General features: G+C 41.5%; 1 long non-coding RNA gene and 1 pseudogene across 2 annotated transcripts; both read right to left on the reverse strand.

Annotated features, from left to right (window-relative positions):
* Positions 1–19584: 19584 nt before the first annotated feature.
* On the reverse strand, positions 19585–39742 carry LOC131896593 (TOX high mobility group box family member 4-like; annotated as a pseudogene).
* Positions 39743–59461: 19719 nt separating this feature from the next.
* Positions 59462–63980, reverse strand: LOC131896594 (uncharacterized). Of its 2 annotated transcripts, none has more exons than XR_009375468.1 (2): positions 63763–63980; positions 59462–59707 (listed from the first exon to the last, which is right to left on the reverse strand). It is a non-coding gene; the product is annotated as an uncharacterized LOC131896594 (long non-coding RNA). The 2 variants fall into 2 exon arrangements; XR_009375469.1 differs by having other exon boundaries at positions 59462–59725.
* Positions 63981–72089: the final 8109 nt, after the last annotated feature.

Consider the following 72089-nt stretch of genomic DNA (forward strand, 5'->3'; position numbering starts at 1 on the left):
TAGTTCTTTGGGTAGGAATGAGGCTTGGTGCATTTATCACCATCCAGTTTGGGATGCTCATTGTTGTCAACCTTGCTCAGCTCATGTTTTGAGCGGTCATGTTGGTGACACTTTATGGGTACTCTTGACTATCTAGTTCATGGAATCTGAAGTCAACTAAGAAACAGGTCTCTGGGAAGGTCTCAGAGGCCATTTCTATGAAGGATTAACTGAGGGAAGATCCTCCCCACAGTAGATGGTGATCAGAGGAAAAGATGACTCCGGAACAACTGGATGTGTGTTGCCTCATTTAATCCTCTAGTGCGCACTGCCAGGTAAGAACATCAAGTTTCTTTTCAGTTGAGGAAGTGAAAGTTGAGGGTTAGGGTGATGGCTCATTGAATCCCCTCACTTAGAAGGTGATTCAGGGTGGCTTTCCTAGGACCAGACCTGGACAGGGGACAAGTGCAGAGTGACTGATGCCTTTGGAAGTTACTTGAGAGAAACCCTGTGAATGGGGAAGTGGGACAAAGTGGCACAGACAAGAAGAAAATGGCTAAGGAGCAGCTTCAGGCCAAATCCCAAGAAAGGAAGACTGAGGCCCAACCCACAGGGAAGTCCCAGAACTTCAAATATCATGGACAAGGGAGCAGCAGCATTCACTTGCTCTCAGCATTCTTCCTTTGATTAAAGGTTGTGCCTGGCAAAGGCCAATCCTCAATATTTGAGGCTCTCCCTGATGGCAGCTCACCGTCAGAGGCAGTAGATGGAATGAGGCACGCGGCAGGGGTGGTGGTGGTGGGGTGGGCAGGTTGGGGGTGGCTGTTAAGAGTGAGGTTCCAAAGAGAGAGCCAGCTTGCAAAAGATAACAAAGGGATTAGATCTAAGGCTGTGAGTGATGACCACAGCACCAAGATCTACTGGAGGTGGGTGAATAAACAAAGCCTCCTCGGGAGGAGGTGACATTTAAGAGGACGAATAGCCGAGGAAGCCGGCATGTGAGGGTACATAAAGCACCCACAGAGCATAGTAGATTGGGAAGGGATATCAGTTAAGTTCCTCTTTAGCCTTCTTGTTTTTATAAAGGTACTAGGGAGGAAAAGTGATCTCGAACAGGCTGAGCAGCTTGCCCAGAGTCACACAATTCTTGAGGTCATAGAGAGCTCAGGGCAGACCTCAGTTCTGACATGCATGGCCAGGTAAAGGGGACAACATGCATGAAAGACCCCTTTGTTGGGAGGGTGTTGGAGAGCTATCGAGACAGCTCAGGGAGGGCAGAGAAAGAGGACAAACACCTGGATCTCTGCCCGCTGCACACCCCACCCCCATACTTGCATGTTATTACTTTGAACAGAAGAGCCTCTCAAGTACATGGATACGACTGAAGAGACACAGTTATAAATAAAGTGACAGATACCATGGCAACAGGGGAAGCAAAATGAAATGCATCATCTTATTGTAAAGGGCAAAACCTACTCTATATATACAGCAGTGAGCGTCTCCGTTCTCTTTCCAGAGCTTTTTTGCACAAACACTTTAGACTTCACATGAAACAGGCAGGTCTGCCTCCTCAGCAGCCGTGATTCAGTCACAGAATGTATGTGTATTTTTGTCCATGTCTCTGGGTCTCTGTGTGCTCATGTGTTCAGTTATATAAAGTGTGGCTATGTCTCTGTCTAGGGAGAAGCATCCTGGGATATATACAAACATCTTATAACTGTGAAATAGTAAAAGGCATGGATGTAGGATCTGTGGGAGATTATAATTTCCAAAGGTGGCAACAATGATATTTTATATCTCCTTGCTTACCTACAGTAGACCCTGATGCTCTTGTTGCCTAGGGAGTCTGGAAGCACTCATTATTGCCACCTCCAAGGATGTGGTCAATGTGGTGTTATGTGGCTTGTGTGGATTCATTAAAGACCAGACATCTTCCGTTGGTTTCTCTTGAGACATTCAGTCCTTGGGTAGAAAAGCCAGTGGCTCTGAAGCTACCCCCCTGGGAAGTCCACTCATTGCTACTCTAATTCAGAGTACAGGCTGAGCTTAACCCTCCAGCCACCCGTGCTGGAGATGTGAGCAAAGCAATCTGGATGTTTCAGGAGCATGTTCCCCAAATGACTCAGGGGCTGCCTCAGAAAACAAAGAGTCAACCTGCCCAAATCTGGAGCCTACCAAATACACGAGTCATAATAAATGCTTGTTTCTTGAAGCCACTAAGTTTAGGGAAGTTACTTACACTGCCCTAGATGATAGAAATACCCCCACAAGTATCAAAACAGATGCCATTTTCAACTGCCCAGCACATGCCCCACTCTAGACTGAGATTGCATATCTATAGTCTCATTTTATGGTCCAATCCACACCACCAAGAAAGAACAAGTTTGTTTTTAGATAAGAAAAGGGCTGGGGTGATGGTTCATTGGTTAAAGCTTTTGCCGCTCAAGCATGAGAATCAGAGTTCAGATCCCCAGAATCCACATGAGCTCCAGCTTGGCATGATGGCCTACCTGTAATTCCAGCCTTTGAAGGTATACAGCAAGCTGGCTATTGAAACTAATCATATTAGGGAACTCTTGGCTTGACAGAGACACTCTGCCTCAATGACCCAAAGGTGAAGGGCCACAGAGATGCAGACATTGACCTTGGGCCTGTACATGCATGCTAATACATGAACACATGCACCCCACACATGTGCCCACAAAATGCATACATGCAAACCACATACACACACGATAATGGAAAAAGAAAAAAACAAAACAGAAAAAGAATTAAAAAAAAGAACAGGCAGTGGGAGTTGAAGTGGCCCAGAAACACATTCAAGGTAACAGAGCTGAGAGTTAGATCTGCATTCCCTGGGTTCAGGGTCCCTTCTTCACCACAAATAGATCCCTGCACTGCTAAGATCCAATTACTGCATCCTCTATGAACCCTCTCCCTCCTCACTCTCTTTCTTGTATTTATTTTTCAGAGAGATGGATGCTACTCTGCATACTCTCCTGTAACTCGCCAGTGTCAACTAACAGATTTCCAAGCTAATTCTCACAGATCCGTGTTACTGTTGTACATGGCACAGTGGAGCACATCGGATAGATTTACTCTAATGCATTAACCAGTCCTCCTGAGGGTGGATATTTGGGTTGTTTAAATCATTATTTTCCACTTCTACAAATGATGTTTTAGGAAACGACCTTGCACGTGTGTCTCCATGCCCCAGTATAATTATTTTCCTGGAGTCACTTGCTGCACATCAATAAATTGAGCTCTGTGAAGGTTTTGCTCAAATTCCTCTGACCGTATATAGGCTTCTGTTCAGTTGCAGTCTCCACAACACGGGAGATTCTCCACTGATTTCTATTTCTGACAGCGGCATTCTTTCCATATTTGTTGAAGTCTGATGAAGGTTGGTTTGGGGGTGAAAATGTAGAGTTTCTTTCCCTCTTCTATCAAATGACAAAAGGTATTTCAAAAAAAAATATTCCTGAGAAGACAGGTATGGATCTCTATGTTTGATTGTGCTGGGATTGAGCCTATGGTGATGTGTGCTATGACTGTGACCACAGATAGGTCCTGTGACTTGTCTAAGCCAGATTCTTTATCTCTGAAATGGACATAGAAAATGTGTCTCCTCTTAGGATTCTTATCAGATAGTGCAAACTAAACCCTGAGCATGACCCATAGCTAAATTATGACATTATATTATTTTAGGTAAGGACAGAACACCTCTCAGTGTATCTGACCACCAAGTTTCTAAAGTCCTGAGAAAAGAGAAGCAGAGTGTGGGTGTGGAAGCAGGTGGCTCAAACAACACCAGCCTCATCCCCCGAGACTCACATCCCACAAATTCTTACATTATCCCGAAGACTCACTGAGCATAATCTGTAGCATCAAGTTACTTAACAGCTGTTCTCAGACTGGGAAAGATTCTTGAAAAGTTTAATTTTATGATTGGTATGGTTTGAAGTGAGATGTCTCTCATAAGTCCACGTGTTTTGAACACTTGCTATGCAGCTGGTGACGTTGTCTAGGAAGTAGAGTGGCTAGCAGAGGTGAGTCTCTGTGGGCTTACCTTTGAGGGTTGTGGTCTATCTCTGATTCTGCTCCCATCTTCCTCTTTTCCTGGTCGATCTGCCAAGCTAGCATTAGCTCAGAGACAGGAGCCTCCCCACCGGCTTTCCCAACCATAAGGGACTGAAATTCTCTGAGACCATGAACCAAACTAAAGTCTTTCTCTGTTAAATTGCTTCTGCTGAGCATTTCTTGCAGCAACAAGAAAAGTAACCAATATAAATAAAGAAAAGAAAGGATCAGAGAATAAAGATTACCCATGAAAGCATGCCTGGGCTTCCTATATGCATTCCATTGAGAAGAACTTGGCCATCCAAAGTAGAGGAGCAGTGGTTGCTTATTAACCCCCACCCCCTTCTCAGAGCAGCATGTACCACATCTCTGACCATTTTCCTCAACTAGACAAATCTATCCACGTACATGGGGAGAAAAACTGAGAGCGGAGCACAGGAGGCAGTGAAACTTTGAGCAGAGGAAGGAAGAGAGAGACAGAAAGAGAACAGAGAGACAGAGAGACAGAGACAGACAGAGACAGGAATACAGAGACAGAGAGAGACAGAGACAGAGAGAAAAACAGATTTATTTCTTCACTCATTGGGAATTTGTTTTCTATGAACCAACTGGGATTGTACAGCACTCACTATAGAGACCCTAAAAATGCCACAGGTACCCTCAATCCTGCTCCTTTTTTCCTAGTAGGACTCTTTCCAGAAGTCAACCTTTGTCATAGCAGACTCCAATGTAGTTGGAAGTTTTTCTGTGTCCCGCCCGACCCTGAGGTCCTGCACTTATAAAATAATCATTCAGAGGCTTATATTAATTACCAACTATATGGTCTATGACAGGCTTCTTGCTAGTTAGCACTTTCATCTTAAATTAACCCATTTTTATTAATCTATGTTCTGCCACATGGCCATGGTGTTACTGGTCTGTTGGCATCTTGGTGCTCCTTGGATGGCGGTTTGGCATCTCCCATTACATGTTGTTCCTTGTATCTCAGTTTGTTGTCTCCTCTTACTCTCCTTTTTCTTTCCACTATCTCTCTTGATTTTTCCCACCTGGCTCCACCCTGCCCTGCCATATGCCAATACAACTTTATTTATTAACCAATCAGAGCAACACATATTCATAGCATATAGAAAGACATTCCACAGCACTCCAATATAATTTTCCTGAACCCTAGACACTTTCCCTTCCTTAGCCACTCCCTATTATTCACTCCAGAACCTTTAGTAAGCCCAGCTTGTTCAATAGAATCTGCAGATACTTTGCATTGGGATTAAATGTCACGAAAGGACCTTTAAAGGAAGGTGACTTGGACATGTGAGCCCCCTGACATTAGCCTTGCTGAGCTTGCTCCTAAGTGCACAGCCTTAGGCTGGTATGGGCACAGCTTCTTCAAGAACTCCTTATTGATTGAAACCTAACTGTTGTCTTATCACAGTGTTTAAAGAGCTAACAAAAGGACAGTAGCACAAGGCTGCTCTTTCCCCAGCTTTCACCCACCCCACCATCAATTTAGCTATCTTGGAAAAAGGAAAATGTTCTTAGGGTCTGATCTCTAATTCAAGTGAGATAATCACTGCCATCAAAGAATACAGAAGAATCCCAGGACATCTTAGAGAAGACAACAAATCCTGGTTACAGTTGCCAGGTGGGTTATGCCAGGTGTCCAGATCCACTGGCTGAGAGTGAAGAATACATACGTCAGGTCATTTTGGTTCCATGTGAACCATACTTCCCTGTGTACTCTGCCTCTGCTCTTTGATAGCAGCTGTTGGGATACTTCTGTCTGATTGATCAAAAGCAACTTTTAGAAAAGAGTTTATTTTGGCTTATGATTCCAGAGGGATGGCTAGAATCTATAATGGCAAGCAAGGTATGGCATGGAGACAGGAACAGGAAATTACATCCACATACAGGAAGCAGCAAGAGGAAGCACAGGAAACAGGATGAGGCTACAAACCTTTGCAGCTACCCCAGTTAAGTACTTCCTCCAACAAGGCTCTACTTCATAAAGCTTCTATAATCTCCCTCCAAACAGGTCCACCAGCTGGGACCAAGTGTTCAAATACATGATCCTATGGGGGACATTTTCCTTTCAAGCCATCACATACCTTCTGTATGTCCATACCTGCTAGCAGTTCTATGGTGCCTCTGGTTCTCAAGTCACCATTAGCCAGAATGCCTGTCATCCAGCACAACTTACCACTGCTTCGATACAGGGCTTCTGCTCTTCCATGTCTCTCACTCTGTCTTCTGCCTTTTGCTGCAAAGGGATCCTCAGCAGAGTCGATGACCTCTGAAATGCAGGACTTAAAAGTTTCATGGGCTGGGATGCCTCCTCTGAGGTCTTACTCTGGAGCTTTACTTCCCCTTAGCTCTAGTTTTCCATCTGTTGAAGCCTAAGGAAAGAATGTGACATTGGTAACAACTGTCTTCCTCCTCCCCATCTTGGGACACATACCTTAATGGTCCAATTTTTCCTAATTTCTAAACTCATGGCTAAAATTTTTGGAGGAATTTTTCATATTATTATCTTTCTTCTTAAATGTTCTTTTCCTTTTATACCCTCTTGCCATAGTGTTTAGTTTCTTTTTTCTTTTCATTCAGTTTTACTGACAAGAGAACTTGTTTTCAAGAGCTTTCTAGATTTTTAACTAGTGAGTACAATGCAGTCAAGAAGAGGTGGGGCTTCCGGAACCATCCACAGTTCAAGCTGATCTTGGACCTTTGTCCTTCTGAACTGAACACACACACAGGAATGGTTTCTAGCAGGCCAGTGTTGACCTGCCTTGACAACATCTGTAGGGTTCCTCTATAACAACCATCCTTTTCTTGAATCCCAACTCCATAACTTGGGTGTGCATTTTACTTATAGTGACATCCTTCTCTGTGTAACCGTTTGGCTCAACTGTCTGAGAGTTTAAGGAGAGGGTTGTTGAGTTGCCCTAAATAATGTCTCAACCTGTCATTTTGAGTATAAGCATCATAAGGTTTTCTGGTCCCAGACTAACCTTTAGAGCACCAACATCTGCTTGTTCAGCCCCTGACTCTTTCATTCTGTATAAGACTTATTTTGTTCTTTCTACTTTCCATGATTTCTGCTCCACTCACTCCATCATCGAGAATGTTAGGCCCAGACACACATCTGTTTCCTATGCACATCTGTTTTTCTTATCCTCTAGAAGTTAACTGCTACCTTGAATGTATCTGGATCACAACCCTTGCCAAAGGCTCCTGCCTTTTTCTAAGGCTTCATTATCCTGCTATCTTCCATTTCTATTTCCTGCTTTGATATCAAAAGATGAGCTTTTTTTTTTAATCAACCAATTGAATTCATCCACTGTTTTAGACAAAATCAGATACATTGCTACTACTTATTCTCCAAGACATTTACCCCATGGCATAGGAAACTCTATAACCTTTCAGTTGATGACATTCTGTTTATCATGTATGTATGTATGTACGGATGGATGTATGTATGTATCTACCTATCTATTTATCTTCATCTAACTACCTACTTATTCTTTATCTTTATATATCTTTCTATATTTTTCTGAGTCTCTCTCCATCCCTTCTTCATGATCACCACTGGTTAATGGATGAAATAAAATCTAGGTCTCTTAAATCTAAACCATGGATTAGGATAAGGCATCAGTGTTAAGGATGATTTATTAATCTAAGAATGTAGATGCATCTGGTCCCTTGTACTAGCATTTTGGCTTCAATACCCAACCCTTATACATTAGTGCTTCTGCTCATGTGGAATTTAGTCATTTTTCCAATTTTAAGTCCTGGCGTACAATCCTTACTGAGAAACACAGTTAAAGAAGCAAAATGATTATTCCTCCTACAACTGGCTTAAAAGCCCATAAATGGAAGCAATGCCTGTCTTAAGGCAGACCTTCCCTGGAAGGGCTTGGAAGATCTTCATGTGAGCTAATACTTGCCTAAAGTCAGAATCAGCCAGAAAGACCCAGAACAGGAATCACTAGTCCCCTAAGCTGGTATTCTTTAATGGTTATTCATGCAACCACAGTAGAAAATGTCACAAACCAAAAGGATGGAAGTCCTTTTCTGATGCACAGAAGCCTTCCACCATGGCCATGCTAGGAACAGATTCTCTATGTACAACTTTGGGCTTCAAATGACCACATCTGCTTCCTGTTTTTATATTTGTTTATTTATTATCTACCTGTCTATCTATCTATCTATCTATCTATCTATCTATCTATCTATCTATCTATCTATTTTGGCTTTTTGAGACAGGGTTTACCTGTGTAGCCTTGGCTGTCCTAGAACTCTATTTGTAGACCAGGCTAGCCTCAAACATGTGACCACATCTGAAGGTTCCAAACAAACTCTTTCATGTATGAGATTTTAAAGTGGGCATTGAATATCCCTGGGCATTCTTGGGGTTTTGAATATATCAAACAGCAGCACAGAAGAGTCAGAAAAGTGATAATGAACATCATCCCTATAATGAGCTGACTGTGGAGAAGGGAATATTAGGTTAGATGTGGTTCCTTGTTCCCTCTACTCCAACCATAATAAACTTTAGGCTTCCTTCACCAAGGTCAAAGTTTATTATTCCTCTGAGTCGGCCATTTGGAAAAGCAGAAGTCCAGAGCAAATGAAGTCCTCCAGCTCACTCATCAGAAGCTTGGCTTCCTTCCTCCAGTTCTCTGTAAGAAGAACCTGGAGTTGGGATGGGTCAGAAAAGGTACCCAAGTAGAAATTTCCAGAATATGAATGTTCTTGTGTATTGTTGTTCTTTCCTCAGTACTCCAGTTTGCACAAGGATAAAACTCCATCTGCTGAGAGCATTCTGAGTCACAATGGAATGTTCCACTAAACACAGTACATACCATGTAGAGCAAGAGGCAAAGGCACACAAAAACTAGAAAGTACCTAAAAATGTTCTGAAGATTTCTGCTTACTATAGCTACAGCACATCCTGTCTCCGTGGTTCTGTTAGGTCTGTCAGAGGAGGGTACACTCCAGCTCCAACACATAGCTATAGCTCCAGGAGAGAACGAAAAAGGTAGACTGAGGGTGTGGACAGAAACCCAGTGCTCAGGTCTAGGGAGGACTCTAGAGGCGAGGTCTCATCAGTATGAGGATGGAGTAGGACAGGAGTGGAAGGAGGTTTTCAAATGATGCCTTGAATTCCTGCTGCACAGAGCATGCGCTTTGTGGACATGACTAGGTAGAAGAATAAAGTGATTGGAGTTTGAAAGTCTTGATTCAATAGATAAGGAAGTGGGGAGCTGGGAAGCGTGTTGTGGCTGAGCTAGGATTTGAACCCACATCTTCTCACTGCTAGGCTGTTGCTCACCAGTAGCAGGAGGCTTCTTTTGGACAAACAGTTAACTCGGAGCTGCATAATTCTGCCATATGTCTTCATGTCACAGAGAGGTCTCCAGAGCAGCTTTAGACTCCAGCATTGCTTCATAATTGATATGCAGATCACCTCTTGCATTAACCCGGAGCGACAGGCACTTGTTCATAAAGAAACCAGGCATGTATACACAAATACTCCCCCGTGTTTGGAGTAGGTAAGAATCCTTCTGGCATAAGGGGGGAAAGGCATAAACAAATATATGACATATAACATCATCAGTAATGGGAAAAACAAATTCTGAGTTGGATCAAAGAACAAAAATCTTAGAACAGAAAGCAAAACCACTTGAAGAAAATGTCATAAAAACAGCATCCGCCCCCAGCTTGCGGCTTCCACTCTCCTTCCTTGTCAGCTCTGGCCAGCTGGTGTCTCTCTCAGCTCCACCTGCCACTGCTTTCCAGGCCCTGTTTGAAACTCTACTGCAAAGACACCACCCTGTCCCTCAGCTTTGAACCTTGGAGGCCACAAGTCCACACTGCTATTCTTCCCCTAATGTTGTGTGACTGGCCCACATGGTTCTTCATGGTCAATTTTATCTATTGGTTCTTATGAGTGGACTGTCTGCCCCAAAACATGCTGTGGCATAGAATTGTGCCAGTTTGAACAGGTGCATGGAAGCAAAGTGCACAGAAATATGATAATTCCTCAAAGCCATCACCCTCAATATCAAGTTATTTGACATTATCAATGGAGCTGCAGCTTGATTTTTGAGGACATCTGGGCAGTCTATGACTCATAAATGTACTGGAGTTGCTCAGAACTGAATATACATCATGTTCACGATTAGCACATTCCTTCAAACCTGGAGAGGAAAGACCTGGGGAAGCACATCTATAATTCAGTCAGAGGTTCTGAAGACATTCCTGTTTTTGACCCAAAATTGAGGACGATTGATTTTTATATTTGAGACTATAAAACTCAAAATCAGATAGAAATCATGCATCTAAACAGCTAATAAGGGTGATCTCATCTGTGTTAAGTAAACATAGACACAAAATTAAATGACATAAGTAGGGGATGGGAGATACCTGGCTTCATGTTTAATAGCAATCCATTTGCCAAGTGTTTTAAATACTTCAAAATCATAGAGGTTGAAAACCTGTGTTTCAAAAACGTTTACCAGTGAGTATTTCTACCAGTATCAGGCCTTTTGACTTAGCAATCCACATCTAGAACACTCTCCTAAGTAAGTAACAGCAAATTCTCACAAAGATATTTACATGCAAAAAGGATTAAAATAATATAGCATTAAAGTAGTAAAAATAACTTTAAATCCCAGTAACAGAAGTGTTCAGTGGACTATTATACACATCTATGTGTCAAACTTGCAAGGTGTATTCAACAGCATTGTTTCATCCTTTGCATATTTTTAGCATAAAAATATTGTCTTTGTAATTCATCTTGTTCCTTTAGTGACAATATTTGAAGCTTCATCGAAAAATTGGAAGATGGACTAAGGGGTAAATGATACCACTCATGCAACCATTTTCTTTGTTTCTACATAGGGTCATCCCTTGAACTCTCCCATTGTTCTCCAAGATGCAATTTGGAAAAGACATATGAGAATAAATGAAGATCAGACCTCAGACACCAGGGCTGGATACTACTGTCTCACCTAGATATTGGATTGATGCTGACATATCCATAGTCAGTGACCCTCGGAGAATACTACAAAGCACTTTTTCTTTTCATATTTATTCCTCAAGTGTTCACAATACACAAAATACAAAACCTGTATTTTGCAGGTTGTATGAAGAAATAGATGTTCCTTTTACTCTCCCTGCAGCTATCATCAACCCCAGAACAAACCATGCATCCTCTATTTCTTCCTGGTCTCTCCTGTGGTCATCTGCAGGCCTGGTTATGAGAAAGGAGATGAAGATCATAAACTCCACCTTCTTTCCTTCAAGTGCAAAGAATATAAGAGAATATTTCTCGAAAGAGAAAGTACCAGTAAATATCTGGAGCAGAGTCATTTAATAGATGTCGTGGATCCCAGGCTCATGCCCCTAAGCACAGGGATCAAGACATTTTAGAGAAAATGAATGGAAAGAATAATGGGGTCATCTATTCTGAGACTCATTAAGGAATATGGAAAAGCAGTAAGATCAGAGTTTTGTGGTAAAGCAAGACCTTGTTTTGATTTCAGCTGTGCCAGTTTTCTGCTCTATAATCTTAAATGAGAGCCTGATCAGCCTGTTGCTTAGATTTAAGTGTCATGTGGATGAAACAGTGTCTACCTTCTAGTAGCCTGCATAGAAGTGGAGTCATGTCTAACAGTATTCGGTGTGCTGGCCAACTCAGTCATCACTGAGCAACTAGGGATCATTTTATCATTGCAGAGAACACAGACGGCGTTAGAATAAACTAGGCCTGAGTTCAAATCCTTTTCTTTTTATTAATTTCGTGTCAGGAAGTGAAATGTGTTCCGTTTGCTAAACTCTGGTTTTCTAGTTGTGAAGCAGAGGTAAATACTTCTTTCCATAGTTGCTTTATGTGTTAACTGGTCTCAGAAAATGATCAGTATTCAATGTTTCCTTTATCTGCTTTTTGCATTATTCTGATGAGAACCCAAGTGCTGTGTTGTCTTATGGGCATATATCTTATGGGCTCTTGAATCACAATCATTCACTTACATAGGACAGCCTTGTTTTAGCCAGACATGATTTATCCAGAACTCTGTCTTTAAGAGCTTCTTCTCTGTTTATTTTTATTAGAAAAGATTCCAGGATAAAGTATAGTGGGGGTGCTAACAGCAGGAAATAGAAAGATGTTTCCAGATGGAGCAACAACACTTTATTTGTATAGAAGCTCATTCAGGACAATTCATGGGCAGTACTAGTGGGATAAAACACGAGACTCTTTTCCTTTCAGCCTACATTCTTGAACTTTATGACTTTGCCCCCTAAGAAATGTAGATATGTCAGTATAGAAGTGACATATTGCAAGATATCTTATCATATTGACACACACAGGAACTGCATACGGCTCAGAGAAGAAAGGTTTCGGCAGCAGGGTTTGGTAATATCAAGCACCAGATCAAGAAGCATTAGTGCTTTTGTTCAGTAGCCTCCACACACAGGAATTGTGTTCACTTTCTGTTTCAGGCTGAACCACATAATAAGACTCAGACTCCACCCTTAATAAGCCACAGTGCTTAAAGGCAGTCACAGAAGAGAATCAGAACGGGGAGACTGTGCCAGCACAACCAAGGTCTGTAGCAGAAAAGGAGTCAGGAAGGTCTTCCAGCACAAAGGAGAGCCCCCAGTGCACCGACAGGAAGAGATCTGAATAGAGTAATGGAGACAGAGGGCACCTAGGAGGCATCCAGAAGGCAATAACTCACTTCAGTGATTGACGGCGAGGGAGAGATGTTTTCTTTGGTGGCGTAGCCAAGAGTAAGGTACCTGTGCTTCTTACAGGATCATGGCTAAGGAAATTTTTTTTTGAAGGATGAAAGTTAGCTCATGTCAGAGTCAATTCGAGATTCTGGTCTTATTATTATTTTTTAATTTCCCTCCTGTGCCTTAGTGTTTCCATTCCCTACCAAGTTATAGTCAACCATCTTAATGTTGAATATATAAATACATACATATGAATATATATTAAAGAATATATGTGTTCTTTAATCACATTCATATACTTGTAAAAATGCATACCATTTTGAGTGTATGCATTTTAAAAATATAAATAATTCTGTCCTGAAATCCCTGTTCTCTTTTTATTTTACTATTTTTCTACTCTGTTTTTGACTAACCATGCTATTTTAAGCTTATCAAGTTCAATGCCTTTTCCCATTGCATATAATTTAGAAGTATGTAAGTACTGTATTATATGAATCCATTTCCTTAGTGATAGGCACTTAGTCTGGCTTCAGCTTCCCATTAGCACAAAATTGCTGATCGGTCATGTGGAAAAGGCATGTTGAATTTTGATAAATATTTCAACAGTTCTAAATCATGATTAAATTTTAAAAAAACAAAAATCTGTTTCTCTGTACCAGCAACAACCAAACCTCAAATCCAATATATGCATGAAATGGGGATGGCCTGTGGGTTGAGTCCAGTGGGAAATCCTGTTTAGTGGGGCAGCCTCCACTTGTTTGTAGCCACAACCTTCGTTTTCACAGCAGCTGATACCTTTTGCTGCACTTGGCTGTAGAGCTACTCTCTAGAGGAATACCCAGTTCCATCCATTCTTCTTCTATGGAGCACTGCTTTTTTGCTCTCTGTGACAGGTATTTTGTGTTTCACTGCCTTAGAACTGGTAAAACTAAGTGAGTTCTTACACCTTTATCTTATAAGGATTTATTCAATAACTACCATGTGTCAGGTGCTTCTCCGGTGCAGGAATGCCAGATGAGCAGGCATGGCTCTTTCCTGCATAATCTGACATCCACGTAAACAAAGAGCTGCAAGAGTAGACATGTTGACAGGCAGAGTGGGGCCGAATGAATCAGGGAACAGGTTTCACATATGGACAGGCATCGATTAGGATAGGAAACACAAGTGCCCCTTTCTCCCCATGAAATCCAGATGTTTTTTTTGGGGGGGGAATCTGTTTTGCTTGTCCATCATTGTGCTATGGTGCCAGATTCAGATATTGATAGACAGTAGTATATGTTATCCATAATAGATACATGAAACAAACCTTTGAAGACAATGACGTATTTACATGTCAGAAGGCCATTTCAAGCTAAACAAATACAATGTTTTTAAAAGTATAAGAAATCCCTGAAATACATGGAAATCTGTGGGGAGTTCCAGATTACCTGAGGTTTGAAACTGGAGATGGCTGCAAAGGAATTTATCTATATATTATTTTGAGGTGGCTAGATTTTATCCTGTGAACAACAGTTACCCATGGAAAAAATTTAACAAGGAAGGGAAATGATCGAATCTGCATTTCAGAAGTAAGCACAGAGGAGGAATGATGCCTCTAACAGAAGGAAACAGGACAAAATGATGTAGGAAAACAACCGAGGAAGACTTGTAGTAGGGGCATCATCAAAAGATGATGAAGGTCTGACCTAAGTTAGAAACAATGTGAATGGTTGGCTAGACGTTGGTTGTATACAGAGGCCAGGGGCCTCTTGGTTCTTTAACACAGTAATAGGCGTCTCCTTGTGGCTATGAACAGAACTATGACACAAAGATGAAATTTGTCTTCTCACGGAAGTTCTCATCTAGTCCACCCTTGTCATTAAATAGTAGATGTCCACTAAGGGCCATGACAAAGGAAACACTGGGACCTTGAGTACAATTATCAGATGCCCAGTTGAGCCTCTCTGTAAGCCAACTTCCTGTAGGAGGCAGAAGATGAGAAAATTGTCCTGAAGGAGTGAGAGAATGGAAGTAAAGCTGTGGCTCCAGGTTCAGAGAAACAACAGCACATTTCAGTTGGAAATAGAGGAGTCCACAATGCACACAGCATGCATTCAAGAGACAGCCGATGAAAGCTAAAGCTTTGTGACTTCATGGGGCTGTCCCCAAAGATCCCCGCTGAAGGCAGGCTAAGGAACTTGGGCTTTGTTCTAGGGAAAGGGAGCTGCCATGGGATGAAGAGAGAAGTGACAAGACCAGATTTGCATTCTAAGTACTGTAAGGTTTCAAGACCAGGTCAGACATGGGAGACAGGAGCAGCGCTCTGGAAGACAAGGGACAGAGTCTAGTATCATATACGTGAGAGGACACTTTTGCTTCTGTATTCATGGGAGCTGGTAATCAATTTTTGGTGGAGAAAAGGAGGTGGGGATTAAGGATGAGAATCATTTTTGAGCAGGAATAAATAGATGATGATACCAGTGGCCTCCTTTAAAGAGGCATGCAGGGGCAATGTTGAAGTCTATTGAGTGAATATACACCACATCCCTAATATCTGTGTGTGTGTGTGTGTGTGTGTGTGTGTGTGTGTGTGTGAAAGTGATATGAAACTATCTAGTTGAAGTAATTTCAAATTTGAGAACATCTGAATCAGGAATTATAAGCTCTTGGGATAAAGTCATAGCTGGACCCATGAGAATAGATAAAAACCAACTAGTGTAGACAAAATCTAATAAATCAATAACTCAAGAAAGATGAATAGATTTCACCACTAAACCAAGAGAGAATTCTGGACTTCTTGGCCTTGAACTTGCCCTTAGTCACATCTTTTTGTTAATTCTTACAGGAGATGGTAACTTTCCTTCCCTAAATATTGATGCCAGTGTAGGGAAAGGACAGAAGTGTAACCAGAGGATGCGACTTGGTGGGAAATTCACATTTTTCACAATGTTCCAGGAGATGAAATTGAGAGATTACATCATTTTCTAAGACATAACAGTAATTCCTGCCAGATCCAAGTCTGTATTCAAGCCCAGATGCTCCAGTGGGGGTGCCCTCTAGGTCCCTGCTTTCTGCCATGCTCCCTTTCTATTGATTTAAGGTTGATGGTGGGAATTCAGGGAGAAATAGTTCAAAGAATACTAGGGTACTATTGGCAAATAACACAAGACTAAGGTTCTGGGAAGAAAGTTCTAGAGAAAGTTTGCATCTTGGCTCTATTTACTTTTTTAGTATGACTCAGTTTTGGTGAGAAATGAGTGTCTTGGCTGCTCCTCAAGAACAGAGCCTGTTTTCGATATGGATTAGGGACAAAGTGCTCTCCTTCTCTCCAAAGCCCCACTGTCTTTTCTTCCAGTATCTTTATGTGCTGCTTGTGAAGGAACAGCAAACCCAGGATGCATGTGTCAGCTCTGCCCTGTGTCTGCAACAGCACAGCCATCTTCAGGGGGCAAATCTGCCATCCTGTCACCAGGAAGGGCAATCAATCCACTTTGCAAAAGGTGGCTGTGTTCACCTCTTCTCACCAATTAGAAGTTCTTGCTTCTTTAACTGAGCTTTCAATGAAGGTGGCAATAGCCAAAGCCAGAGGTATGGTTTCTTATTCTACAAATTGTGTCCCATTTGAGTATCTACTCACAACAGTGCACATAGGCAAGACTCAGGAAGAAATCTCGTATTCTAACTTACATGCTTAGATTTTGAAAATTTCTCTGTCATCACCCTCAGTGATTCTGATACAACAGGCAGAGGATGTGGCTTGGTATTATGAGTCTTCAAAACTTGTTTGAAATAGGTGCCTCTCAAACTTTAATTTGCACTAGAGTCAACTGGGCATCTTGTTTAAAGAAAGCTTCTGATTAAGCAGGCTTAGGGTTATCCTGGGATTATTCATTTCTGCAAGCTCGTGAGTGGTGCTGATGTGGCCTGTCTGAGGATGCACTGAGTAGTGAGACTCTGGATTAACAAACCCTCCCACATAAACTACTGCCAAATCTTTGCCTGCTCGGAGAATGAATTCAAGTCTCAGTTGCAACATGGATTGCTCTTTAAAGACCTTATTAACATGGTAGGACATTCCCCTGACTTCTATAGAAAGGACCACACCCTTCCTATGCCCTCATATGAACTGGTACAAACTTCTCTCATAGCTCTGGGACCCTCTCCTCTCAAGCTCTTGAAGTCTCTATGCATTTCTACTTTCTTTGGAAGCCTTTGTGGAGTGTTCAGGACAATTTTGAGATAGAAAAGAGTCTAACTTACCTGGTCCACTTCACTACTATTATGGCTATTTGATTTTAATCTCTCTTTCTTCAATAGAATGTAAACTCCAAAAGAAAAGACTTTAAATAATTGTATATGTGTGTGAAGTATATGTATATACACATAACCTAGTATATGACAGATAATATTTGTTGAATGAATGTGAGAATAAGTGCCAGATAAGGCATCACATTCAGTGTAAGGCAATGTCTAGCTATAGATGACAAGGTGCTTGTCTTTCATTGGGATGAGGAGATGAGGAGTGTGATGGGAACTGGAATTCGGAAGACAGAGTACAACAGAAATAGGAGACAAATTGGAATGAGACTTTCCTGGCAACACAGTAGAATCCAGACTCTAAACAAAGTATGGTAGAAGCTCATTACTGGTCCATTCATTTAGCTTATCCCTTCCTCTATCATTCCCTTCTCTCCTCATTGTCTCCTTCTTCTCTCTCTACTCCTTCTTCATCATCATTTCCTTGTTGTCGTCATCATCATCATCTTCATCTTCATCATCATCATCATCATCATCTGCTGTGCTGCAGATCACACCTGGGCCTCATAAGTGCTAGCCAAGTGCTCCACCACTGATGTACATCCACAGTCCCTTTTCACTGGTATTGATGGAGCACTCTAGAGACCAGCACTGCCTTATCTATAGACACCAGCTACAAGAGCACCTGAATATTTGGAACTGTCTACCTTCTCTTACTATGAAGTTTTTTGTAATGGTATTATTTAATCATACTGTGCATTATTACTGATGAAATGAATTTGTGAATGTTGATTTTCAGGCTTTATTTTTTCCAGTATTGAAGTTTCCAATGACTGTTTTGAACTGTTTCCTCTAGGAAGAACAAACTGTTTGGCTCAGCAATGCCTGGTTCAGACACTGTGATTAATCCCTTATTGGTTTGAGGATATGTGCAGACATATTTGTGAGTAACAAATTATCCAAAGAATTATATCTGGGTTTTTTCTCTAAGTCTAGTGGAAAATTATGCAAAGAAAGTCTTATAAATAATCTGCTTTAACCTGTTTTATGTTATCTGAGCATACACACACACACACACACACACACACACACACACACACACACACACACACACATATATATATATATATATATATATATATATATATATATATATATATAAACTTGATACTAGGTGGATTCAGAGGTGCCATAGTAGCTGTGAAGGGCATCAAACCAAACATCTGCATTCTTCCTGTTGACTTCTACCATAAGAAGAACAAGGAATTTCCTGGACCATGGGTGAAAATAGGGTTATTATAATCAGATGGATACTGAATTCACATGCATGACATTCACAAATGTGTGAATCTCAAGTATCCTAGCAAGACTCAAAGATGTTGTCACTGATGCTTTATTATTTAGCAGTTGTGAATGCAGAGTGTTGAAAGTAAAGAAGAGAATAGCAAAGTAGAAAGGATAGGAGCGAGGAAAGCTAACCATATGTTACCATTAATTGCCACTGCATCCCGGTGAGCTTCATGGAGGCTCAGCAGGTTGCTTGGAAGGGGGTCTTCTCCATGTGTGAGCCACTCTGGAATGATGGGGTGTTTGAGGAAGCCCCACTGTGTAGCAGCATTTTGCAGAGAGAGGATTGCAAAGACAACTTTTTTGCTAGGCTTTGTCTGTGTTTTGCTTCAAACTAAGTAAAAATTCAGTCTTGACAACTTCAGCTGCGTTCTCTGGCATCTTTAGTGGATATTCAAAATGGTAGGTCTTTCATTCTAAGGTTTAAAGATATTTCTTTTATTCTAGAAATGGTGTAAGTAACCAGAATTCAACAGATGCAGCTAATCAATTTGGCCAATGAGGGGATACAAATCATCTTCTTAGTGATTTGCTGAACCTGAAAGTCACAGTAGTCTGAAAGTCAGGTAGCTAAAGACAGTTGAAATGGTCCATGACACCAGACTCAGTGCATACTCAGTACAGTAGGGATCTTCTTGGGAAGTTGGAGTGAGATTACGGCCTGTCTAATACCCTGAACCTTATAAATGTCATAGCCGGCATATAGAAGTAAGAATTAGTGTCTGTGAGCTTCATGGCTCCAGTAACATAGTGGATAATATCTATGTATTTCATCATAATAGATACTTGTATTGCTTGGTAAAATGACTTGATAGTTAAGACCCAGTGCCTGGATCAGTGCATCTATATCAAGATTAAATTCTCATTGGCCACTTGATCTATAGTTTTGGTCATTAATCATTAATTTGAGCCAAAATTTTCTCATCAATTAAGTGGGTATAATAGTATAAAATTTCTAGTTTTTTTTAAAAGACCTCTGAAACATTGATGTAGCATCATTGATGATACATAGATATACAAAAGATCCTAAAAATAACTGTAGTTAATGATATTCTAATACCTTTTCTCTATAAATACTCATTCCATTGTCTCTGTAAGCTTTAAGCTCAGTGTCATATATCTATACTCTTACGCTCATACCACCCATCCATCCATCCATCTATCCATCCATCCATCAACATGTATATCATTGTAAATAGTCAATGATAGGCCAGAGCTTTTTTATTAAGCAGGAGAATATGCTGGTTTCTTTATTCAATTGTTACAAACAACAAATACATTGTTAAAAATTTCTTTCATTGATGAGTGCAAAATCTAAGCACCAAGATTAATCAGGAGAAAATGCATTCAATGTCAAAGGCACGAAGCAACTCTGTTTTTCTCTTCATTTTCACCTCAGTCTTGCATAGGCATGCATATCCTTCCTTATTTATAATGAGCCAGGGTCAATCAGAAATGAAATACCTTGCCCTCTGCAGAATTCATCTTGGGATTTTTCTGGACAGGATGGGAGGAGAGAAGAAGCAGAAAAAGGAGACAGGATTAACTTCTCAGGCACATCCAGTGCAACACTGTTGAGAGATGATATTGTCTAGATGGTTCTACAGAGACCTGCCAAAAATAAGATTGGAGGTAATAGGGCTGGACAGGGCTCGTCCAGACAATCACTTCGCATTGCTTGCTAGATAAAATGGTTCCCTGAGATGTGCTTTACGGTTATTTGTCCAGATTTCTATGATCTTAACAGATTGCTCCTGGGTAGAAAATAGCTTGCCTTTTCCAAGCCCTGACTTAATTCAGCCTCGTTAATTCCTTTGTAGCCTATATGAATCCCAGAGGGAAACATAATTATCTAACTATCTCATTTGGTGCCCGGTTTCCCCAGGATGGTCAGGAATGCTGTACTTGATGACTTCTAGTGGTGCAGATGCCAGCAGCAAATATTTCACTTCTTATGGGTACTTAGCTTTAGCAAAGCATCAAACCTATTCCAACTGTGTTTCTACAAATGGTCTGTTATACCAACTTTGCTTTTTCTCTGAGAGCTAACAACCTGGGGATTAGGGTTGACATAGACCCAGAAGCATCAGCAAGGGCTTGTTGGGACAATGGTTTCTAACTTCCAGTGGTTACATCCAAGGGCTAGCTGTCTTGATATTATTCTTTTCCTCCACTATTCACAGGTATTTTCAAATTATCAACTAAAAAATCCTAGTCTTCATTTGATGTATAAAACAACCCAAAGTGCACATGATTGATTATTGACTGGCAGCTGACGTTGTAAATGTGCTTTTGTTCCGTGTCAGGCAAAGATCAACTGTGGCTAAATCCTTTCACCTCTCTATGCCCATCTCAGCTCACCTCTCTAGTGGAAGGAAACAGAACACTTGCAAGCACAGACTTGGTGTTCATGTCCAGCTATGCACCATATTTGCTAGATGACCTCTAAAAGTTTATCAGTATCAGTATTGTTAGTTTCCACCACGCAGCAGCCTGCCTCTGCCGCCAAAGCAGTTACATCATCCCCTGACGCCAGGTGCCTTTCCACCATCAGCTATGAGACATGTGCACCCCTTAAAAGTGCCCAGAAGACACATCTAGCTCTCTTGCCTCTTGCTCCGCTTTTGTCTCTTCTTTCTTCTCTTACCTCTCGTGTCTCGCTTGTCTCCCTTCTTCCTTTTGTCTCTTCCCTGTTCCCTGTCTGTCTGTCTGCCTGCCTCACTCTCATGTCCCCACTTCGGCATGGCTTTTCACTCTTTCACTCTCCCCCAATAAACTAACTCTGTTGCACGCACATGGTGTGTTTGCTTAGCGGCAGACCTCGCTGAAAGTTACCACTACCACTTCGCCTTTCTTTTTTTAGTCTTTCAATTGTCAACAATTGTGAAGTAGGTATCACAGGATTACCAACTTTATAGGAGTTTTGAAAGGAACAAATGCATGCATATTTACAAAGTATTCAAAATGATGCCTGGTGCCTGGTAAGCGTGCTGTGAACATTTGCCACTTTAAAAAACCAAGAGTCCATGGCTCGGGAACACTGCTTTCTGGGTAAAGAACTTGCTATACAAGTATGAGGATCTGAGTTTGGATTCCCAGGACCAGTGTAAAGCTGAATGTGGTAGCGTGCATCTGTAATCCCATCACTCCTATTGTGAGATAGGAGGCCGAGATAGGATTCTCTCTAGAAGCTTGAAGGTCAGATAGCCTGGTTGTATAAAACAGCAAACAAGAGATCTTGTCTCAAACAAGGTGGGAGGCCAGCACTACCTACACACATATACACACACATTCACACACACACACACACACACACACACACACACACACATATACATATGCATATACACATACACACACCACACCTAAAAATGAACATAGAGACACATGTACATACAGACACACAGACATACACATACACATACGTACATACACATACATATAAATAACAAAACACCGAAGGTCCCCATTTAAGGCTTGTTTCAGGTGAAAGTGCCCCTCACTGAACACTTCCAGCTGCCTGCCCCTCATTGGACACTTCCAGCTGCCTGCCCCTCATTGGACACTTCCAGCTGCCTGCCCCTCATTGGACACTTCCAGCTGCCTGCCCCTCATGGGACACTTCCAGCTGCCTGCCCCTCATTGGACACTTCCAGCTGCCTGCCCATCACTTGCTTCATTGTTTCTTTTCCTGAACTCTCAGAATCCTTTGGGGGAAACATCTTCACTCATCTCATACACAACAAAAGTACGTGATTAGAGGCCACATTGGCTTTAAGTCAATGTCAGGAAAATGGCTCTCTAAGTGAACTTAAGAATATCTCACAAGAAAATCATTTATCTAGAGCATTATTAGAGAACTTGAAAAATATCATTGCAGCTTTAAAAAAAATCAGGTCCACATTATGGCATTTCTGATCCACCCTATTGCAAATTTTGGATCAGAAATGATTCCCTTTCATCCCTATCAGAAAACTCATTTTGTTGTGTCTCCTACTAGGAAGAAAAGTCTAAAACAAAAAATCTAGGTACACCAGTTTTCTTGGAGGATTCAGTGATCTCTTTCATTCATAAAGCAATGTGCAAAGATTTTGCCTTCATTTACTGATTTTACTCTTACAGTGAATTTGGGAAGCCCTCTTTTCAGGAAAATGAAATAAGCCTTAGAGATAAGCTGAGATTCTTGGAATATGTGGTGGTTTGAATGAGAAACTTCTCCCACAGGCATAAGCCAAAGCAAACCCTTCCATTGCCTTTGGTGATGCTGTTTTATCCCCACAATGAAACCAGATAACAGAAATCTAATGGCCTATTCTCTTGGTGGGGTCTGGTGAGACCAGAATTTCTAGACACATCCCCGGTGGTCACTCCTCTCATTTTGAGACAATTTCTTCATTAACTTCTAGGAAGCCCACATTCTCTAGATTCCCTTATCCAGGGGCCAATCTAATACAGTCACCTTCCTTTTGTTTTTCCATTTTTGTGTGAACATGTTCACATGAGTGTTTCAAAATACATACAAGTGGAATGTGCACATGAATGTGCATACGTGTGGAGGCCAGATACTGATGTCAGGTGTTCTCCTCAAATGATTTTTAAAAAAAATAAACTTTTTTTTGAGACAGGGTCTCTCATTCAACCCAAAGCTCATCAATGAGACAAGGCTGGCTGGCTAATGAATTCCTGGGGATCCCTCTGTCTCTGCACACACACATACCCCACCTCCACGCCTCATCTTTGAGATTATAAATGTGGATCATGCCCAGCTTTTAAACTGTTGCTGGGAATCTTACTCAAGTCCTCAGGCATGTGTGACAAGCACTTTACTATTTAAGCCATCTCAAAAAATCTTCCCTATTATGATCTTCAAAAATCAAAGCTTTAGGGGACATTCTTGCCCCTCCTTCACTGACTCGCTACTATTAGATAAACCCACCAAGTTTAATGGCTTTGTATAGTGTGTATATTGTCCTCTTACTGGCTGGCATAGTTATTGATGGTATTCACATTACAATTAAATTCCGAGGTGGCAGGATTTTGAATCTTGTGCAACTCCACATCATCCAAGCCTAAACAACGGTGGAACTTGATGCTTAAGAATGGGTGCAAACTACATGTTTGAAGAGGAATAAAAGGTTAATTTTAAAGAAAACTCATTTGCTTCAAAGTGCATTGCTTCTGACATCAGCAATGAAGTTCCAGTTTTCTCCATCAGTGCGGTTGGTATGTGGGATGATTCTCTGTGGGGGTTACTCTGTGCACTGAAGATGTTTAGAAGCATCCTTGGCTTCTACCTTCCAAATATCAGTGTGACAGCAACAACAACAACAACAACAAACGGCTTCACACATTTCTAAATGTATTGTACAGGGCAAAATAACCCTGATGATGACTAAGGCACTGGAAAATCAGTTTGCTAGAAATAAAAGACCAGGGTTCTATTTTCAGCTCTGTGAATTCTTATTTCATAAATTAGATGATAATATTAATTACTTTCCAAAGCCTTATCTAGACATCAAGAGTTTGAACATCCACCTTACAATGTATTAATTAAATGTATCCACATCCCCCAAAATAACCGGTATGGTATCCAGTTGATGTTCATTTCCCTCTTGTCTTTTGGACTGATCAGCCTAATGGGGACATGGTCTCATTTCTAGCTCTAAGGCTTACTTCTCTGAGTTCTGTCTTACTATACTTGGAGTTTTTGAAAGTTTTAGATGTTCCTTTTGTCTGTCCCCAGTATGTGGGTCTTCTGACCAGCCCTGTACAGCCATCCTTATAACTATGGGATATTCTTCAATTCTGAATTCTCCATCTTGGGCATCACAACTCCATCATGTCTCCTTTTTCTCAGGTCTTTCTCATACTTTAACCATTTTTTAAAGTAGATTTTAGTTTTATTTTTTGAGACATGTTGTTACTAGTTAGCCCAGGGTGACTACAAACCAGTGATCCTCCAACCTCAGCTTCTCAAGTGTTGGGGTTACAGGTGTTTGCCACCATTCTTAGATTTGGACCATTCTTCTCACATCATCTTTCCTGCCACCCAGGCTTAAACAAAGCTATGCTGTGCCTGCATCCACAGCTGTGTGGAAGCAGAACAGCATGCCTGGGAGTAATCTCATAGTTTCAACAGCACATAATAACATTACCTGCTTGGGCCCTGGATTTCTCTTCTCATAAATTAGATAAGATTAGTAGTTGTTAGTGAGTCTTTTCTTTCCATTGGCTATGAGATAAGTATCTATTTGCCTTCCTTGAATTGGATAATCCTGAAATGTCTTCCAGTTTGAACATCGTGTATCTAAGTTTCGGACACTGAGGAGAGAAGTGGTTAAAGGAACCTTTCAATCAGAACTAGGGTTCTCTCTCTGGATGCTGTTTTTGTGACAGTGTTGCATGGTGGCTAGGGTCCAGGTTTAGAGATCAGAGTAGAGGCAGAATCCCCAAGTGCTACTCATCAGTACTGTTTTACACCAAGGACTGTTTGTATGAGGAGCGTAAGCAAGAACCTTGAGCAACACACATCTGGCACAGAGCGGGGGAGGTAGCTCAGCAGATGAAGTGCTTCCCTTGCAAGCACAAGGACCCGAGTTCTAGTCCCAGAACTTATGCTTTAATAGTCAGGTCTACGGAGTGTGCATGCCTTTCATCCCAAAGCTACGCAAGTGAAGACTGGTGAAATTCTGAGGTTCACTAGCTAGTCCCTCTAGCCCTACTTGACAAGGACCAATCTAGTGAGAGATCTTGTTTAAAAAAAAGAAATGTGAACAGTGCCTGAGGTAACACACACACACACACACACACACACACACACACACACACACACACACACACACTGAGCCTTTCCTAAGTATCATTAACTCTTACATTGACCTTCCAAGCTTTCTCGTTTCCCATATAATTTGTATTTTAAAAAAATTTCTTTTACACGCCAACTCCTTCCTAGCTTTCTATCTAATCTTTATATTATGTAGTAAAAATTGACTCCTTTTGAACAATTCTGTTCTTCTAAACTTTACATTTCCTGACATCTTTGCTGGGGTTTGACTGTGGAATATCCCACATAGGCTCATTGTTTGAACACTTGGTCTCCAGTGGGTGGTGTGTTGGAAGGGTGGTGAAGCCTTTAGGAGGTAGCACCCTGTTGGAAGAAGTGAATCATGGGGTAATGGCCTTCAAGAACGATAAGCTGTGACTCTCTTCCTGCCCAGTCTCTGGAACTGTGGAGTCAATGTGATCAGCTCCTGCCACCATGCCTCCCCCCACCCCACACACAGTGAAATGTACCTTCAAACTGTAAGCCCAATAAGCCTTTGCTTCATTATGATGATTCTAGTCAGCAACAAGAAAGTGAATAATACAGTCTTCTTCAAGGAAGTTGTTTTTGTATTGTTATGACTCAATTAAGTATCCTTTGAGTTAAAATGAACCTCGATTCTGCCACATCACCCCAAAATAGAAATGAAAATTGTCTTGTCAAAAAGCACAGCTGCAAATAATGTGAAAACAAGGCTTCCTAATCCAGAACGATGAAGAGAAATTGACCTAGGAGTTCAATGTTATCAGAGGTAGGCTGTGCATGGGTGAGCAGATTTGGAGGAAGATAAAGCTGAGTTTCTGGTCAGACTGATTGTGTATCTGGTAGAGTACCAGGAACAGAATAAATCAAATAATAACTGCTTTGTGGAGCTCGTGTAATGAACCTGATCCTTCACACTGTTATTTATAATGAACCACTTTGCATCTTGGAGACACGTTCTCTTAATCTGTTAAAACAGAAGTGGTAAAGAGTAATGGATGTAAAGGAAGGAGCCAGGTCCCTGAGTGTGATTTGTGTGTCACACAGCACAGAGTGACTACTTCAGAGTTTCTGTATGAGTGTAGGAACACTGACATTTCTATGTGTGAAGGGGATTAATAAAGGATTCCCAGGTGTTGGAAAGTCCTGTCATCTCATATTGGGAAAGCTCTCAGACAAGTTAGAAGAAACAGTAGTGGTTGTGGGATTACCAGAAAGATAGACACCAGTTTAGTTATCATGCTTACTAGCTGTCCAATACTGGACCAGCTGCCATCCCTTTCTGATATTCCTGTCTGTGCATGTATGTAGCAGGTGTTCTGTAAGAGATCCTCCACCTCCAAAACTTCCAAATCTCTAAGGACTAACTGGCCTTGGAGGATCCTCTTATTCTTTGGAGAGTATGGCTAAAACATGAGGTCCAATTTCCCAAAGTACAGTATTTACATTTGAGGACAGAAGAACTGAGAAGGTAGTGTTGGAAGAAGGGCAACTTAGGACATTAAAACTTCAGAACATCAAATAACTTGACTAAAATCAGAAAGGATAAAACTTCTTTCTGTGGTTCCTCTCCTCAATCCAGGCTCTCATTGGCAATATCTTGCATCATTCATTTGATTGACATGGCATGTCCCTAAGATGCCTGCATGCTCCCTCCATGCCAGCCAGTCTCTGCACTGCTGAAGAGCAGATTATTTCTGCAGGAATCTGTGGTGATATTGTGTCCCCCAATATATTGGGCACCTTAATAAACCTATCTGGGGTCAGAGAATAGAACAGCCACTAGACAGACATAGAGGCCAGAAAATGGTGACATACACACCTTTAATCCTAGCAATCTAGAGGCAGAGAAGATCCATCTGGATCTCTGTGTGTTCAAAGCCACACTGGAAACAGCCAGGCATCGTGACACACACCTTTAATCTTAGGAAGTGATGGCAGGAAGCAGAAAGGAATATAAGGCAAGAGGACCAGGAACTAAATTGGTTAAGCTTAGGCTTTTGAGCAGCTCAGTTCAGCTGAGATCATTTGGATGAGGACACAGAGGCTTCCAGTTTGAGGAAATGAGATCAGCTGAGAAATTGGCAAGGTGAGGTTGGATGTGGCTTGTTTTGTCTCTCTGATCTTCCAGCATTCACCCCAATACCTGGCTCTCAAGTTTGTTTTTATTAATAAGACCTTTTAAGATTTGTACTACAGGAACCTGGGCTAGTCCTCAGGGAGCAGACCAAACTTTTTAGCACAAGCCAATATAGTTCTGCTGGGTTGGTTCTTGCCTTCAACTCCAGTCACATCTTCAATATTCACTCTTTCAATCTCCATTTATAGAAAATATTTTCAACCTCCCATTCCATCCACATTGCTAAGTTGCCTTCACAATCCATGCATTCGTCTTCTTTACCGGCAACAGAGCTGGATAAACATATCTAAACTGTGCCCTCCTCTCTCCCTTTCCCTTTACCTACCATTTAAACTTAATATTTTACTTAGATCTTTAAACAAGCAAATGAAAAATATTTCATTTCCATTTTGAAAACAAGAAAAAACAACACTTTTTCAAGAATTTGAATGACTTGCCCAAAGTCACCCAGGAAGCCAGAAGACCAGTACTTAAGGAAGTGAGCTGCATTCTTAGTCACTGTGCACTCCCTACTCGGTTACCAATGACAGTGGGCAATGGGCATCATAAAGGAAGGCTTAGGTTGTCAGCATGATACCTGACCTGGGGTTCAGAGGAGACGTTGGCATTGGCAGATGCTTTCTTTCCCATTTGTGGCATGCATATCCTCCTCCCCTAGTGATGAACTATCCCTTCTTCAGTCTTTTTGCGTGTTTAGTTTTGCTTCTTAGGAGTCCTGTTACTCTTCACCAGATGAACACCTGCTTATTTGTTAATTTGCCAGGCAATTATTGAGCCCGCTATTATGTGAGACCCTTCCAGCGTCTGAGTCCAGAAACAGAAGTAGACCTAACCTCTGCCTTTTGGAGTTCACCATCCAGATAGAGGAGGGCAAGCAAATCAGCCCAAGGTGGATAAGACACCTGGACCAATGGTGTAGGCATGAAAAGGGCTAGCCAAAGAGGAGTGCAGCCTGTTTGTTCCACAAAACATTACCACCATTCTCAATAATAAAAATGATTGGTCCTGGAGTGTGTTTTTAAAACCTAAGATCAGTTCTCATTGTCACCAGACCCTCAGTCTGAAAGCTTCTGGTGAATGTTTCTCTGTGCAGTGTGTTCTCTTTTCCTGATCCCTCCCACCTACCTTTACTTCTCCCCTCCTTTCCTCTTCCTCACACCCTCCCTCTCTCCCTTCCTTTTCCTTTCTTATCATCACTCGAAGGTGATATGCATGTCTATTTTTCTTCCTTCTTGCCAGGCACTATTTTTGTTAGTTACCCTTCAAAATCCAGCTTAGGATGTGTCTTTAGAAACCCTTTCATGAACCACAAGTTCTCGGAGGTGGTTACATATGGCCTCCTTTCTTTATCCCCCACTGACCTCTTCATAAACTGCTTACCATGTTTGCTATTTGCCTCTTGATTAAACTGTGAATAAGGGAAATGTCTCTTACATGGAGTTTTTTATGGTGCTTATACACATTGTAAGCATAACTGATTAATGGACAGTCATCCTATATATAAACAAACTCAGAAAGAGAAATCAGGGAATGTTATAGATTTCTGCTTAAAGGAAACACAATTATATAACTCTTGGGCTTTCTCACAACCCACTTCTATTAGATGTTCCAAGCTTTGTACATCCTGTGATTATGCAAGGAGGCTGCAAGTCAAATTCCTCTTTACTTAGCATATTTCTCATGATATCAGGAGTCTCTGACACATCTCTTTACTTAAGGCTCTGATACAATCTCCGATTTTGGAAAATGTTTTTTATTGTCCTGGTTTTCCAAAGTAGTGGAATCTCTGAATATTTAATTAAGCCCATATCAACTCATAATAAAATATGCATCTCCAAGGCTCTTTCAGCCAGGTGTAGTCAAGGGGAGGCTCTCCTTTCCACTTGTGTTTTTAAAGGCACAAGACATTCCTGTTACTCACCCATCAGTCCTACTGATTGGAGTACACTCTATCCATACAGTGAAATGTCTATTCAAGAAGCAAACAGAGCTTGAATCTTGTAGCTTAGAATGCTCAAACCCCGACCCAGAAGGACAAATGCTAGAAACAGACCTCAATATTACTTAAGACACTGTTTACTTAGAGTTTGGGCTTTTGTTATATCCAATGATATACTACTATTTCCCAGTGTATGGACCCTCTTATTATAGAAATTGATTGTGAGAGGCACATGGACTTTAGGAGTAACCTAATACAATCTTCCATAACCTATTTGATGTCAAGAGCATTAAATTTGTTTTTCTACTAACAAAGTCTGACTTCAGGCTGGGCTCCTAGATCCATAAGTGAGGCTCCAGTAAAGACTATTTTGGGGGACTTTGGAGATAGCTCAGGTTTTTACTAAATACTCATTCATTCATATGCATATATATGTACATATATATATATATTTACAAACATGTTAGTGGATATTTTTCTAGGATCAGGCACAGGACATTACTTTTGTTTTTGTATCTAATGGATTTGTCCAGTATTAAACAAGATAAAAATGCAAAGATACTTATTTATTTATTTTTATAAATATATTTATAACAAGAACCCAGGGTAAGTACTTAGGAAAAATGAGGAGATCGGCTGGGACTCAAGAAGGACCACTAGGTGAAGTGTCATTTTAACTGATCCAGAAAGATAAGACGTGGATATTAAAGTGTAGGGAAAGATGGTCCACTCAGGAAACAGCTTATGCAAAGATCTTAAGAGGAAATGACTTAGAATATTAAACAGCTGTCAGGAATTCAGCTGTCGGGTGGAATTGAGTAACTTAAATTGAGGTTGAGGTACAGACCAGGGCAGGATCACATAGTTCCAAGAGGCCCTTTGACTAACTGCTAACAAATGTGAGCTTCTATGTTAGTGAGAATCCATTAAGAGCTCCCCCTGCCTTTTGCTGAGAAAGATGAGTGATGAGATCATGGATTTTTAATCAGACCACTAGGGGTTGCTTCATAAAGATTAATTGAGAAGATGAGTACCGGTGGATACAGGAAAACCATGTGAGAGATATATTTATCCATGCATGCATCTATGAGTATGCACGGATTTGGGTGTAGGGTACATTTCATCTTGATATGAGGTTCCTTATAGAAAGAGGACAAGGGACGTGTAAAAGAGCTTAGTCTCTCAGGGTCCTCACAGGAATCATCTGTGGGATTTGCAAGCAAAGGGAGCACACGTTTACTCTGATGCTATCTATATTGGCTGCTCTGACCTGCTCACAGATCCTTTCCGGAATGCAGAAGCCAAGCAAGGTTGAATGCTGAGTTCCTTTGGCAAGCCAGATCCCACTTCCTGTGGGAAAGGGTGGAAGTTTTACATTCAGAATGAGGTTAGAAAAGATTCCATTATTTCCTTTTGATGAAAAGTGCAACAAATTACTCAGTGCTGGGTTTGAAGGACAATACATGCTACAGATTTTGACTCACACTGATAGAAGTTTATTTAGAACTTTAAAGATATCTGAGAACAAGTTCATTTAATTACTCACAATTATGTCTCTATGGCAATAATTTACATACACTCTTCTTCATGCTAGTTTCTATAATAACCTTAATGTGTTTTATTTTTACTTCAGTTTTAGAAAAAACAAGACTCCAAGGTATTGAAGGCCCAGTAAGGGTCAACAGGGCCACAGCCAGCATTTGGAGGAAAGCATGGTTGAACCATGACAATCTGAGCTTTGTCTCACATCACTCCATACAGACTTCCCTTTAACTTACTTTTCAAGTACCTTCAATTCTAGAAGCAAAGGGATCCTCAAATATTCCAGAAGTGACATTGCTTCAGCCACCCTGCACTCTGAGTTTCTGAGAGAATTCTTATAACTTATATCCTCTCATGGTAGATTATTGGCCCCAATTGTTTCATTCCTTTTCTTAGACATGTTCCACATAATTTTCTAAAAATGAAAACTCATTAGTTTATCCCCTTTAAATAATTTTAAGTAAAAATGTAATTATATTGTTCCTCTTTCCTTTCCTCCCTCCAAACCCTACCATGAACCCCTCATTCCCTATCAAATGCATGGCCTTTAATTGTCATTGTTACACATGCACACACACAGTCACACACACACAGAGTCACACACACTACATATATGTACGTGTGTGTAAATGTATAAATACAATCTGCTCAGTTCATTTGGTGTTGCTTATATGCACGTGACTTCAGGGCTGATCATTTGGTATTAGATAACAAACTACGGGCTCATCCCTGGAAAAGATGATTTCTCCTGCTCTCAGCTTTCCTAGTTGCCTGTAGTTCTTTGTCCAGGGGTAGGACCCTTCCCATATTAGCATCATTGTTGTTTTACTTCTGATCTTGTTTAGGAAGCCATATTGCTGAGGTGACACTTCCTTGCCGTTTCTAGGAGACATAATCTCATCAGATTTCCCAGTCCTCTGGCTCTTACAATCTTTCCTCTGGCTCTTACAATCTTTCCACTCTCTCTTGATTTTTCCCGAGCTTCGGGTGCAGTATTGTAGATGAATCTATTGGAGACAGTCACCCCCAAATCAACTGTTCTCTACATTTTGACCAGTTGTGGTTTTCTGTAATGGTCTCTGTTGCAAAGGGGAGGTTCTTTGATGACAGATGAGAGCTACATGGCCTATTAGAAGGAGACCTTACTTCCTCACCTACCCAGCCTCTCCACAGACTACACATGCACATGACAAATCCTCTGGCTTCCCTTACAGCAAGTTGAACAGACCAAATGAAAGCTGAAGACAATTTTGTACCCTAGTCTTGGAAGTTACATACCATCACTTCTTCATTATCCTGCTAACAGCCAGTCGAGAAAGGAGGCAGGCCAGTGACCACTGGGTGAACTGTAGCCTTCAGCTGGCTGCAGCCTTGGCTGACAGATGGATTGCAGCTATGAGCTAGAACTACTCAGCTAAGCCATCCCAAGTTCTTCTTTTATTTAATTAAGGAAAGTTTTTCATTCATTTTACATACCAAGCCAAGATCCCCCTCCTCTCGTCCCTTCAACCCCTGCCTCCTCCTCCGGTCCCAACCCTCATTCCCTCCTACAAGAAGGTAAGGCCTCCTATGGGGAGGTACATCCAGTAGAGGCAAGTCCAAGCCCCTCCCCCTGCCTCAAGGCTATGCAAGGCTTCCCAACATAGGTAGTGGACTCCAAAAAGCCTGCTCATGCACCAGGGATGAATTCTTATCCTACACCAGGGGACCTCCTAAGCAGATCAAGCTACACAACTATCTTGCTATGCAGAGGGCCTAGTCTAGTCCCACACAGGTTCCACAGCCAATGATCTAAATTTCATGAGTTCCCACTAGTTTGGTTTGGTTGTCTTTGTAGGTTTCCCCATCATGATCTTGATGCCCTTGTTTATAGAATCCCTCTTCTTTCTCTCTCCGACTCCCAGAGCACAGCCTGATATTTGGCTATGGATCTCTGCATCTGCTTCCATCAGTTACTGGAGAAAGGCTCTATAATGACAGTTAGGGTATTCACTGATCTGATTACTGCACCCCAAGTTCTTGATCCCCATAAGTTATAAAATAGTTTGCTCTGCTCTTTTAAGCACATACATTTGTAGTGATTTCTTAGGCAACAATAGGTAACTAATACAGCCACTTTTTTCCAAGCACCCAAGGTACAATACTGTTTCAGTAGTTTATAGTAATTGCTTTTGAAACAATTATAAATATGTTTATCACCTTTAGAGTTCATAAACAATTTTCTTCCATATGCTCATTTCACAGAATCATTCTTATCTCTCTGCATTGTGCTGCCTTCCCTAGCAGTAGCAAAATTCCCAGGGATTAAGTTTTGCTGATGCTCAGCAGAGGATGTGAGAAAGTCTGGTCTTTGAAGTCAAATAGATTGGATTATTTTAACTGATGCAAAATTTCTATACACAGATTGCTACAGGTACAGATCAATGAGATTTTGCATTTGTATCAGTGAGTACGAACTTCATGTTCATATTCCATAAATCAGCCTGGGCTCTGTCTGGCTACTTTCACTAAATACAACATTGTTTTAAAAAATGTAATCACTTTTTTTTTTACATTATATTTATGATGTTTTCTCTGGGTGTATTTGAGTGTACTTCAGGCATATCTGGTGCCCACAGATGCCAAATGAGTGCACTAGATCCCCTTGAATGGAAGTTGTGGATGGCTGTTAGCCACCATATGACTAGTGGGAACTGAACCCAGGCCCTCTACAAGAACAATAAGTACTCTTAACTATTGATCAATCTCTCAAGCCACCTTAATACAGCATTCTTGAGATGCACTTACATTGCTGTGGGTATCAGCCTGTCACAACATGCATACATTGTTTGCTAGAATTTCATTGGATCCAAGTGGCAACACACTCTTACATTTTCTGTTTTTGGTTATACAGGTTAACTCTAGAATAGGCTATCAAACTGAGCTGTAATATTCATGTGCAAGCCTCTTCTTGGACATCTTTCTTTTGTATTATGTTTTGAGAATTTCACACAATGGATTTTGATCATATTTACCTCCTACCCCAAAATTGGATTCCAATTTCTGCTTCCTTGCCCAACTTTGTGTTTCTTAAAAAAATCAAGTCCAATCAATCCTGCTCATATATTTGTGGGTATATCAGCATCCACTAGAGCTTGGTCACACCATCAGCAATGGCCACACCCTTAAGGAAAACTGACTCTTCTACTCCCAGAAGCTAACAACTACCAATATTTCCTTGGTCGATGTGCCTTGTTATGCCCACATCCTTTTCCACGCTGGGATTTTTGTCTAGCGTTAGCATGGGCATGTCTTGCACATGCTGTTGCAACTACTGTGACTTCATACGTCCAACTCTCCTGTTGAGTCTGGAAAATAGTTTCCTTATAGTCTTGAACATGCCTTTTCATTTATTTTGAGTAAATTCCTTGCAGTAGAATTGCTAAGTCATGGGACAGAATTAGAAATAGAATTTAACTTCGTGGTTTTTATGTTTTTCTTTTTCTGTTAAACTTATTCTTTGACAACTTCCTACATGTATATAATACAATCTGATCACACTAACCACCTCTATTCTTTAATAGCTCCTACCCACCCTTGCAAACCTCCTTCCCTCTAAAAAGTCCCCCTTCTTGCTTCATATCTTTCATTTTGATTTTGGTTTCATTTTGTGATGCGCTGAGTTCAACCAGGGCCTTCCATGTAAGCATAGGTGTGGAGCTATCCTCTGGAGCATGAAGGATTCACCAGTGATTAGGTCACTGAAGACAATGACTCCTCCAATCCTAACAGCTGTCAACACCCAGTAGTTCCCCAGCAGACCCTCCCTCATCCATGACTGAGTGTTGACAGGTCCAGTCTCTTTTGCAGGCCCAATGTAAGTAACTCATCTGCTGTGAGTCATGAGTACAGCAGCCAAAAATGGCCTAAAGGCAGCACTTCAGATTTCATTTTTGTAAAAGACTACCAAAGAGTTTCCCAAAGCGTTTTCATCGTCACATTTCTACTGTGATGCAGGAACATTCTGGTTGTTTAGTATCTTAACCAACAGTTGGTATTATTGATTCAATTTTAGCCATCTAAGTAGGTTTATAGTGATATTTCATTGTGCATTAACTTTGTTTTTTCCTGATTAAACTAATGATGGTGGATTCATTCTACAGGCTAATCGCTTCCTTAGAGATCATCTTTCATGATGTACCTGTTCAACTCTTAGACCTTTTTAATGTCTTTTTTTTCTTTTAATATCTTTTTAAAATTATTGATTCATAGAATTATTTTATATTAGAGATATGAGTATTTTGTAATATGCACATGAATGATTTCTCAACCTGTAGTGTTCCTGTTCACTTTATTAATGGGCTGTTTCTTAATGACTGGGAGTTTTTACATTTGATAAAGTTTTGTTTCTTCTGGAGTGAGAGCTTTTTGAGTCCTTTCTAAGCACTCTTTACCTATCTAGAATTCATATAAAAATAAAGTAGTATGAATAGTGTCCTCTTTTACACACATACACACACACATCACACATATAAACAAACACACACACAATCCATCCAGGGCCCATTTTCATTCTTGAGTAGGAGAGTGTTGAGTTCCTTTTCTACCCCATTTGTTGAATAGATGTTCCTTCCCTGTTAAATTGATAGAGTGCTTATTTATTTACTTATTTACTGGAAATCAATTGATCTGAATGCGTGGCTCTATTTTTGGGTACTTCCACTAGATTTTATTGATTTATTTGCCCACCTCAAGCACACATGGTATTTATGGTGAAGATTTATAGCAATTCTCAAAATCAGACGGCACAAATTATCAATATTTTAGTATTTTCTATGTTCTTCGTTTTCCCGTATAAATTTGAGAAATAATTTAACTTGCAGAAATACTTTATAACTTTTGTAAAGTTATGCTCTTCAGATGACTTTTTTCATATCATTCAAGTTGTTGAATTTATTTAAAATATGCCTTTATTATCTCTGTATTTTTTAAAGATCTATATTTTTTCCCATCTTTCATTGATCCCAGTTTCTTTATATTTATTCTGCTTCAGGTTTTCTGAGGCTTTTGCATCTATGGGCAGATTTTCTTAATTAAATTTTGAAATTCTGACAATTATTTCCAGAATTTTTTAAATTATTTTTTATTTTTTGAGATTATAATATGATTTATATAGTTTTTCCCTTGTTTTCTCCCTCCAAACCCTCCCATATACCCCCCTTCTTGCTCTCTTTCAAGTTCATGGCCTCTTTTTTCATGTATGTATATATGTATACATGTATGTATATTCCAAAATGTATTTAAGCACAACCTGCTCAGTCTATATACTGTTACTTGTATATATGTTCTCAGGGCTGACTGTTATTGGATAACCAATTGGTGTGCTCATCCCTAAGGAAGACAATTTTCTGTCATATTCTCTATATCCTCAGGCCTTGATTATGCATACAATAGACATGTGCTCTTATACCACATGTCACTGAGGCTCATTTTCTTTTTCCCAAGCCTTTTATCCATGTTCTTGAGTTAAGATTATTTCCCTCTCATGCGCTCCTTCTTTCCCTCCCTCCTCACCCCCTCTCTGTGTGTAAATGTTCATGTTTGTGCACAAGTATGTGCAGGTATGAATACACACACTTGATCTTATTTTTCGAGGTAAGGTCACTTATTGGAACTGAAGATCACCAGGCACTGTCCTGTCACCGCCCCACCCCACTCAGTTCGGGGATTACAGGTGCAAGACACCACACCTGAATTTTGCATGCATGCTGGGGTTCTCAGTTCAGATCCCCCACCTCGTTCAGCAGATATTTTACCAACTGAGCTGTCTCCTCATCCCCCAATCCCACTGGGGTTATTTTTATAAATTTATCTTATCTCTTCTGTCATCGCTAACACAGTAAGTTATCAAACAAATGTTAAGTATATATTTAAGTTTTGTAACTTCAAAATCATTGTTACAAAAAGTCTCCACTGTTCTAAGATTCCTTGTCTTTCCTATTGTTATATCTGTATTTTATTTTACATCCTTAAATTTATTTATCTTTCTTTGTAAAACCTCTTATTAAGGGTATATGCTTCTGTCTCTTACATGTAAAACTGGTAATCATGTCAGATAAAGTTTGACTGTAGAAATATTGGAGAGAAAAATAAGGTACTCCTAGAAGATGTCATTTTCTCTCCAGTCCAATGCTCCTAAGTGTAGAGAGCAGACCTTAAGACAGGAATCTCACTCTGTAGCCCTGGCTAGCTTCAAACTCAGAGATCCACCTGCCTCTGCCTCCCAAATGCAGAATTAGAGAGAGTGCCACCACACCTAGCCTCTGTGTTTTTGAAACAATGTCTAGCTGTGTAAGTCCAGGGTGGCTTTGAATTCAGAAATCCTCCTACTCACACCTCTAAAATACTGGGATTAAAGGCATGGGCCACCATGCTCTTCAAAACCTTGGTTCTACCTTTGGCTCATGTACACTACAATGGTCTCAAACTCACTTGTGGCTAAGGGTAACCTTGAACTTTTGATATTCCTGCCTGCGGACTGAACTCAGAGTTTTGTTAGTGCTAGGCCATAGCCCCAGCCCCCCAAATCTTTGTTCTTAAAGCACTGTATAGATTGATAATAGTTCCCTTTTAAAGGGATATTATAGTTTAAATCAGTATTTTCATTCCTCTTTAAAACTCATTTATTAATTTGGGATTAAAACCAGTGCACTTTACCACTGAGTTGTAACCTCAAGCCTCTCTTATCCCAGCACTGTTTTCTCCTAGGATTAAAGCTAAGTACTCTCGCATCATTTTAATAACATTTTAGGCAAGTCCTCTGACAATTTCACTAACACGATTCTTCTAATAACTCCCTATGATTTGCTCCCATATTCCATTTACCCTTCCCTCTGCTATTAACCTGGTATTTTTGCTTGCAGTTGAGAGTAAAAAGCAATACCAAATTAGAGTAAATTCACTGCCCTGCTTCATGGTCTGGCCTCTGCTGAAGAGAGGAAAGGGAGGCAGGAGTGTGAAGGACCATGGGTAGAGGTCATGTGCTGCCGGAAGCCCAGCTTGTGTATCCACACCAGGCTCTTGGGCTCATGTCCAGCAGATGAATCCTCAGTGGTTTGGAGAAGAGGAAAGGCCACTTCACACACACCACGGAGGCCACCCAGGCCAAGACTACATCCCTGCAGTGCTTCACCACACACTCATTCCTGAAGTGTCCATTGCCCCAGTCCTTCCTGATAACCAGAGGGTTCTCACAACCAGACCTCACGCACTGAGGTTGGGGTGAGAGTGCCCCAGAGGACCCACTCACCAATTCAACACTCCTCAGAGAAGGAGACTTCCATCTCAGGGACTGTATCTGTGATCATTTCACAGGGCGTCTCTGGAGAGGTTGTCTCTAGCATGTAGGCCTCGGGTCTACAGGTTCATAGGCTGCTCAGGACTGCTTTCCACAGTCGGAGGGACCAAGACAGTCTGCCTTTTCACAATGGGTTGAGGCACAACCTTGCCTTGCAGGGGAGGCGGCCGCTGTTGTCAATTAATTTCTGAAGTGGAGGTAGTTGTATGGCCTGAAGAGGAGGAGGTCGCTACAGAATAGTAACTTGCTGTTGAGCTGTGGGCTGAGATTTCTCTTGTGATGGAAGGGTCTGTAGTCAGGGTGGAGACAGTTGCAGAGAAGCAGCGGCGGCAGCTTACAACACTGCCCGAGTGACAATCTAGATCTGTTGGCTGGGCAGGATGGCAGCTGTACTTCTTTGGCCTAGTAGGGGCTCACAGGAGGTGACCACTGTGGCTGGGTTAACAGTAACCACCCCTCCTGGAGACATGGTAATAGAAGAGGGCAGTATTTGCTTGGTAACGATCAGCTTGGTAATACTGGGCCGACCCCAGCCCAGAGGATTCCTGGTTTGCCACATAAGAAGGAAGTGTGGAAATAACTGCAGTGCAGGGGAACAAAGCAGGTGACTCTGTTGAGGCTGGCACTGGAGAGGATGAGTCAGCCGTAGTCACAGGCAGTGAGGAAGGAGTCCGTGACGGTGCCATGGGATCTATTTCCACAGCGGCTGACACCCCTGCTCGTCTTTATAAGCAGCTAGTGGACTGAGATACCCTTTCTCGGCAGCTTCAGTTTTCCACTTATACACTCTTTTTTTTTTTTTTTTTTTTTTTTTTTTGCTCTTCTTCAAGACTGTCCCACATGGAAGCCACAATCTTCGCAACCTCACCAAAGGTATCATGAGGGTTCTGTTCTTTGATGGCAGCCTGAGTATCATGAAGGAGCAATGCATACCCAGAGACCAGCTTCTGAGGTTTATTAGGGTTTCTCTTTTTTCCCTTCTTTGGAGCCTCTTGCTTTTTCCCTGTTTTTCACTAGCACTGTCTTCTGGCAGGAAGTTGCTTCTGGATATTGTCACCAACACCATCTGCATGAAGTAAATTGGTAGGTGAAGGAGGAGTTGAATGATAATCCTCAGATAATTGGGCAGGTGGCAAGATGGTGCCACCTCCCGAGCTCAAACCAAGGGGGGAGTTCAGTCTGACTGATCAATAGTAGTCACCTGATTAAGTCCCGTCAAGTCAGATGTCATTTCTATCATTTGTACATCAACTGTAACAAGTGAGTTGGCTGAGTTCCTATAGCTCCAGGTCCACAGTCAAGTCCTCACTCAGGAGCCCGCAGCCCTGCTCCATCACACCTTAGGTCATGCCTGTTCAATGTCTGGGCCCCATATTGAGCTGAAAAGCTGCCATTGTGTGAAGAGGAGGGGTTTGCCAGTTCATCGAAGTGGCCAGCCACATCTAGACAGCCAGTGAGAGATCAGAATCCAAGAAGGTAGGTGGGATTCAAATTCCTTACCACCCAAGCTTAGTGTATGAAATGCTCAGCCCCTGACTGGAAAGGATATGAAGGCCCAGTGATCATCAGGTAATTGCCATTTCCTCTGGGAAACTCCATCTTCACACCTCCCTTAAATGTATTTATGATAGCTGTTTCAAAGCCTCTGCCTTCAAATTCCAATGCTTATATTATCTTGGGGTTAGTATCCATTGACTATTTTTCTGCAGATTATGTCTTATTCTAACTACTTCCTTTCATGTCTAACAATTTTAAAGCTAGCCAGCGGGTGTGAAGCTTCCAGGTGAGGACCTGCTTAATTTCTCCATGTTCTAGAATTCAAGTATATGGTGTCTTTAGCAATAGGATCTTACCTTAACTTAAGGAGGGCAGCCAAGAGCATTGACAATAGCCTGCTATGTTTGGGGGTCTATGAGTCCTCACTGGCCAACAACTCCAAGAGATATCCCATTCCTGGCACTGGGTTTTTAATTTGTTAGCCAGTAGTATCCAGCATTTTTTAATGTGGTGTGAGTGTGTATATATAGTTGCCCATGAAGGACAAAAGAGGATGTCAGATCCTCTAAAGCAGAATTACAGATTGTTGTGAGCTGCCCAACCTGAGTGCTGAGTACTGAACTCAGGTCCTCTGGAAGAGCAACAAATATTCTTAATTGCTGAGCTGTGGTTGATATATTGTGCACCCCAATAACTTATCTGGAGGTCAGAGAACAGAACAGCCACTATATTAAACATAGAGGTTAGGCAGTGGTAGCACACGCCTTTAATCCTAGCATTCTGGAGGCAGAGATCCATCCAGATCTCTGTGAGTTCAAGGCCACAGTGGAAACAGCCAGGCATGGTGACACACACCTTTAACCCCAGGAAGTGATGGCAGGAAGCAGAAAGGTATATAAGGTGTGAAAACCAGGAACTAGAGGCTTTGGAAGTTTTTAGGCTTTTAGGCTTTCAGCAGCAGTTCAGCTGAGATCCATTCAGATGAGAACTCAGAGGCTTCCAGTTTGAGGAAACAGGATTGGCTGAGAAGTTGGTGACGTGAGGTTAGCTGTGGCTGATTCTGCTTCTCTGACTTTTCAGAATTCACCCCCAATACCTGGCTCCCCTGAGTTTTTTATTTAATAAGACCGTTTAGAAATTTATGTTACACTGAGCCACCTCTCCAGCCCCAATTTTGTAATTTCTTAACCCTATGGCTCTTTATCCTAAGGATTGATCTGAGCTTTAGAAATTGGTCTTTATTCATAATCTCATCTTTTCTGAAATTGTATCTCAACTGGATACATAACATGTTCTAGTGAGGTTTGAACTCCTGTTGAGCTGGGACACTCATATCTCTGATCTCTCCATGAACTTGGCAATTTCCCTTGAGGTTTTGCCTCATAGATGCTTCTTTCTTGGACTGTGGTACGCAGTCTTTTCCTGTGTGTAAGAAGCAGGACTCTTCCCCACATACATATCTCACCCCTATTGTTAGTAGATCCAACCACTTTGGTACTCTCTAAAGCAGACTTGACACTGGCCTTCTCAGCTCAGCAGTATCGCTTCCCTGGACCCTACTTCTCCATGTGCACCTTGAGAAGATGCCCTGAGCTGAAAGGCAGAAAAGAGGTGACGTTCATCATGTGAGCTTCTCATTTTTTTTTCAGGTTTTCAGTTTTGAGTTGCTTGATTCCAATGCCTAGAAACATTATCTCCATACAATTTTTATAGTTTCATCAGCATTTGGGTCAGGAAAGTCTGTCTGTATTAGTTACCTCATTGAGGCCAAAGCCAAACTTATTTGTCTCTCTTGTCCTGACATTCTCTTGCTATATGACCTTGATCAAGTTAATTCATCTGCTGTATTTTCAGTTTGTTTGTTTACAAATGGAGGTCAACATATTTAGACTCTAAAGTCAATGAGAATTGCCTTCTGGGCTATTTGGCTCATATCTGAATTTCCAAAGCTTAACACAGTGCCTAGCATGTAGAAAGTAGTCAACACTTGTTCATTATTTAATTGTATTAATTCATCACTTTGCCCATTTATTCCAGAAAGGTTACTAAAGTAACACCCCACAGAGATATTGCAGAGAATACACCAAGTGGAATCATTTATGTAATATACTCAGAGCAAAACTTTGCTCAGAGTAAGAATGTAGGACATTATAAATATTTTAAAAATCATTGCTATATATAATTTGAGTATAATTATACTCCCAGAACCTAAGTCCTACAGAGCAACATTGAAGGAATAAAATTAATAGCATCCTCCTGCCTCATGTTATATCCTTACTGAATACTCTATGAATGTCTGTGCTAACCTAAAAGGTATGATGTCAGACCATTCTCATGACTGATTCTGCCCCTGGGGATTTTGTCAACCAAGTGCTCTTGATGTGATAGGCAGAGATGTGATTGGTTGGCCAGGGGGTATCAGTGCTTTCACCCAGGTAGGGTGGACAAGCTGGCTGAGCTTCTTTGGATAAATCTGTACCTCCCCTAAAGGATCAGTGTTACTGTCTGCAGTAAAGTCTGCACTCGACTTGTAAACAAGCCATGGTTCCTGGTCCAGTATGAACCATAGCTGCAACAAAGAGGACAGAAAAATGAAGAAGAGAAAGAAAGCCAGAACTTTGAGGTTCCAGGGTGGTATGTGTGCCTCTGCCCTCTGGCAATGCAGCATCTTGTTTGATCCACAGTACCCTCTCTGCAATCTCCTTTAGCTTCCAAAGTGCTATGCACACTGGTGACCTCTGTCAATACTGCTGTCTCTTAGTGGACAAATAGCAGACTATGTCACCATTTCACAGAGAAGGAAGCAGGGCCAGAGAGAAATATTGGGGCTTGGCCAAGGACCCCAAACCAGGAACTTTGAAAAGCAGGTTGGGAATCCTCATGGCAGAGCATTCTTGCTGGTTTCATGATTTAGAAGCAAGGATTTTTCCATCACTTTTACCCCAGTGGTGGCCTCTGAGTTGAAAAACAAGGCTCCTCTTTCTTCATGCAGAATCTGAGCATGTTGAAAGCAATAGAGTCCCAGGAATCAACAGGCCCAGCTGTCCTAAAATACACAAGCTAAAACAGAAGTTCAAAATGGTCTAGTCACTCACTGAAACTCAACAGCCAGTTTGCAGTAGAGTCAGGTCTAGGCTCAGGGATCCCAATGTGCATGACACGTGTATCCTCAACACATGCTGGTTTTGTAAAAGCCTCCCTGGCCTCTGGCTTTATGAAATCAAAGAGAACAAGACAATGACAGCTTTGGGACTTAGAAGGAGCTCAGACCCAGACTCTGGGACAAGGCTGCGGGTCAATTTGACAGGTTACTATCAAAGAGCATCTTTATGAAGGCAGTGCTTTGAGGCACCCCATCAACACCACGGTTAGTTTCTCTAACCTTAAGCTGAGCCAAGCTGTATTGATCAGGACCAGTTGGGAAATGAATTACGGAGGTTGATCTATAAAGAAATTCAATCTAGAGATGGAGCAAACTATTGTCAGGATTTCTTATTAGGCACTTGACACCCCAGGCTAAATAAAGCAAACAAACAGGCCCCAAACAAAGGCAGTTCTTTTTGTGTGGGGTGAAAATGACAATAGAACTGGGGAATACAGGTTCATCAAATACCGTGGTAAATGAGCACTTCTTAATAACCAACAAAAGAATCCTTCTCTAACAGTACCTCTGAGAAGTGATAGTAAAAGGCACTGCATTAACAGAGGGTAGCCAAATGAAATTAAACTTCGAACTTGGCTTCTACAGCATCCATGAGAAGACATGGCACTCTATCAGAAACTGTAGTCTACTAAGAATCCAAACTTCCTTCCTTTAATTAGGAGGAGGAAGGATTGGGGGGAGAGGGGAGTCTTTTGCGTGAGGGAAAACCAGCAAAGAGATCGAACCCTCAATTTCAAAATTGCTTAGCAAAAGCAATTTTAATTGCCACCTTTGTTATAAAAGATTAAAGGTAGTCATGTCCCTGTGTAGCTCACTTAAAGCGATCAATGCGTTCCTGAGTATTTATGTGCAAATCAAATTTTTGTAAATCAAATCCAATTTTAAATGTCCTTAGAGAGTACAGTGTTTCAAGGAATCCCTTTAGTGGATCTTTTTATAAGACCTAAAACTATCCCCTAATTTATTGGTTTAATTTTTTTTATAGATGATGATAAATCGAGTCAATGAAATGTTTCCCTCACCCTCTGTAGAGGAGAAAGGGCTGGAAAATGAAATGGAAATGAAGTGACTTAGAGAACATAGCATAACGACCAATGACCTCTCTGGTGACAGGTTAGTAAGTGTCACAGTGAGCTTCAGAGACTCCGCCATTCACAGCTGAATCATTGAGCAGGGATAGCCAGTGTTAAACATGAAGATGATGAACGAAAGGAGCAAGGTATTTCCTAGAAAGTATTCTAAGCTCTGTCTGCCACAGCCCTGCTCATGGGCTTTCCTTTGAACCATTCCAGAATAATGAATATTTAGGTAGGTCTTAGAAACCGCTTGAATGTATTGTGGCATTCATTCATAAATTAACTCATTAAATATTTATGGGTCCTTAAATTCATGGGGAACTAGGTTTGAGGGAAACAGGGAAAACTATACACAGTGTTCACTTTATAGAATTAATCTCCCCGGAAAGGCAGACATTAAATAAGTAGCAATGCAGACAATGGATATTTTGCAGTTGTAATAAATTCTATGAATTTTAACTCTATCAAGCTCTATAAATTAAAATAGATCTTCCCCCAAATTTCTTATGTTGAGAACTTACTCCCCAATGCAACAGTGTTGAGAATTTCACATGTCAGAGGTGACTAGGTCACCAAAGGGCCCTGGTTGTACCAATGGGCTAGTTATCCTGAGCACAGGTTGCAAGGGTCACAGCATGCCCACTTCATGCTATTTTCATTCACGGTCTCTCACAAGGTGATGCTTTCTTTCCACACTATGATGCATCAAGATCTCCAGGCATCATCTTAATGCTGGACTGCCCAGATGCTAGAGTAAAGCCCAAACTAGTTATTAGTCACTACCTCAGGTATTCTATTATTGAAGTATAAAATGGACTAAGATAGAATGCTATAAAATTTGTCCAGGAAAAATTTATCTGAGGAAGCTGCATTTAATACCTGAAGGGTAGAGGCTGGAGAGATGGCTTAGTAGCTAAGAGTACCTACTGCTTTTATGAGGGATCCAAGTTTAGTTCCTAACACCCATGTCAGGTGGTTCACAACTCCCCATAACTTCCACTACAGGGGGATTGGATGCCTCTGACCTCTGTGGCCACCTATACTCATATGCATATACCTACCATCTTAATGCTGGACTGCCCAGATGCTAGATGCTAGTATGTACACTGCCCATATGTACACACATGCACATAATAGTTAAAAATAAATCTTAAGAGTTTGAAAGATAAATATAGACTAAGACTAAGAGGAACACTTAGAGCACACCATGTGCAGGTTTGCACCATCCAGCTTATGTTTGAAAAGCTCACTCTGGATTTTGTTGTCCCAATTGGATACAGGATGTGGTAAGGGAGGGAGATGCTAGTTGCTTGGGTCAACCTGCTGAGACAGAAGTAGACTGTGCTGAAAAGAACTATGTGGAGTTGAATTTAACAGAACTGAGTGGCTGGCTGGATGTGAGCAAAGTAAAGGATGGTATGACAGTTAATCTTGATTTTCAAATTGATTGGATCTGGGACCAACTAAAAGATACATCTCTGGGCTGGCTTATGAAGAATCATTCTCCATGCCATTAGCACTAGCTAGGGACTTCAGAGACATCCAACTGAGTGGGATGAGTAGCTACCAGTCTCTCAGGCTCTCTAGTGTTCAGAAAGCCATTGTTGGACTGCCCAGACTGAATCATATGAGCCAATGTAATAAATCCCCTTTATAATACATGCCCCTTCTATCCGTTCTGAGAGAACAGTGGCTCTGCATTTTTGGAAATAGAGTACTGCTATTCACTGTGACTGAGTGCATTCATGCAAGAGCAGGTTGAGAAGGAACGATTTGGAACAGTCGATTGTTGGACACATTGATGTGGCATGGAAGCTGTGAAGATGTTTAGTAACTGAATTACTCTAACCCGGCAAATTGTTCATCCCATAGGGAGGACAGAGCTCCACAATCCTCCAACATTGACTCCAGGGTTAAAGGGCATTGATTCAATATCCAGGGGGACAAAGTTCTAGTGGGACTAAGATATCAGGACAACAGTCTGAACTAGAATGGCAATACATGGGCAGGGACTGAATGACAAGAAGCAGTGGGGCCATAGGAGCACAGCTGCTCACACATGCCATGTTAGGCAACTATAGACTTGTCTAGAAAGATGAGAACGGGGTTTAGTCTATCTTGTTTGTCCACTCATCTATTCCTTTGGGTTTCATATGACCAAATGGTACCTACAAATTAGTGTAAGCTATTATTTGGAATTAGTAATAGCTCCATGGATATAAACTGGGAAAATCTAAGTCACTCATAGAACTGAAGCAGTTGGGACAGAAGTGTCCTGCTTCTTCCAGATGGCCAGTGTGAATAACCTCAGCCAGAAACTGTCAGTGCACACACTGGCTACCAGATCAGGAGAGGCTTATTGATAGTGAGCACAATGCAGAGTGGCAGCACATGATGTCATTTGCTGTCCTTGATGTAACTCAGTCTGGAATAATTTTACTCTTTGTTTTTACATGGGCCTATAGGTTTTATTTTCTGTTCAAGTTAGGGACTTTGTCACTTGAAACGTGAAAACCTGTGGCCAATATTGTCCATGTGATTCATTTCCTCTCACCCTGGCCATCAAACTACATGTCTAGAATTGAATAAAAATGTCACTTGCCTGTCCCTCAGAATTCCCCCTGATGCCCAATTTTCAGGAATGGAATCTACAGGTTATGTGGTCACACTGCAGTCTACAGATACAGGAAGATGGATTGCAGGACATGACATTCTCAGAATGACATGGATGGGAGGAAGACAACACAAGAGAATTATGTGACTGAATTCTGGCAGTGATGAAGTACTAAGAAAATGAACTTCCCTAACCAGATGTCCTCTCTCTGCAGGGGTGAGGGATTCTTTTCAGAAAGAACATGAAAGTTATGAAAGCTATGTAGACCAAAAGGAACATGCTGTACTACTCCAAATTAAAGATTATCTATTGCCAAAAGGCCATGTTTTAGAAACACAAGATACAGGAAAAAATGACTTAAGTAGATTTGAAACATCTAACAGTCTAAACTCCAGAAATAGATCTATTAATTTGCATATATGCATCAAAAGTTTCAGGACAACCTGTAGTGATGTATAGACTGGAGAAAAACTAGTTGACTATGTTTTGTTCACCTTCTGAGAGTCCTTTCCTTGGAGGCAGGATTGGCTCTTGAGCATATTGCCTAGGCTGATCTTTATGTTTAGGGTGAGGGATATGTCCACCACTGTAATGGGAAGGAGAAGGGAGGCACAAGCCTGCTGCCAGGTAGTAACTTGTAGAGCAAATAGGGAACCAACACTCTAGAGTCTAAAATTGGAATTCGCATCATGCTCTGGGGATTCCATCAGACTGGTGATCTGCCCCATTGTCATAACTCTTTCAGTATTCTTTACTCTCAGAAAATAATATCCTCTGCAGAAAAGCCGGCATCAGGGTCAAGTTCTTCAGTGTGTTGTGTCTCCCTTACATTCTGTCACTTATCTTTGATCACATCTTACCAGAGCTATTTCTGTCTATGGAGAGTTAGCAGGAAGATCACATATTGTACAGAGAATGGGGTGTTAAATTTATGCAAAGGGAAGCAATGTGTTGTGGCAAAACTTATTTATTGCATGGCATCTCCCTTAAGGGTTAGTCTCCCGCTAGAGTTTTAAGGATGGCAGCTCTATATTTGTCTCATGGCAGAGCCATCCTCCTGCCTACCGCCCACTGACAGTGCCAAGAGCATTTATGTAAAGTCGTGATGCAAACCTGCCACCTTTGGGAGGCACGATCTGGTCTAACAGAGTGTGTTTCCTCAGTCATTTGTGTTCTGAAAGGAGTGAATTTTCAGCCAGCGAGGAGGAAAGATGAGAAGAGAAAAGTGTTGGGTATCCTGGAATCGTCACACACCACAGTAAAAGAGCTAGTTGAACAGAGACATTTTGGTGAACTCGGGGTATTTTAGAAAGTGCTGTGCTGTCATTAAGTATTAAGAGCCTACAAAGGAAAAGAAGCTACCTGCCATGTCTAACCCTTGCTAGCTACAGGTCTTAGAAAGTTAGTTGAGAGCTGTGAGCTTCTTGCTTGCTGCTCAAGTTTGTATCTGAAACATACCTCCAGGCTCATGTTTTGAATGTTTGTTCCCAGCCAGGGGTGCTATTTGGGGAGGCTGTGGAACCTTTAAGAGGCATGTAGCAGCTGGTGGAGATAGGTCATTAGGGGAGAGCCTTTGAAGGTTTACCTGACCCCCGCTCCTACTGTACTCTCTCTCTGCTTCCTGGTCCAGAGCTATGTGAACAAGTTTTGACACGGACTCCCACTGCTTTGAGCTCAGCTGCCCCACCATGCCTTCCCTACCATGATGAATGAAGCCCTTTGAAACCATGGGCCCAAACAAACCACTCCTCCCTTATGCCGTTTCTGTTAGGCACTGCAATCATAGCCATGCAAAAGTTATGGTGTGTGCCCTCCTTCCCATCTGCACTGTGCCATGCGAGGCGAAGCTCACTCTCATCTGAAGACGCTAAATTTGGAATCATTTCTCCTTCTACTTTTAATAACATTAAATATGAACTCATTTATTAATTTAAAGATGATCCATTCCTGGGAGCATATGGGTAGTTCTCCCTAAACAGGGAGAGCTCTAACCACAGCTCCCTCCTTCCTTTCTTTTACCTGGCATTTCTTATTGATTATACTTCTCCTTGAGGACTTCTCTGGAGTCTTCACAACACAGTGTTTCAGGTGGTCACTAGCACTCAGAGGAGATATAAAGTAAAGCACTTCTCCATCTGTGAGACACCTCATGTTCATAAATTATTCTGTTGATTATTGTACCCAGAATGTGCAGATGGTTTTAATGTACATTAAATGTACAAATGGCCCTCCAGGTGCTTAGAGGACATGCACTTGTGAAAGATGTGCCAACATATTCTTGATTCAAACATTGCAATCACAGAGTATCGATCTCTGTTTTGGACATTAATATCCCATAGCATATGTTCTTAAAAGAAGAAATGTGTCGACTAATCTTCAGCTTCTCTGGTGTGTCCAGGGTCATTGCTGCTCAGGAAGGCAGTATGCATCAGAGGTGAATGGAGCAAGTTTTATGATAAGACAACCTCTGCCATGACTAAGTTATGTGAATCTGGCTAAGTTAATTAAGCTGACTGAGCTCCAGTTTTCCCATTTGTACAATGAATATAATGAGTTCCCAAGTCAAGGCCATTTATGAGGATTATAAGATATGATATGGGTAAAGGACAAAGTAGAGGCACAGGCTTTTCTTCAGCTGTGTTTCTTGTCAATACCACCCTCACCTTCCTCACCATCATCATCACTGTCATAACCATCAACATCATAACCATCATCATCATTATCATCACTCAGTTCATCATCACCATCTTCATAGTCATCATTACTGTCATCAACATCATTATGATCACCATCATCATCTTTGGTTTTTTAACCTTACAGGTCATAATTATATCCAAAGGATATGAAACACGCCCTTTCCATATAGAATATAACTCTGTTAATAACAGCTATATGAAACAGAGGGCTGCCTCAGTGGATAATGCTCTCCATAACAATGGAACTATCTGGAAGAGTTATTCTTGTCTTCGAATTGTTAGAGCTGTGATAGTCCTATGAATGGCAAGAGTTCTCAGTGTTTAGGAGGAAATGGGTTATAAAGTCAGAGATCATCATTTCAAACTAATCATTGAGTTTAATGTGCTGATATTTACCAACTCAATGAGAAGATCTACCATATATAGTTTTCAAACTTACTTGACCACACAACCCAACTCATCTTACCCTTCACCATCCTGAAAAGAGCACCATGTGGTAAAACTATCTTTTTATAAAACACATTTCAGGAAATGCTGCGTTGACAGCTGCATGATTGGAACTGGGTTTGGGCCACACAGGATCTGCAGGGTTTTTATAGCACTAAGGGCTCCATGGATTAGTCATGATCTGAGCTCTCAAGAAGGATGCCAAAGATGCTGCATTTGCAATATGGATGTGCTGGTGTGCAGTTTACAATGAAGAATATCACACTCTGGATGAATCTGGCTCCCTCACCTTCTTATTTGCTATTTTGTCTTGAAAAGGTCAACTCATCTACTGTTGAGGACTTGCATTCTGATAATATGTCTTATCCACTCTAGAAATCCCATATCCACAACTTTGAATACTGCCTTTCCCCAATCTCTCAACTTCAAAAAATCACACTAGTGAAACACTTGATTTTCTTTCTCTGTCCATTAGATATTCTTATTCTTCCCTCATAAGTTTTATCTTTTGATCCATTGACTACATTCTTCAGATTGATCTTCCAGTTTCCTAATCATCTTCTTCAGCTGCATCTAGTTTGATATTTGACTGACTTGGTAGATTTTTAAGTTCAGGAACTCAATTATTATCATTTAGTCATTCAAGTTCCTTACCTTGTAAAGTAAGAGCATTCCTTCAAATGTCTTATTGTTTCCTTGTGGTTACTGCTCTTCTGTTCATCTGATTAATACTTTTAGAATAGTCTTTCTGTGTAATCCCTTTGGACTGTTCTGTTGTCTCAATGTCTTGGAAGTGTTGGGTCCCCCATAACCAGGATCATTGAAATTCTCCCGTGGTAAGTCATTGCTCAAGTAATTTGTACATGCTTTTTGTTAATTCATCTTCAGAGAGAGCTAATTTTGCCTTGTGGGAAACACATGTATTTGGGGAGCAAATCTGTGCTTCTAAGCACTTTGTTTTGGTTCCTATCAAGGGCTTCAGGGATGTCATAACCCAGGGATCAGGTTTTTTATTAATATGCTAGGTTGAGATTTCTGAACTTGCATTGTGGGGTCCAGTCCCCAAATACATCTGTAATAAAAAGTTGGTGTTTTTATTTCCCATAGAGCTTTGTCAGAAGAGATACTTTTTGAATTCCTACTCTTTGTAGCTGCATTTTTCTTGCTCTAGTTTTCATTAAGAATTTAAGTTCTACTCTGGTTCCAGCTTTCCACAGCCTGAGTTATAACTTCCCACCTATCACAAACTGCAGACCTATCTCCTGTGTATATGTGACATTGAAACCCCAGACAAGGCCAATATTTTCTACATTTACTGCTGTCTATTCTCCACTAAGGGTACCACAGTTGTAGAGCCCACACTAAAACTCTGAACTGATTCTTTATTGTGCTTATTAATTTTTCTTACTTAGAAATTAAAGTAGAGACATACATTTTTTCTTTAAAAATTGTTATGCTTTACCCATTAATTCTATTAATTCATGATATGCTTTCAACATAAAGGATTCTACATTATCTCAGACTGTCTAGCAGCCAAGACAAGGACAATGGGAACTCATTAGTCTCACCTTCTGTAATATAGGTTCAACAGTTCATAATTCATTGGTTAATATGATGATAAAATACATAAATGTTTTAATGAATTCAGCACAGTATCAAACATGTATTAAATTCTCAATAAATATTAGGCATTATCATTTTGCTATTAAATACTTAAACACTTGGAAAGATAATAATAGATGTTGGATGATCTTTAAAAACCAGTGGTGGTTCTGTCTCTTCAGCTAACTTTATTTTAACCTAAAGATACAGTGGGCTCCTGGGGAGAGTCAACTCTCTCCAATCCTTCTAAAGCCTTGGCACAGACAAGGATTTGAAATTGTGGAGGGAGAGTACAGTGGCTGAGAACAGAATGTGTAATCCTACTATTGTTCTCTAGAATAAGGGAGAGATGAAGGATCTGACCTTAGGGATTTTGTGAGCAATAATCAGACACAGAATATGATAGCAGGAGAAACAATGGTTTGTAAGAAGGGTAGTAGAGAAGCATCAGTGTTTCCAAAGCAGTCTGTAGATCAGCATAAAACCCGCCCTAACCTGGGAGTGCTGGGGACTCTGGGCTTCTTCATTCCCCTTCTCACTGATCCTAGCTTAAGAGTGCCCACAAAAGGACTTGGAGGAAGAAATAAAGTTGGGCCCTTGCATTAGAAGATTTAAGGATCGTACACAGCAATCAACAGGCATGAAGAAAGCTAGGTGGTCTTGCTTACCCAGACTATTTTGTACCCAACTCACTCTCCCAGCTCCTGATTAAGGCCACAGTTATTTCAGTGGTGCTATTCACCAGACAGACATTCCAGAGTCCCCTTCTCAACTTCCATTGTGAGCTCCCTTCTGGTCCCTGACTTATTTGTAATGTTGAGTTTCCTTTCTGGATCTAAACTATACAACTCGGTAGTGCTTCAGGGACCATTTCTCTTTCTTTTTAGCTCTCTGTCCTCTAGATACCCACTTCCCAGTGCCTTCTTTGTGTTTAAGCCATAACTCATTATTAAACTGCTTTTCTTCCATAATACTTAAAGCCCAAAGAGGCTCTTCTTCCCTAACTGTGCACTCAGAGACATCTCTGAACAGTGTACCCCACTAAGTACAATCAGGGTTCAACCTGCCTCTGAATTCTAGTGAACCATTTCCCCCCGTGCTCACTCTATTTTGCTCTCTCTGGGACATTCAAAGGTCTTTGCCAGTCTAGACTTATTCACACTGATTTTTTTAAAAAACATTATTTGAACTGATTCTCTTGGAAGCAAGAAAAAGACAGGATGAAATCAAGAGTTTGGCCAGAGAATGAATCCTTCTTAGCATAAATGTCTCAAGCCTATGGGAATCCTTAAATATATGTCTAAAGAAGTTTCTACAATTTTATATCATATCATTTATTTCCTTCTATGCCATCCCTCTGCACATTATTCTATTTATGTGTGCATGTACCCAAATGTTAGATGCATGCAGTCATACCAGCCATCATATATTAAGGACTGCACAATGGAAATGCACTGGGGCTCTCAGTAGATGCCTGTGGAATAGCTGAGCATGCAACTAAGAAGAACTGAAACCCTGAGATAACCTCTAAGCTAATGTCCCATTGTCTCAGTCATGATGATGGTAATAGTGGGAAAGGTGATTAGAACCAAGTCAGAACATTCATCTTTGGTTTACCTTATAGTTTTCAAAGGCTGGGTTTTTAAAGCAGAAAGATGTCACTATGAAATGTGGAGTGGTTAGGAAGAAGAGGATGGATTATTTTGGATAGAATAGAAAAGATGAATTTGAAATATCTGGAACTATCTGGCAGAGATGAGAAAGGATCCCAGGAATCTGGGTGTAATGGGAAGAAATTGGAGAGGGAAACACGCTCCCAGAGATCCTGCAGAGCATAGAATTAGGAAAGAGAAATGTGTAACAAGGGATATATTTTTTTCCCTTAATTTTGCTGAGGGTTGTGCTTTGTGAATTTTCTCCATTGCATAATTGTCAGTTAATCCACATTGCTCACTAATGGGTTGGTACAAGTGGACTCTTCAGGGGGAACGGAACAGCTGTTGAAGTCTGCAGCCAGGTGGGTAATGAGATAAAGGAGAGACATTACATGTGGGCAGTAGATTTGAAGGATGGGCTCATAATTGACATATGGTTTACGTTCCATAATGCTGTGGACTAGGGAGAAGTTAGAAGAAACCTCACACTGAGACACACCAAGACCTCTACTCTAACTTATGCCAGAGAAAGAAAATTGATGAAATCTGCCCATTGTGTTTGTCATATAAGCATGCAAGCTACTTCACACAAAAGAGGCAGAAGAAGCCTACGAAGTGGGTGTCAGGAGCCCTCAGTAGGTAGAACAGCCTCCTTTTCCTTCCGGTTATTGGTATCCTCAATGTCTCAACGTTCTTCAGACTAATCTTACAGAGAGACTGCAGATGAGAGCTTCCAAAGTAGCGTACACCCTGGAGGAACTCTTCCATCTCTAGATTCCTGGTTGATGGACACTTGCTATAGTTCCCCCTCAAAGGTCTGTGTGCGGTTTGGTTCCCAGCCTAATGGCACTAAGAGGTGGTATAACTGTTAGAGACTGTGTTAGTCATTAACATTTCTGCTACTGTGACAAAACGTCTGACTAAAGTAACTTGAGGAAATAAGTGTTTCTTTTGGCCCACTATTATAGAGTACAGGCCATCACATCTGGGAGAGCACAGAGACAGGAGCTTGAGGCAGCTGGTCACATGCTGTCCATGGTCACAGAGCAAAGAGATGACAGCTGATACTCAGATCACTTTTTTTTTCTTTTACTCAGTATAACACACTAGCCCATGGAATAATGCTCCCCCCATGCTTTGGTAAGTTTTTCTGCCTCAAAAAAAAAAATCTAGAAATTTTCTCACAGACATGCCCAAAGGTTTGTCTGCTAGGTGATTCTATACCCTGTCAAGTTGACAGTCCATGTAAATCATCCTGGAGGTGGAACTTACAATCTATGTAAATCATCATGGAGGTGGAGCTTAGCAAAACACGATTAGGGCTGGTGAGCGGCACCCTCAGAGTAGAACAGTGCTCATCTCGTGGGAGTGCATTGGGTCTTCCAGATTAGACTGACCACCATGAGAGTAGATTATTATAATATCATTTGGCTTTCTTTGTTCATACCTGCTTCCCTTCTCAGCAAGTGGACATGTTTTTTCTTCTATACATACCACTCAACACTCTCACATGTGTTCCAATAGTGTGATATGTCATGTTGCAAAAAAAAAGTATCAGCCTCTTGCTAGCTAGACTGCCTTATTGAAAATTTTTGGCCTCCAAAACAGTGAGTTAAATAAACATCTTTTCTTTATAAATACTAACCTCATACATTTGTTACTGCAACAGAAAACAGACTGTGATAGAGTAAACTAGAGAGAAAGATGTCTAATAGAGATAAAGTGAGGCTTTCAACTAACATCAAGTATTATGGCCCTAAAAAAAAATGTTTTCCAATCCAAACTGCCTATACTGACATCATGTGGGACATTGATGAAACATTCTACTTAACTGCATCTAAGCTCCTGATCCAGGGAAGCAAGCAAAAATGTGGTTGCTATTTTCTTTTTTAAAAAAAAAAATCACAACATTGTCATTAAGCTACACATGCTTTTCTGCATAAGCATCCTTTTTTGGTTGTTGTTTCAAGTTATTCTTCTGTTCCCAGGTTTTGTTGTCGTTTCTCTCTTGCCCTTGGAGATGAAGGCTCTGAAAAGTTTACTGAACAGTGAGTCCTAACATTCATTTGGGACCTGGCAAATCAAGGGTTCATAGGTCCCTCCTGATAATGAGTTTGAAGAAATTGAAATAACAAAATACCCACTCGAGGGAGTTGACCTATATTGTGCAACCAGCTGCTGGTTGAGGTCTTTGTCCCCTTTCCTCAGAGGATAATTAGTACCCAAAGTTGTGAAGTGCCCTTCACACAAGGATGCCAGACAGAAACCTTCCTCGGGACATCACAGAGGAGGTGATCTCCGAGGAAGTCCAATTAAAAATGTGTTTGCTTGTAAGCAGTCAGGATTTAGTTATTAAGATATCTGTCAGCACTTACGAGTTTGTCTTCATAATGGATTTTTTTCATCAGAAGATTGTTCATCACATCAAGGATTTTAGGCTACAATTGACCTTGGGATACATACGTGGCTCACAGGACATTCTAGACAGCAATTATAAAGCTTTATTTACATGACTGGGAAAAAAGTGTGTGGAGGTGGTACTAGTGAGAGAAAATATGATGACTAAACCCCTCTCACTTAAGGATGCTTTCTTAAACTAGAATCAAGTTTTGCTGCTCTTGACTCAGATACCCAGGTCAACTCTGGTGTTATTTTTTAGAGCACAATATTGAGAAGGATTCTCAGTGTCCTTCTGTGCCTGGTGGTTAAGCCTTCGTTGGTAGATTGTAATTTCTTTCTATGCAACAAGAGCTCAAGTGTAGGGATCCTTTCCACATGTCTACCATAGTTTACAGTGTTCTCAGTTTTGCAAGTAGGACTGAAAACATAGAAGTGTGCAAAGAAGTGGTCAAAAGTATTGGGAAATTGGTGAGAGAATGAGATCATGCTTAAAACGTGCTCTTGATTTCTTCATACTGTTTTCCTAATTTATATTAGGGACAAGGAGATTTGGATCTCTATATAACCCTTGTGTGTCGGGGGTAGGGGGTGGAATGGATGGATTTCCTTGATTTACACCATGTTTTAAGGATTTCTGTTCAGAATTGCTGCTTAAGTCCTGAGATTCAGGAAAGCAAGCTTACTCCATCTTCAATCTTGAATGATGAACATATAGGTTAGAGCTTTGTCCCCAATTTGGAAAGGGGAGATAGAACAAGGCTCTATTTGAGGATTATTTGCCTAAATTGTCTAAATGTCTTATATTTAAACTTTTGAGATTTTTTTTTTTTGAGGTAGGGTACCCCTATGTAGCCCTAGCCTGGAACACGCTATGTAGATCAGGCCGGCCTTGAATTCACAGAGATCCACCTATCTCTGCTTTCCAAATTCTGGGATTAAAGCATGTGCCACCACACCCAGCAAAACACTTTTTTAAAATTTCCAAATGAATACTACTAATATGTTTGAACTCTTGCCTCAATGTATCTGTATGTCATCCTCTATATTAGGATAGGCCCAGAGACTCAGAGAGAGAGAGAGAGAGAGAGAGAGAGAGAGAGAGAGAGAGAGAGAGAGAGAGAGAGAGAGAGAGAGAGAAAGAAGAGGTCATACTATTTAAGTAATGAACCCTATCTCTCCTCCATTAAAAACTGAGTCCAGCTACCTAGTGGGTATCCTTTGTGTAGAAAGAATGCAGAGTGTGAGCATCTGACTTCTAGTACAGAAGGTTCTGGACTCATCATAGGGCTCAGTCACAGAAAATCCATTGTAAGGTGCAAAGTCATTGGGTAGAGAAGGTATTCAGTGCATCTAGGCTACTAAGCATCTTAGTTTAATAACAGTACACATGACTACCTGGAATCTGCAGCTCACTTCCCCTGTCAACTTTCCAGAGAGGGTATCACACAACATAGCACTAACCTGGGGGTGATCAAAATTCAGAAGACTCTCTCACAATCTGACTGACTTGGCGCTGTAGGCCATTATCCCAGGAAAGATCCAAATTAAAAATATAACACATCATTTCGGCTTGAGAGGCAGAGGCAGGCATATTACAGCAACTTTGAAATCACCTTAGTCTGCAAAACAAGTTCTAGACCAGCCAGGGCTACATAGTAAGACTCTAATTCAAAACAAGCAAACAAAAAGGCAAATCAAAATGCAGTGTCTACTAGGTGCATATTGCTTTTTTGCCACTGGAAGTGTGAAAAGTTGTCAACTGCAGCACCCTAATCAGGGCCTGATTGTATCTGATTTCCTGGTGATTCAAGGCAGTGTGGAGGAAGAAATGCTCCTGTCTCTTCTCTAGCCTGGCCTCTAAATAACCAGAAGTTCCAACTGACATTCTACCTCTGGGCTGTTGACTTGTGCTCAACCTTTGGGGACCTGCTTCTCATTACAGATGGAAATGCTCTTGCAGCGGAGTGGACACCCTCCAGCTGCTGACCCTACAGCCTTCCTGGATAAAGATCATCTCATTTTCCTCTAAGCTCCTTCGGCTTCCCTGGACTTTGATGATCATTTAAGCCCTTGCAATACGTTGTTTTGCATAGTTTACACACACATTGGCATGTGTGCCTGTGTCTGTCTGTCTGCATAGCTCTAGAACATTGTTGCTAGTTACACTACAGAGTACAGCATATCCAGGCAGTCCCTACTTCCTTATTACAATTCACTGGAAGAATAGGAGTGGTTTTTATAGGCATTATACCAGAGACTGTTCTGATAGTCCCTGGCACATAGTATTTGTGTTAATTACCTTCCTAGCATAGTTTACTTTGGCTCTTCAATTAAAAGGCTTCTTCCTGAATCAGTTGGTCTTGTTGCTTTGGGACTGTGGTGATGAGACACAACATGGGTGAGAGAGAATGCCAGAGTAAAACCACTGAACTTGTGGACAGGGAGCAGAGACCAAAATGGAGGCCAGGTCCCACAAACCCCTTAAAGGGTACCGCACCATGACCTAAAGACCTTTGAGCAGCTCCCTTCCCTGTTAAAGCCTCTATCACTTTACCTGTAGCATCACCTGAGGATCAAGCCTTTAACACAAGACACAAGATGTAGCATTGGATCAGTGAGCCGCATCAGCTGGAGTACAAAAAGCTATGGCAGCAGAGCCATTTGTGTGGCAATGCATGCTTGCATTCATCACCATTATATGGTGGTGGGGTCTTACTACCTGAAACATACAGAGTGAATCAAGAGTCCACTTTAAAAAAAAAGAAAAGAAACTGAGTCTTTTACAATCTTTCTGCCCCATCTTCTGTACTTCAAAGAAGTAGCTCTTTCCAGACACAACAGGCCAAGTGCACGTAAGAACTAACAGAGACTGAGACAGCATGCACAAGACCAGCATAAGCTCAAGCCAGACAAAATCCCAGCATGGAGGAGGAGAGGTGGGCACAAGTTCCTCCTCCCAGCAAAGGAGATATTGGCATGTGATTGCTGCTTGGTAAGGGAAAGGCAGTTTTCTTCACTGGAGTGACATTTGGTATGCCAACTACACTCCAAGGCAGGCCTTCTGTCTAGGAATAGCTGGCCAACACAAGCTGGACTCCATAGGTTTTGCTTTTTGTTTGTTTGCTTATTTTGTTTATTCTTGAAAGAAGTTGGGTGGGTAGGGAGGTGAGAGCGGATATAGAGGAGTTAAGGGAGGAGAATGAATATTATCAAAATTTATTTTATAATATTCTCAAAGGATAAATAAAAACATTTCAAAAAAGGAGAAACTGAGGCTCTGGAGTTTTTTTTACCACTCCATGTCACAACTGTGATGAGGCCAGGAACAGACTCAACTCTAAAACCCACGTGAGTGCTCATTCCTCAGGCCCACTGACATGACATCTTCTCAGGACTGGCACTTAATTAATGTGGACTAAGAAGTGAACTGCAATTAATCATTCAAGATGAATTGCTAATCACAACAGCCACATGAGTGCAGGCCTGGGATTAATACAGAATTACTAGCAGTGCTCACGATTAGAGATAAGAGTTATGAGTTAATTATTCATAGTGATTATGACAATTACAACATGGAGTGGAAAGGTGCCTCTCCATAGGGAGAGCTTCTCTGTCCCAAGTGTGTCTCCTCAGACCTAGAGACAGGGAGTCAGTCATCAATACACTTGGGAAATAGCCCAAGTTCCTCTCGAAAACTTACAACATTTATGAGCTTAAAGTCTCTGAGGAGATTTTCAATAAGGAAGTCCGTTTCTATGTTTTTATTTGCTCACAACCCATCTTGGAGGGCACTGTTTGTCAAAGTTCAGCAAGGCTGTCTGTGGACCAAACATTGTGGGTCTTAAGTGACAGGTGCTCAGCTCAGTCTTGTGATCTTTTCAAGAGCAAGCCGGGACTTCCGGCAAACCTCTAAGTTATGGGTTTTAGGCTGTGTTTAGTAGATCCCAAAGAGACCATCGCAGAGATGGAGACAGAGGGAGTGGCCTGGGTGCTTAGCCCTGCATGCTTGCTCCAGTCACAGAGGTTTGGCTTCCCCATGCTTTAGGTTTAAGATTCTCCTTAAATATTCTGTGGTGGTATTGTGTTCCCCAATATATTGTGCATCCTGATAAACTTATCTGGGGTCAGAGAACAGAACAGCCACTCGACAGACATAGAGGCCAGAAAATGGTGGAACACACACCTTTAATCCTAGTATTCTGGAGGCAGAGATCCATCTGAATCTCCGTGAATTCAAAGCCACATTGGAAACAGCCAGGCATGGTGACACACGCCTTTAATCCCAGGAAGTGATGGCAGGAAGCAGAAAGGTATATAAGGTGTGAGGACCAGGAACTAGAGCTGGTTAAGCTTTCAGGTTTTGAGCAGCAGTTCAGCTGAGATCCATTCAGATGAGGACACAGAGGCTTTCAGTCTGAGGAAACAGGATCAGCTGAGAAGTTGGCCAGGTGAGGTTAGCTGTGGCTTGTTCTGTTTCTCTGACCTTTCAGCGTTCACCCCGAAATCTGGTTCCCGAGGTTTTTTTGTTTTTGTTTTTGTTTTTTTTAATTAATAAGACCTTTTTAAGATTCATGCTACAATATTCACCTATTTCCATTGCAAATGTTTGTAGAATACCTAGCATGTGCCAGCCCCATGTGAGACACTTGGAAAGATCATTAAACATAAACAAGGGGAAACTTGATCTCATGGGACTTTATAGAGAAAGAAAGGCAAGTGCAAATAAACATTAAAAATTGTTTGGTGTGCTAAAGGTATCAAGTGTGTCAGGGGAAAAAATAGGATAAAAGGTTCTGGGAGGGTGAAGGATGGCTTCTAGTGGGCTGGTATTTCACAGACAGATTGACAGCCTCACCAGGACTAGATGAGGTGAGCAATTAAGCATATCTGGGGAAGAGCTTCCTGCCCAAAGAGAATAGCTATGCAAAATCGAGTGTCCCTGGGAGTTTCATCAGAGATGTCTGGGGGCAGGCACAGGCAGTTGGTGGTTAGAAAAGTATGTTTGTGTGATGATGGGGGGCGGCCTTTCAAGCATAGCAAAAAGATAAGCAAGGAGACACCAAGGACTGTTCATTACAACAGGATACGATGGATGAAAACCCAACTAACGAAATGAAGTATTTACTTTCTCCAAAGGAAAAATGTGGAAGAACTGAGATCATAGACCATAGACTGTGATGAACAATAGCTGGCCCACTCTCAACTTCCTCTCAGGGGACAAGTGGGAGGGGCAGTATGCTGGCAAAACCGGAAGTGGAGAACATCTTCCTGGAAAGTTAGAACCACAGAGAAGAAGTAAGTTTTGCCCGAGACACCATCAGAGGCTTCTCCTTCTGCCTACCTTCCAGTCTGTCCAGTGGCTCCGCTGGCCTAGCTACACTGAGAAAGCACAGCTTACAGGATTAGCCCTCTGAGCACGCAGAAGTGGACATAGTTCCGTCTCTTGCTGTGTCACACACTGCCCCACAATTCTGTGGCTGAACAGCTGCTGCCTGCTGTACAGCACCGTGGGCGACTGCAGTTCACAGCAACCTGTTATGTACTTTATGAATAACTAGAAGAGAGGAACTCCAGCACAAAGTCATGATAAGCTGGAAACGCTAATTACCCTGACTTGATCAGAACATATGGTATACATGGGTTGAAATACCATGCTGTACCTCATAAGAATGCACAGCTATTATGTAATTATCAAGGTTTTTAAGATACAAATGTTAATTCTCCCGATTTGATCATTATACACTGAATACTTATGCTGAGTTTTCATACTGTGTGTATCCCATAAATTTATACAATTAAAGTAATTACTTTAGAAGACTGTTCCATTTACTTATCACTTCTTAATTTCTATGAGTATCTGTGTATGACTGCTTGTTATTACTATGTGTACTAGGTGCCAGTGCCCAAAGAGGTCAGAGGAGGACATTGGATCCCTAGGAACTGGAGTTACAGGAAGTTATGAGCCGCCTTTATGAGTGCCATGAAGCAAACTCTGGTCCTATGCAGGAGCATGAAATGTGCTTACAGCTGAGCCATCTCTCCAGCCCTATTCTGCTTTGATAGTCTATAAACTAGCCTTGGTTTGTCCAGCATAGCCTATCATACTCTGGAGGCCTCAGTGAGGGTGGGTCCCTGCTGTAGAGGAGGGCAGGTGGATTATTTTGGCTGCAGGTGAGATGATGCTGTCCTGCTCAGTTCTGTTCTCTCTCCATCCCATGTTTGGACTTCCTACGAACCCAGGGGCTCCAGGGTAGACAGATGGCTCATGGCAACTGGATTTGAAGATGGCTTGGTCTTAAGAGTCATACAGTATCTATAGTGCTTATTTTTCTCATCACTGTGACAGAATGACAGAAATCACGAGATGGCAGAGAAAGGAAAGATAAAAGCAGCATTGCTTGCTTTGAACCTAACAAGAATGGAGAGCTGGTCAGTGTTTCTGTAACTCGTCCTCTGACTGTGGTCAATGTTCATCAAACTCACTGTCCCACGTTCCCCTGGCTCTTTATCAGTATTTTAGTTTTCTGTTGGCTCTGTTCTGTTGCACTGGGTTTTTGTTTGTTTTTCTAGGAGCAGGTCCCAGCACACACTTCTATTCCTGCAAGTCTGGATACTCTATACGTCTTCCTTTACAGGCTTCTATACTTTTACAATGGGTTTTGCTACTGAACATAGGAATTCCATGCTGTGCCCTGGTGTCCAGGGAAAGGACATAGGTCTTCCTGTTTTCATTTTGCAGCAAACATCCAGTGTCCCTTGGTAATAGGATTCAGTACGTCTTCAGTATACCAGACTCCTATTTTGTCTGTTGCCTCAATGGCAATAATAACCAACTGTCAACTTCCACTACCACTTAAACAAGCCAGTGCTTGGGCCTCTGGGGGAAGTATCCTTACATGAGAAGTAAGATTTCTGGCAGAGGTCATTCTTAAAGGGACAGGACACAAGACCCTACAAGGGCATCATTTGCTGTTGTAGTGGGAGGTCCCATTCCCAATTCTACCCATGATCCTCAGGCCCACGCATTCTAATTAATTTACACAAAGCCAGTTATCTGTTGCCATGTAAGGAAAACATTTATTGGATCTTGGGGGTGGGGTGGGCAGGGCAGTGACTGACACCACTAATAATGGCTTGAAAGAATGGGCCAAGGAATTCATATTATGACTCTTCAAACATCTTCAACTAGTTTAAAAAGCAGAATCCCTTTTGAGGGGGTCTGAAAGTTATTATGAATGTAATCAGACTCTTAAGCCAAAAGGTAGAAGATAAACCTTACATTTAATTCTACAAAATGAATTGTTCAGGATTTAAACTGAGAAGAGAGATTGCTTTACACATTTACAACATGTTAAAGAAGCACTTCGTTAGGGTATGATGGACACACAAAATGGTGTTGATAGCTAATGCATACACCTTGTTGTGCTTGGCAATAAGTATAAATCCAAAATTCCTCACTGCAGTGGGTGCTATGCATGACCTCTACCTAAAGATCCCCCTGGTTTGTCTTTTTGCAGGAAGAGTAAGTAACCTAAGACTTTCCCTGTCGGTATACAGCACAGCATTGCTTCCCTTTGGGCAGAATTATCTGGCTAGAATGATGTTGAGAATCTGGAAAACACAGTCCATTTGAGACAATCCCCTCTCTTGTGGATATAGCAGTAAAAAGTCAAGAAAATAATGTGCCAGTTAATTCCAGAACCTGGCCAGGTGAGAAAGCAGAGCAGTGAGTTCGGGTAGTTGTGTACCGGTGGAAGGGTTAAGTCAGTTATGTAGTGTGGAAGGAGGAAGTCCACGGAAGTTCTGCTAAGCTGAGTATTCTCTTGGGAGGTGGGGAGCAATACCATCCACTGTGAGCAGGAAGTGGGGATCAAGTGCTGGGGGCTTGTGGGAACAGTTGTGGCTGGTCACCCCGGGAGAGAAGAGACTAATGTTCAAAGCTGTTTCCTGGCAGCAGTAAGCGACTCCCTGAAACTTCAGGTTCATGCTTATGAATTTGGTCACTGCCACTGAGGGTTTGTCTCTAGCCTTGTCTTACTGGGTGATAATAGAAGGACAACTGTATTTTATTGGAGTTTCGAGTTTTCTGAGCAAATACAATGACGAGATGGGCAGTGGGGGGTGAGATGGGGGAGATCAGTAATATCACAGGAGGAATTGTATGGCTGTGGAATCACAACCAGGCAAGAGGAACAGAGGACATCATCAGTGGGGTAGGAAACGCTTCAACTGAAGGGTTCCTAAGAGTGGGGGCACTGGTGGGAATTAGCTGCAAGGTGAACAAAAGCTGGAAGGCAGGATAATGAGTTTTGGAAGCCTCACATTTTGTGGTGTGAACCTCTGAGTTCATGTGGAGGAGATGAGAAAGGAAGCAGAACTGAGCAGACATTGAGGGAGGGGCTGAGAAGTGGTCCACAAATCTTCCTTAGGTATCTTTTACTCCTGCCCCATCACCTCAAGTTGGCTTACCTTTGTTCAAAGGAGCTCATTTGTATTCCCAGTGCACATGACTGGAAGAAACCACCATCTGAGCTCAGGGACAAACAACAAAGGCCACCCACATGCCTGTTTCTCTGCTCCTTCGTCCTAGTGCTGTGGGGAGAAGCCTAGGCTTCCTTGGCCTCTCCCCACAGGTTCCTAAGAAGCCAATCCTGATGTGTGCCCTTCTAGACCCCCCATCACTCTCTCAGAATGTTCTGGCCACTGTGATCTCACAGAGCTGCACTCAAAGAACCTTCCTAGGCCGACAGTGGCAGTCACTGGTGAGCTGGACCACAGGAAGTCTTGTCCTATGGAGGATGAAGGGAGAAAGCACATTCTGCTGAGGTCCTGTTGAGGCTGGAGGAGCCTGGGAGATGCATAAAAGCTGCTGCACTCAATGGTCATAAGAATATGAGTGAATCCCTACCCTAAGGAGTCCACAAATACATAGCTCACAGTGTGTGGTTGTTGGGTACCAGGCTTCTTTTGAAGTGAAAATATATTCAACCCCCTACCCCTCCTACCTTGCTCTTATGTTAGGAATACTGTACTGAAAAATTTTTTTTCTGATGGTAAAGGGAGGCATTTGTTTTTGTTTTCCCATCTTTGAACTCATTATCAGTATCAGACATTTTGCTGTGTTGCAGACACTATCCTGTGCACCTTGCTCCCAAACACCAACCTGTCAGCAGATTTTTCCACACTCACATCTATAGATGTTTCTCTCCTCTTGTTTCTGTGAAAATTGAATGAGATAATATATTCCCAAGCGCTTTGCAAAAATGGATAAAAACCGTCAGGGACTGATTATAATTTATATTATTCTCACCATTATCATTTTGGACTTTGATTCCAGTTCCTTTTTCCGTTGCCTTCTGGGATGCTCCCTGCATTGCCCAGAAATCTCATTCATTAGACACTAAGGATGATTCCCATATGGCCGAAGGATGTACAGCTTCCACATCAGCTAAATTAGAAACGTTTAAATTTTTCATCTCCTCCCTTGTCTGCTCTTTGGTCAATAGCTTATCCTGACAACTTCATTACCTCCTAATTACTCTAAGTTTCTTTGCTCATTTTCTGTGCATGAAAAAAAAAAAAAAGCATAACCTACTCAGAAAGGAATTCAGTGTGTCAAATCCTTGGCTGGACACTGCTGTCCTTGGCCTGCTTGCAGGAAGGGGTTCTCTTCCCTTTCACCTTAGAATGGATTTGAAGAAAAGCCTCCAATCCTGGCCTGATACTGCAGCCAGCTCCTTTCCTGCACACATACCTTCCATTGTGAGATGCAAGCTATCAGCAAGATGCATTTTCTCCTCTCTCCAGAGCTGATTTATCCTCTGCCTATAAATCTTTGAGCAGCCATTCAGGAAGCTGTATCAGATGAGCCTTAATCTTTGTATTACTCATTTCTTAAAGGGATTTTAATCTACTGGGCTTTAATTATACATCCCTCCGAAAGTGCTAGCCTTTTCCTATCGAGGCACTTTCCTCTTGTAATTTGATAATCACTTTTACTCTCACCTCTCATGAGACTATACACAGACAACCGGGGGAAGGGATCTCAGAGGTCACCCTGCTGACCATGGCACCCAAACCTGGAAGCTTCTGCTTATTGCAAGACTCCCAGTTAACATCACACATTCACAGTTGACCCTGCTATAAGTCTGGACCCAAGACAAGATTAGAATCTATCCAGGTGAGTTAAACAGACAGAGGGGAACAGGGTACCCAGGATGTAACCAGAATGGCTTCGACGTGGAAGGGAAGAGAGCAGAGATTTGGAATCTCTAGAACATGGATAGAAATGCTGAGACCTCATACCAAAGTGGCATCTTGGAGCAGATACCTTATTTATGTGCTTTTTATGTCCTGACATGAAGGTGGGTATCACAGACCTATGGAAGACTTCTGGGGTCTAACCCAGGAAATATATATATATATGGCATAGGATGCAGCACCTGGCAGGAATTTATTCTCTCCCTTATTACTTTCAAGATGGTACAGTCTGATGCAGTTTGTACTTCCATTCTTGCTAATGTATAGCGCATATATTGATGTACCTTCAATTTACAGCCTTACCCCCTCCACTACAGGGTTGCCACCCTCATCGTCTACACTTAGAGATGAGGGAAAATACTGCAACTAAGTTGTGCCAAGTTCTGCAAATCCAGTGAAGTTGTTGGAATTTGTGTCTGGAAGGCCTGCCTCCAAAGCCCACTTCCCCACCCCCACCCCCACCCCGGAATCAGAATAACCAAGTCTTGACTTGGGATCTTATGTCGCTTACTTTGTGTTGCTGTGACTACAATACCTGACAGAGACAACTTCAAGAGGGCAGATACACCCCGGTGAAGATAGGGCAGAGCAGTGTAGTCCACACCAACTGGAGCATGTGAGAGACGCTGTTCCCACCACAGTCAAAAAGGTGAGATCGGACCCAAAGGCTTCCTGTCACCTTCAGAGTTTCACTCCTAGTGACCCACTTTCTCCAGCTAGACCCCATCTTTTTAGTGGTTCCCTAGCCCCTTAACCTGACACCACCAGCTAAGGAACAAGCATTCAAAACCTGAGCCTATGTGGGTGTGAGAAACCCAGACAGAAACCAGAATGATTTCCTATCTGAATAAAGAGACACAGTCTTATATGATGGTTCACAGCTCAGACCCAATGGGCTAAACTCTAATCTCCAAAACTTTAGATGGTAGGGTCCAAGAAGGTAATCCTACCCTACAGGTCAGGAGCGTGTCTTCCAAAGGTGGACAGATTGTCTTGTGGCATATAATTCCCACCCCGATGGCTTCTCTGCGTTGCCTAACCTAATACTTCCCATAAACTTCCTCACAGGATTTCCATCACTGTAGTGTCCACTGTCAATAAAAGTAAGATTCATTTGACTGAACCATGGCATGTACACATTGGTCCATCTGCCAGAACTGACTGCATAGTGGAGATGACAACGCCCTTAGAACATTTCCACACATGGAGAAGCCAAGCCACAGGATTGTAGAACTCAGCAGTGAATCCAGGACAGATTCAGAACTGTCAGCCTGTGCTGAATTGTCCCTGGTATTAGAAAGTGCTGAGGGAGAAAAGGGGGAGAGAATGAGGCAACAGCAGCTGTTGGGGTGGAGGGAGGAAGAATTGCCTCAGGTCTGTTTGTTCACACCTCTCTCCAAACAAGGCTGCTGCCTCTTAGCACAGAAACAAAGAAACAAACTGCCTCCGGCTGGCAAGATAGAGATGGAGGTGTGAAGAAAGCAAAGTGCCTGCTGGGATCCCGTGCTCCTGGGGGTTCAAAGGAGAGGGAGATGCCCAAGAGAAGAATGCCTAGGTTAGGAAGGGAGGTTGTGAGTGCCTGGTGTTTTCATAGAAGATGGCCGTCATTTTTTAATGTATCCTCTATATTCTCCCCCTCTTCTCTTTATTGTTGACTGTTTGATTCACACAAGATTTTACAAGGAGGAAAACTAAAGAGAAACAGGAAAAGAACTGTTCGTTTCATACTAAGGTGTAAAGGATGAACAGAAAGTTCATTTCTGGAGATTTCATTGGCTATTTTGAGAGCAACAGTCTATGAAAAGTGCTGTACTCAATGCTTGCAGAGGGTGAGTTCTACATCTGTAAGAAATGGATCAGGACAGGGACCATGTGAAGTGCACACCATCTCCTGTTCTCCCACAGCCCTCAGGTTGCACTGTAGATATCTTCTCATACTGCACGCTTCCTAGCCACTTGCTGTATCCAGAGCTATGGAGATACACACAGCTCTAATCTACCTGAATTACAGCCCATTGTCTTCCATTGGAGATAGAAGAGGAGAAAGAATATTGTAGTGCAGCAGTAATCTAGGACAGGCACACTAACAAAAGAAGAGGCAAGAAGCGCTGAAGAGGGAGACCATAGAGTGGATGGTAAAGGGCAGGAGTTGAAAGAATACAGGCAAGGAGGAGAGAGAACAATAGAAACTGAGAACTGCTTGTGTGAAGACATGGGCTGTCTTTAAAAAATCTCAAATCTCAAAATCCATCATTGATAGATCAAAGCTTTGAGCCCACATCTGTTCAACTCTGCAGTGATGGGCAGATGGGTTTCTGGGAGGATGTGGGGTGTGGGCTCTTTCAGAGCTTCTAACTACATGTGTGCAATGGCTCCCACTCCTGCCTTGAGCCAGTCACACTTCTCAAGATGCTCTTTCCTATAGAGAGGAGACAGGGCTCTCAGTGGCTCCTAACTTGGCCTCATGCTCTTTCAGCACAGCAGTGTGTGGTTCTAGACCCTGTGCCCCACTAGACACTATGATGAGCCAATGACCAAGTTGCTTTCCCTGGACATTTTGAGCTCTCAAAACAAAGGAATTGGGGATTGATCTTCAGGATTTTTTCTTTCTCCATGGTCCATGGTTTTGAGCCTCATCGCCATCAAAATTACATTGAGCTCTGAGAAGGTTACAACTGGCCTGTGCTCTGAGCCTCCTTGAGGCTCCTGGAAGGTGAATTCTGGGGCCAACAGTTAGCAAGGACAGAGCCTGGTCCCTGGGTTCTCTGTAGTATTCACTGTTCCTCACCCTTCTGCAGCCATGGTTGTGAGACTCTGGCTGTCAACAGCTTGCCCGCAAGCTTAACAATAGCACAGTTGAATTGGTTTCAAAAACCAATTTTTGTTGGGAGAAAAGGAAAACAATAAAGATCTTAATAGAGAAGTAAACTTAACTGTTGCATGCTTTACTAAGGAAGAACATCCAAGAGCAACCACTGACTGCTGAGAGACACAGAAAAGAAGGCATGCAGACACTGGGAAAGGGACAGTGAGAATAGGGCAGACCAGATTGAGCTTCAGCACCCACTCCCAAAATTTTGTATCCTCTTGTTTTATAACCCACCACGTCCAATTCATGCTTCCCACATATGCATGGGTATGGGGCCATTCCCTAGAGTGTGGTTGGCCTGGTAGGGGGCCACATCCTTAAAGAAATCTGTCCTTTCCTCCCCCAGAAACCATCAGCGGTCAGTGGGTGATTGGTGAGCTCCTAAACCCTCCTTCAGGACTGTTGACCTGCTATATCTTGTGCAAGTCTTGTGCAGTCAACCTGCAGCTGCTGGAAATTCCTGAGTACAACAGTCCTGTCATGTCCAGAAGATACTGTTTCATTTGAGTTCTCCTCAACCTCTGGCTCTTACAAACTGCCTACCTTCATCTTCCATGATGGTCTCTGGGCTTTAAGAGAATTGTGACATAAATGTCCCATTTGTGGCTGGGCACTCCACAGACATTTATGCTCTGCACTTCAACCAGTTGTGAGTTTCTACATCAAATCCTGTGTGTTAAACAAAGAAATTTCTCTGGTGAGGTCTGAGACCTGTACCAATCTGTGGTTATAGAGATATGAATTTAGAGGTAAGTTTGATTTTATGACCATTTAGTAGAATAATAGCAATCGGTTCACCCCTGGGAATTTTGAGCTTCACAACCATGGATTTTTTGGCCAGATTTACAGTATCAGGAATGAGTTTCTCCCAGTGGAGTAGGACTTAAGACCAGTCAGAAATCTGCTGGCTAACTACAAAACATCTGTACCACTGTTGTACCCATGAGCACATCATGCTATATTAGTTGTTATTGTAGCTCAAAGGATGCACAGCTGGGTAGGACTTTTACTGTTTTTCCCTCTTTAACCTAGTACCTCTGGTACTATGAATGCTGGCCAGTAGGGACAAAGCTTCTCGATCAGTGTGTCAGGACAAGACAATGCAAAGATTCTCCCATTTCGTTTTCTTGCTGAGGTCATTTTAGGTTTGACTAGAATTTGATCTTGTTGATGGAGACACCCATAGACAATTATCCAACTCTGTTCTAGGAACCTGAAGTCAAGATGCTCCAGTTTACTTATTATAGCTTCTGTTAAACTGCCTGCTTGTGGAAACTTCTCCTTCTAGCTAACTGCTTATCTTAGCTTTTGTTAAACTGCTTTCTTGTGCAAAATCTCCCCCTGAAACTGAGGAGCAAGATACCAGGATGTGGTTTTTCTCTTTAAAAATCCTTTACTCTAAACACTTGGAACTGTACTTGGGTTCCAAATACCTAAGTGTAGTCCCAGCCAGCTTGAATAATGACTTTGAGTTGGCTACAGACTGTGTCTGAGTGGTCGTCTTTGGTGGGCTCCCCATAGTAGTCAGTTCCAACTTGATTTCTCCACATCCTGTAATCAAAAAGTGTATAGTGTCTTCAGCAGGGTTCTGGGTGAACTGTGAAGAACAATGGTAATATCAATTGTTTGGGGGAGGGTCCTTTAAAACAGTCTTGATGAACAACTTGAGAGGAGGTATCTAACATCTGGCAATGGGGTATTTTTATTCTACAGCCTATGGCTTCTGGGAAAAGCATAATATCCTCCAAGGTGACCCAAACAAAACTCTTTTATATTAATGTATAAGCACACACATATAAGAAGATTATAAAACAGTGGGTCTCCAACTTTCAAACATCCTCAATAACAGTTATCTGTCTTCTACCCTTTCTGCTTCCTACCCTTCCCATTCTTCTCCCCACTGAAATCTCCATTCTCATATTCCCCTTTCCTCTTCATAACTTCCAAGATTTCACACTATTGGAATGAGTCTCTGACTTTTGTTTTTCATATATTCCTAGATTTGTACATATAGATTCTTGTATCTCAATAAATAAGGATCCAGCCCATTCTTTGTAAACAGTTGCATGATGCTGTACAAAGAAAAGGCCACCAAAATTTATGTAACTCCTCCTCTTTTAATTAACAACTAAGTTAGTCTATAAATTTTTACCATTAAAATGTTGAAATGGATATTCTTGTAAAATGAAATTTATGCCTATGGCTGGTTATTTCTGCAGGGCACGATTCTATAAATGAAACTGCTGTGCATTTTTAACTTTGATGCTCTCATTGACAGGGGGTAATAAACCCTAATCATCGCCAAGTACTTGCAGTGTGCCAGCCGCTGCTCAAAGAATCGCCCATGTTGTCACATTTAATCTCACGGTAGCCCTGGGAAATAGACATGTTTAAAATAAAGTACAACAAAGAGAGGCAATATAGTTGTTGAAAGCTACACTGAGAAGTTTGTGATACCAAACATTCTGGCTTTCTAGCCCATGTTCCTGATCAATTTGATTTTCATTGAACATTCATTTTCAAGAATTTGACTATCACTGGAATTAATCGGCAAAATTTTATTTTAACCATTAATAATTTAATATAAATTTAATTTTTAAAATATCAATAAATATGTCACTGGTGTTTCCTGGGATTGACAGTTTTTTATATATTTTATATTAATTGGTATTTTTTTACATGAAGATTTTTATTATGCCTTTGTTTATATGAATATTTTAAATAAATGATTGTAAAGAGCTCTCTGAATACTTTGATTATTCATCATTTATTATATATATTAAAATATTTTTCTTACTCTGTCACTTTTCCTTTGAATTTGTTATGTTATTTGTCACAAAAAGCACATTTAAGAAAACATTTCATAATCAAATATGTCAGTCTTTCTTTATAGTATGAAATGTTTTAAATTTTCTATGGAACAATTTTCCCAACCTGTTACTAAAACTACCTCTAAATATTTATTATAATACTTTCTAAAGTTTACTTTTAAAACATATCATTTATACCTTTGGGTATTGTTTTTACATGTGTTGTGATGTGAAGGAGGACATTTTCCACTAGCTGTTCAATTATCTTAGGTGATTTTTTAAATCACTTTATTCATTTTTGTACTGATTCAAAGTTAAACTTTCATCACAGGTTCCCAAACGCCAAGGATTTGATTCTGTACTCCTTCTGTTCTTCTAATGGGAGTTGGCTAGTCATTTGAGCAAAATTCCCTTATTTCTAAAGTATAATTTCATCTTTGCTAGAGCAAGCTGATAATATTTTTGTATTTCTTATGCAAAACACTTTCATCTGCCTGAATGATCTGCTCTCCCACATGCTTTGGAATCATATCACTGAGGAATGTGAACAATGTGCTACAATCCATTTCCAGAAGCTAGGACAGAGCAGGCCTGAATGGTTGGTCAGAGAGCCATACCCATGTAAGTAGCTTTCCTTTGCCACCTTCTCTGGGATCACTTATCTACCCTGCCCTTGTATGCTAGGCAAGCACAAGAGATACTTCAAGACCTTACCCAGTGCCAACTCTTCCTTGACTCCACCCCTGCAACCTAGTGGGCCTCTGCCAAGTTCAGTGTTGTCTACCTCTTAATGTCACAACATGCAGTTTTCCTCTCTCTGTGGTCATAGCCTATTTGTGTGTCCAGAAGAGTGGCAT

This window comes from Peromyscus eremicus, chromosome 20 (assembly GCF_949786415.1).
Source record: "Peromyscus eremicus chromosome 20, PerEre_H2_v1, whole genome shotgun sequence".
NCBI lineage: Eukaryota > Metazoa > Chordata > Mammalia > Rodentia > Cricetidae > Peromyscus > Peromyscus eremicus.